General features: G+C 40.2%; 2 protein-coding genes across 2 annotated transcripts; one reads left to right on the forward strand and one right to left on the reverse strand.

The window, feature by feature from the left end:
• The first annotated feature begins 10,347 nt into the window (after positions 1 to 10,347).
• On the forward strand, positions 10,348 to 16,725 carry LOC141611767 (uncharacterized). Its single transcript, XM_074430387.1, has 2 exons — positions 10,348 to 11,127; positions 16,345 to 16,725. The coding sequence occupies exons 1-2, from the start codon at positions 10,412 to 10,414 to the stop codon at positions 16,370 to 16,372; spliced, it is 744 nt and encodes a 247-aa protein (XP_074286488.1). The 5' UTR covers positions 10,348 to 10,411; the 3' UTR covers positions 16,373 to 16,725.
• Positions 16,726 to 19,278: 2,553 nt separating this feature from the next.
• On the reverse strand, positions 19,279 to 26,274 carry LOC141611768 (vacuolar protein-sorting-associated protein 11 homolog). Its single transcript, XM_074430388.1, has 5 exons — positions 25,825 to 26,274; positions 24,234 to 24,413; positions 23,355 to 23,675; positions 21,277 to 22,998; positions 19,279 to 20,096 (listed from the first exon to the last, which is right to left on the reverse strand). The coding sequence occupies exons 1-5, from the start codon at positions 26,044 to 26,046 to the stop codon at positions 19,728 to 19,730; spliced, it is 2,814 nt and encodes a 937-aa protein (XP_074286489.1). The 5' UTR covers positions 26,047 to 26,274; the 3' UTR covers positions 19,279 to 19,727.
• Positions 26,275 to 72,089: the final 45,815 nt, after the last annotated feature.

Raw genomic sequence — 72,089 nt, forward strand, 5'->3', positions numbered from 1 at the left:
GGTTTGCATGACTAGTTTTTAGGTAAATCATTATGCTTACCACTCAGTTAATAAACATAATATATTTTCCTAATACCCCATTATTTCGGTTAACATGGATAAAATGGACTCCATTTTATCTTTGTCAATTTGTCAATTTGTCAATTTGTCATATGTCACATAAAATTGTTATGTACTTTTAACATATTAAAAATCAACGTATTAATAAAAATACGTCATATACAAAATTGACTTAGTAATTCATAATTACTTGTACCAAAATATTTTACCAATTATAAATCACAACATCTTGTATTTATAATAATTTATTCATTCAAATGTAATTGTTTCCTTAAACAATAATTTCATCTAAGCAATAAAACAATTCGATTACTCAGACCGTATCTCATTTAATCAAATTACAATGAGACACGTAAATATTACTTCCAAAATCGTCCGTCAATTTTAAGTAATTTAATTGACCCGTATCGTCATACGATCAATTAAATGATCAATTAAGAGTGTTACCCTATAGGTATGACCTAGGGGATCAACTGGTCACCACCGTCGTACGACAATAATGTCAAACTCTAGTCAGCCAATCATTACCGATATGTGTGGACCAGTTGACAGTAAAATATTACTTCCCAATTGTATTCTTTAAAATGAGACTTAAACATGTGATCATCATGATCAACAGTTGTGATCGCATTATTGTCGGAGGACACATATTCCAAAAATCTCCCACTTGTCCTCGACAAGTGTGCGTCACCAATTCTCTTGTCCTATTACTATCTCCCACTCAATGCAAGGTGTCTTTCAGGTCGTACTTGCAAGTGATCATATCGAGAGTGGTTTCCTCGATCTGGAGAATAACTGATTGACCGGATTTATCCACTCTGGATACATTCCGAGCGTGGCCACATATTTCCAGTTCATTACTCCTCGAGTGGCCCTGAGATATTGTTTTAACCCTGACTAGGGGTAGATAATTCCTATCGCACTCATTCCCTTCGACTAGCCACAACCATCATAACCCAAAATATGCCCATTTGACCCCATTTACGAAGGTCGTAGTAACACAAATCAAAGTTAATCTGAAACTGTGCCATCTTAGGCGAATAGTCTTTAGTCAAAAGAATCGACTCATTAGAATACTATAGTAGCTCTCGCCACGACCAGGCTATATAAATTTGCCATAACTCTATAAGCGGTCATCAGGCCCGACAAAATGTTCCTAACAGTCTGCCTATGTGATCGACTAGTCATTCTCATATGACTCCATGACACTTGAACTTGCCATCAATCACATCACATTCTAGTCACTTCGAGACGTCACCTCATGTAAGTAACTATGGGCGAATACAATGCTAATCCGTGTTCACTTAAACGGGGTTCAATTGTCTCTACAACCCGTTGGATGTAACAAAGTATAAGGTGAGTTAATAATAACTCAAACGACAAATGTCGACATCACACTCGGGTAGTCAATACCATATTACAACCTTGTGATGCATATCGTAAGTGTGTAAACACTTGTTGATTGCAATAGAAGTTTAACATATCATGTGTCCATGTGTTCAAACTTCTTTTTATCGCATTTTCCTTTACGTTCATGTTATCTATCATAGCATGAACCTTACCAAGTACACATCTAGGTTCACAGCCTCGGTTTCGGTTCTTTTTCTTGAAAGAACTTCTTTGTCGATTATCACATAACAAACGAATTTATGGTGAATGATATAACTTGTACTGATCAAGTACTCCACCCACACACAATGCACTAGGTATATGTTTTGTAAAATCTTGCAACAATTGTCAAGATGATTAGCCTAGCACTTCTCACAAGTCCTAGCATATTAGGAAAAATTAGTTTTGAGTAACTTCTTATTCAACTAAGTATCTTTCCAAACTTCCTATTTCTCCTTTTAGCTTGAAAAGCTTAGGATTTTCAGCTTAGGATTTTCATAAATCCTTACGTGTTGTTCGAACTTTAATACGTGCAACCTCTTGACATATAACAAAGTGTTCTGTTCAACACTGAAATCTCTTATCGAATTCTCCTCGAGAATTCATGACGTTTCTTCTACGGCCTGCCAATGATTCATCATGCTCTTATGCATATGATTCATTATTGGACATGTGCATGATTATTCTAATGGCGGAAACATTAGTAACTAATAATCATGAGATCAACCATTCTTAGGTTCAATGAACGACCATGATCTCTCATCGGCAATTCCATTTTCATTTACATGAATAACCTACATTTCTTGTTGATTCGATGTGTATATCTCAATACTTATCCAACATCTCTTGATGTAATTGGATTCATCATAGTCCATTTTCATCCAGAATTGAAAACTCAAATACTTCTTTGTGAAAGAAAGTACTAGTTCGTCATTCTCAATGAGTAGTGAGTTGTTAATTTTTACAAGATGATTGCTCCCACTAAATTCCATGTCTACACATGATAATTTCCAAACTCCCACTTAATTCCAGATGTTTCGTAATTGACTACTCAATTGAAACATTTCAAGAATTGAGATTTGTTGCTTTGCTAAGTTATTGAGATAAAACCATATATGTTCCCATCATATCCTTTCAAAATACCTATTTTGAAGTGGTCTCATCTTATCCTTATGGAAAGAGATTTTAATCTCTAACTCACTCATATCATAATGATGAGTAGCAATGTCATTATTTAAATATGAATAATATCTAATACACGTCCTTCAAAATACCCTTTTCGGAAGGAGGTTTAACCAATTCATTTTCATAATGAGGTTAAGTAATGACATTAGCGTGGTTAATACTTAACTTAGCTATTGAGGATATCGGTATATCAATCCTTGCAACTTCTAGTCATAAATCTCATTTATTTTCTAGGATGTAACTTTGATTCATTTAGGCTCTTAAGTAAATATCAATGTTGAAACTATTGGTCAAAATTTATCATAAACTATTCAAAACTCTTATTAAGACTTTACATTAGTCATTTTTCTTCCAAAACTTTCTTTTGGTCTCCTCGTGTAGTTATCTTGAGAAAAATCTTTTGATTACTTCACTTGGTCTCTTTTGTCATGTAGATCTATTCGAGACCATAGATCTCATCTATTGGGCATACTATATAAATAGGTATACCTTTATTCAAATCATTCTCCCTTGCGTAGATCTCATTTACACAAATACACAAATTTCTTTTGGTGTTGTGTCCTCATTTTTCTCCCACTCTATCTTTAGAATAAATACACTAGAGATTCAAAGATAGCATATGAGACACAAATGATGATTTTTGAAGTATAAGGAGGACTATCTCATAGGTTGACTAATTGTTTTAGATTTTGTAAGTGTACTTTGTGATTAACTTTCCTTTAAGAGAGTTCATTAACTCAATATTACTTTGTAAATGATCATACACAAGCCCTAAGCTTGTGGACATATAATGAATCGCATCATTATAGTTGTCTATTAGATCACTTTAAGTGAATGATCATATGTTTCTATGAGCAAGCGGATAAAGACGAATTTTAGAACAAGGATAAAATGATAAAACGGGTGACTTGGGTTGCAAACCAAGCCACCATTATCCAAAATAAAACCAATATCCAAAATACATTTCCATGTCGAACACGGAAATCAAAAGGTTCTAAAATCCGAAACATAATTAAAATAAGACAATAAAAAGCAAAGCTTCATGGAAGCTATTCCTAGCTTCTCGATGGTTTCTCAAGCTTGCTTTTCTTTTCCCTTGTCCTTGCTTGGCGGAGGCCCTATTTACAATAAAAAGGGGATACATTATCACAACTTTGTATCACAATACCATAGTTGAATTAGAAACATAAAAGAAAGGATAGTCATTTACCTACTGGAGTGATCTTTCCAGCCTTAATATCACCAAGGTATTTGGAACAATTTCTTTTCCAATGTCCAATACCATTACAATAATGGCATTTATCAAGAGTACCCTTATTGATTTTGGAAGTGCTATCTTCATAAGTCTTAGCTTTGGTGAAAGTGGGAGCTTGCTTCTTACCCTTCTTCCCATTCTTCTTGAATTTCCCCTTGCTTTTGGTGCTAATGTTAAGCACATCCTTGGGTGGGTTGACATTTAACCCCATGTCTCTTTCGGCTTGCACAAGTAACTTGTGCAATTCTTCAAGAGACACGTCCTTGTCTTGCATGTTAAAATTCACCCGGAATTGAACATACGCTTTGACTTTGGATAAGGAGTGTAGAATCCTATCTACAATGAGTTCTTTGGGGATTTCAACCTTTTGAATTTTCAAGGTCTCGAATAGATCCATTAATTTGAGCACATGAGGGCTAACCTTTTGGCCCTCTTTGAAGTCGAGATCAAAGAATGCCGCGGCCGCCTCATATTGGACAATCCGCGGAGTTTGTGAAAACATTGTCACAAGCTTAGAGTATATTTCATTAGCGGTGCCCATCTTAAAGGCTCTCCTTTGGAGATCCGCCTCCATCGCAAAGATCAACACGTTTTTCATTGCGGCGGACTCCTTATAGTAAGCCTCATATGCTTCCTTAGTGGCGGCGGTCGACCTAGTATTAAGTTCGGGTGGAGAGGCCTCGGTAAGGTAACGAAGCTTGTCGTCACCTTGGGCGGCTAGTTTGAGTTGGGCATCCCAATCGGAGAAATTTGACCCATTCTTTTCAAGTTTACAACGATCCATGAAGGATCGGAGCCATGAAGTATTAGCGAGAGGTGTGGCGTTTGGATTTGGAGTAGCCATTTGTTATGAGAAATAAGAGCGGTCTACAAAATAAAATAGAAGGAGTAAAACAAATGTCGTTTTAAAATAATAATACTCGTAAAAATTTAATTTAAACAAGTTTTTATTGCATTTTTCTAGTGACCTCTACCCAACTAGATAAATGATTCCGAGATCCAAATTCATATTAACTTGGGCACGGGGTAGCCGATGAAACCCTTATCAATATAACTCGGTGGACTAACTTTTTAATCGATTCTACTTTTAGAACTCTCGGTCGATAAAATTACTCTAATATTTATCTATAGCCCAAAACACATCCGACAAGGGCACGGGGTAGCCGATGAAACCCTTATCAAAAACTTTTGTTGAGTTCAATCCAAATTTCGAATAAATGTGTCCATGATCCAAAACCCATATTAACTTGGGCATGGGGTAGCCGATGAAACCCTCATCAACATGAATTCGGTGGATACACATTTATCACCCACTTCCCCTACGTAACAAGGTTTGTACCCCGGGGTAGCCGAGTGCACTCCCTCGCGAAATAGGTTTTCATGGTTTCTACTATTTGGTAAGGCTAAGTCTCAATTGATTATTTTAGCGAGAGGTCATGTCAATTTATTATCTATCACGTTTTAAGTGAACTAAAACGGTGAACTACGATAATTGTAATTGACACGGTCGATAAACTCGATAAAATGACAATGCATGTTTTAGTTATGGCGATTTAGCGATGCATGCAACATATAAATAAAATGCAAAGTATAAAATAAATCCTAGTATGGCCTTCCTAAAATAGAAAATCTAATTAACTATTACATATTCGGAAACCAACTCCATTGGTCCCTTGAACTTCGGTTAAGGCACGCATCTCGAGGTAACACCGTCTTTATGTACCGCCTTCTTGAGTGACACCGTCTTCAAGGAACTCCGGAATAAATAAATTACATAACAAATTACATAATTTCCTATTATACATTTGTAATTAAAATAAAATAAAATAAATCTATTAAATTATAAAACAGTGATACGAGATCACAATAAATTACAACCGAATCGATATTCCCATACATTTCGGGTAATACCAATTAAAAACTAAGGCCATACTAAGTAAAAATTACATAATTCAAAAATTACATAAAGTAAAATTATGACAATCATAAATAAAATGCAGCATTATAATATGTATGAACATGCCTAATTTTAAGCTAAATCGCCTTTAAGGAGCCAATATAGTATATTAAACTGTTTTTACGGATTTGCGTGATTCAACGTTTTATAATCACAAAAATTACATAAATTCATATTTATGCACAAGTTAATTACCCTAACCTCTTAGGACTCAAAATTAGTCTTCACTAACTATTTGACTATAATTAACTCATATTTCTTAAAATTGTTCATTAATGGACACAAAATTACAATAAAAATGCTATAAATTTCAAATAAATCACAAAATTTCAAATAAATTCAAAAATTTGAAATTTAAACTTATAAACTTTCTGGAAAAAATACCATGACACTCATAATGTTCAAAAACTTAGGTTAAAATTTCGTAAAATTATCGGAAAAACTATGTTGCGGTTTATCAGATTTATCAATAAAAGTCATAAAAACATGAGAAAAATTATATTCACCAACTTTTCAATTTTAGATCTGAAAAAGATAATAAAATGCAATATGTGACGTTTTTCCTTAGTCATGGAGTATGTTTTAGCAATTATTCACTAATTAAGTCACTATTTATGCTATTTTTCATCAAAAATTCATAAATCATGCAAAAAGACTTCAATATAGCCTATTATTTTACACACATCTTTTAAAATTTCATGTGAAAACATACTAAATTTCTATGACCAGATTCGAAATTTATCTCATATTAACCTATTTTTCATTTAAATTCGATTTTTATCATGAAAAATCCATATTTCGAGCATAAGAACTCCAAAAATTATGAAAATTTACAGGTCATCTCAAAATAATATATGTGATAACATATCCAAAAATCACTAGAATATTCGAAGTTTAGCTAATTTTAGTCCGAAAATGACATTTTAATTATAAAATCATATTTTTAATGCCATTATTATATAAGATGAACAATAAAAATCCATAAATTAACCAAAATATCCTAAAAACATTTTAGGATCAGAAACTTTAACATGCATAATTATTTTCGTGGTATATCATAATAACACAAATTTAACAAGTTTTATATGTTAATCGTATAACTCGGAAAAACTATAACCGATTTGCATGCAAACAACCAAGGCTCATGATACCGCTTGTTAGAAATCTATATCTCTTTACTCAATATATTCATAATGTTATAATTTTAATTTAGTCATAAAATTAAAAGATGATCTTATGCATGCAAACTATAAGTAAAATAAGGAAGAAATCTTCATTTTTACATTGAAGATTTCGGTTTATATGGGCACAAGAGAGTTCTCCTACTCTCTTGTTCTTGAGCTCTCCTTAATGGATGAACAAGGATTCAAGAAGACAACCCTCCCAAGGTTTTATACCCAAGGTAAACTCTTAATAAAATTAATATTATTATTACTAGAACAATATTAATTTTGTGTAAAAATTGACCCAAAAACTTATTTGATCTCTCTATTATTTCGGTTTAGAGAGAGGGAGGAGAAGAAAGATTTTTATCTTTCTAAAAATCTTATTTTAGATGAATGAATTAATAATACACTACACTATTTGATAGTGTATATTAGGTAAAGTAATAAGAAAAACCCATGGTTTTTCTCATCACAAAACCGGGTGGAAGGGGGGAGGTTTTGATGCCCAATGCATGAACAAAGTGTTCTTCACAATGACCACTAGGTTTGCATGGCTAGTTTTTAGGTAAATCATTATGCTTACCACTCACTTAATAAACATAATATATTTTTCTAATACCCCATTATTTCGGTTAACATGGATAAAATGGACTCCATTTTATCTTTGTCAAATTGTCAATTTGTCATATGTCACATGTCATATGTCACATAAAATTGTTATGTATTTTTAACATATTAAAAATCAACGTATTAATAAAAATACGTCATATACAAAATTGACTTAGTAATTCATAATTACTTGTACCAAAATATTTTACCAATTATAAATCACAACATCTTGTATTTATAATAATTTATTCATTCAAATGTAATTGTTTCCTTAAACAATAATTTCATCTAAGCAATAAAACAATTCGATTACTCAAACCGTATTTCATTTAATCAAATTACAATGAGACACGTAAATATTACTTCCAAAATCGTCCGTCAATTTTAAGTAATTTAATTGACCCGTATCGTCATACGATCAATTAAATGATCAATTAAGAGTGTTACCCTATAGATATGACCTAGGGGATCAACTGGTCACCACTGTCGTACGACAGTAATGTCAAACTCTAGTCAGCCAATCATTACCGATATGTGTGGACAAGTTGACAGTAAAATATTACTTCCCAATTGTATTCTTTAAAATGAGACTTAAACATGTGATCATCATGATCAACAGTTGTGATCGCATTATTGTCGGAGGACACATATTCCAACATTATTATTATTATTATTATATTATTATTATTATTATTATTATTATTATTATTATTATTATTATTATAATTATTATTATTTTATTATTCCTTCTCAAACATAACTCGTATAAATACAATACTGGTTATTACAGTTTTCTCCCCTTAAAATGAACTTCGTCCCCGAAGTTCGCCCCACTCTCTCCTTTCCTCAAGTCTCCTCAAATCTCGTCACCAATTCTCAAATACTCTCTCGAGGTTCTTACTGTCATCATCACTCTCATTATGCTAATATGATTCTCACGTCTCTCACAAGTCTCACAACAGCTCACACGTTTTCTTTTATCGTATATCCTCTCTTTACTCATACGCTACTCAAGTGCATATTACGCTCGTTTTCCTGCTTTAAATTCCCAATTATTACACTTTGATTAATAAATGGAAGAAGTTCTTCAACAATCTTCACTTACAAGCCAAGTACCCAAATGTAAACTATCCAACTAAGTAATTAAGATTTAATTATGGAAAGATTAAAACTTTGATTAAGGAAACTTGCATAAAATTAGAGAGTTTTTCAGATCTAAGGTAATGTGTCTAAATGAAATTAGAGATGGGGTATTTATAGTTTACAACAATTTTAGGTCAAAAATTACAAAGGAAGGAAATATCAGCAGGGATGCCTGCGCCGGCCGCCGGTGCTGCACCTAGCTGGGAGATCTCTGTAAGTTTTGCTTCAATTTCAAGGTCATCAGGTGTTCCCAGCCGGTGGGCCGGCCGACTGGGAATCCTCTGTATTTCTTCTCATCTCTGAAGTCATCAAGTATGGACAATCGGTGGGCCGGCTGGCGGTGGCCCACCCGGCAGGGAATCCCCTGCTTCATTTCTCCTATTTACTTCCTTAGCTCATGGTGAGGGTGCCCAGCCGGTAGACGAGCTGCCGGCCGCTCGGCTAGGAGGCTCTTCTCAGCTTCTTCTCCTCTTCTTTCCTATACAATCTTCAAAACTTCCTAACTTGCTCCCATTTCTTCCTTTCCGTCTCAAATCGTACAACGTGAGACACAAAATCATATAACGGGTAATAGGAAAACAAAATGCAAGTAATAGACATAAAAACCGTCTCAAAATTTCAAAATGCATAGAAAAGAAGGGAGAATTACGATCAAATAAATGCATATCAATGGGAAACCTCACCAATGCACCAACCTCCCCATAATTTGAGCCTCCACCATTTTTAGAGGAGGTTCCCAAATTTTTATATTTAAATTGTCAATCACATTGTTGCATAAATGTAGTTATAAATTGGGGAGGGTAATGAAAAAATTAGTGGAAAATGAAGTAGACGAATAAAAATAAAATAAAAAAAAGATTAAATATAGGAATCCTATTGTTGCGGATGCTCTGAGAGCATCCACAAATGACCTTTTTTTACCTCCACATATGCCTTCTTTTTTATCAAATGGGAAACGCCATCAATGCACATTGACATACCTCCCCAATATTATGGGGCTACTCTATTTTTTGGGGAGGTTCCCAAATGAAAAGTAAGGGTGAAGGTGATTGGTTTATCTTTTGGTAGAGGTGATCAATTGCGAGCTTTGGCATGATATGGGCCGGGTTCACATTAATTTTTTGACCCACGGACAAGAAAGTTAGCGGGTTTGTGACAGGTTAGTGGGATGGGCCTTTGTAATTTTCTTAAAGTGCCTTGTCCGTACCCGCTTCAATGGACTGGACGACCCTTGAACAACTCTATCTTTTGGGGAGGTTCCCATATTCTTGTACATAAATTTATGTTGTTGAGGAACTCCATTATTGCATATATGTAGTTATAAATTGGAGATAGTATATGAAAAAATATGTGGAAAATAAGACGGACGAATAAGAAAATAGAAAATAAAATACGTGTTACCTCACCTCTGCGAATGCTCTAATCGCTAAAAACAAAAATGAAACAATTTGCCCAAAACAAATCTCCAGCCCAACCCAAATGAACCTGAAATATGACACATTTGAACTAACCCGACCTAAACAAGCGGGATCCAAACCTGACCGGACCGACTCGTTTACCAAGGATACATAAGAGTTAGCGTTGAGCATAAACCCTTTCCTCCCATTTTGACGAAATCCAAAACCCCAGATATCCCCACCCACAAAAATGAGCACTTTTAATAGCAGCACCACCACTACCCCTAACTTCGACAACCTCCTCCTCGATTCCCTCCTCAACCGCCTCAAAATCCGCCCACCACAACCACCACCATCAACCACCACCACCACAGCCAACGACCACCCTCTCCTCTCCTCCTCCTTCGAAGAATTCCTCGCCGCCCATCTCTCTGACTCCTCCTTCGAAGACTCCTTCTCCGATGACGACTACGATGACTTCAACCATTACGGCGATGACGACAACGACGACGACGACGGTACAGTAAAGAGGACATCTTCGCGGCTGTCCAAGGAGGAATCGAGGCTTGAGAAGCAGATAGTCAAGGTCATACTAAACGGCAACATCCAAACCCTTAAACCCAATTCTGGTCAGGCTGTATCCATCGGAGACCACCATGTTTGCGTCGGGTTTCATGAGGAGGAAGGCGGGTCGGGTTACCGGGTCTGGGAGTGGCATGGTCATATCATGTTGTTTGATGATGATCATGGTTACACTCCTGAGTATATTTATGGCAATTATTTCGAGAGGTTGGTTGCAGGTCGCAAGGTTGACAGTAAGAAGCGAGAGGAGGAGAAAGGGAAAGATGAGAAGAAGGTGGATAATAATACTTGTAATTTGGGGTTGAGGGAGTTGATTGACAATGCTGCTCAGGGCCCGGGTGAAACTAGGGTTCTTCACTGCGGTCGAAATGCTGCCTTATCCAGGTAATTATGCTGCCTTTGTTTTATATTGTGTTTGTTTGTCTGTTTATTTGTATGTTTGTAAGATGATTATCTTTGAAGCTTGCTGTTATAAAGCTACACCCGGAATATCATGTGTCACCTTGCCTTGGAGCAATGGATTTGGTTTCGTTAATTATTGGGGATGTTGTGTAAATTGAGATGTATATAATACGCCTTCAGAATTTCAGAGGTGGTTTCTTATTTAACTAGTCCTAAGAAACTGTGTGGTAAGTAGTGCCGCAGTGACGAACAAATGTCAGGAGGCAATTATATGATGAGGTGACTTGCTTAATATGGCGTGTTTTATGTCGTTGGTGCCTTGCTTAATAACGAGTCTTTGATTCCATTGGAATTTATTTCCATCGCTTATCTTTTTTTTTTCCAACTTGTTTGGACCTGCATCGCCCATAACCCAGTTCAAGCATCCTCTATGGAGACCTTCTCCCCTCTTTTCACCACCACGACTGTCTCTTCCACATCTTTGTTTTTTTGCTCTATTATCCCCTTAGTGCATCATCCCAGTGAGCTCTTATGGCGTGTTTGGATAGTAAAAGTGGAGGGAAAGTGAGGGGAGGGGGATGGAGGGAAGGGAAAGGGAGGGAATGAAAGGGGAGTGGATGTTTGGATACAATTTCCCTCCAAATCTTGCCTATTGTGGAGAGATTTTGATTTGCCTTGGAGGAGGGAAAATGGATCCCTCCAAATTCCTCCCTCCATTTCCCTCCACCCTTATTTGCTATCCAAACAAGGGATTTTAAATCCCCTACTCTCCCTCCCTTTCTTTTCCCTCCAAATCTCTCAATCCAAACACACCCTTAATGTTAACTCCAATATATCAAACTTGATTTCAGCAGCAATTTTTGCACTTCAGACATGCATTAGACCCGCATCAGTCCTTACAATATTACTCCCCCGCAATTGTTCAATTAGGACCATTGGATTGCTCTTGCAAATCATTTCTCTTTGCTCTGACATGTATGGTGCCTGATTTCTATAGTTTCAATGCTTGTTTGAAGTTAGAGTTGAACCATGGCCTGTTTTGTGAAACCATTGTAGCAAACGTGCAAAAAATTGGAAAAGCAATTTTGACACCAGAAAAGCAACAACCGATTATGGTCCCCGGGGACTGAGTAAATAAAGCGCACCAACTAGGAAAGTAGGAACTAGCACATGATGTAGCATTTTGTGAAAATACCATAGTATAGACAAAAGAAGTTCGGTAGAGTTAGACATTTAGGCCTTCTTCGGTTGAGTTTTGCCATTGAATGGAGGTGACTTGGATATGGTCTTTGGGTTTACTAACCCCGCATTGTTTTGGATATCTTTCTCACACCTTTTTATATTATTTCGCCTCTTCTTAATCTTATTTATTTCTTTTTTCTTTGCTTCTCTTTTTCCGCCTTCCATTTCTTTTCTTTCATCTTGCTTTCCTTTCCCTTTGCCTACAACCCACATGCTTTAAAGTTTAAATTACCATTATTTTCACCTTTTCCTCTTGTTGATGTCTTTAATCTTCTTGTCTTGCGTCCTCTCTCCGTACCTTTTATTTGTTCGACCTCCTAGACTCCTAGTAAGCCATGCCCATATTGTTTCAGAAGCAAATAATGTTCTTGTTGGGGTGAGGTTTAATGATATCAAACATCCATGTATTTAGCATTAACTCACAAGTCTCAACATTATCTGATGGGGACTAATTAGTAGACTATCCATGATAATAGTTATGTTATTGCAGTCAACTGTTGAAACAATTCACATCCCAAGTTAGAACTCAACTCACATTGGTTGGGAACTTCCATCCACTGGCCTACACTGATTTACTGTACGATGTCGCTCCTAGCCCACTTTATGAACGTGGTTGGTGACAAGAATGGCCGAGGCAGCTGATGATTGTTGTAAAAGGTAAGGTAGAGAAGTGGCCGCTGAGGATGATTGTGGAAGTGTGACCAAATGTCTAGCTCACAGTAGCAGGATTGTTATGCCAACCCCATATGTAAGAGGTGTACAAACTAATAGATGATAAACCAAACTACCCTTACAGGCTTACCTTTTCTCTCACTTTACGCGTGTGATCAATTATTCTTCTTGTGGTTGTAGACCGTGGTCGATGGAATGTGTATGTAGAGATTGACCGTTCTGCAATTTTCATCTTGGGTCATTTGGCAACAACTTCTTTGTGTAGCTAAAACAAGGGTAAAGTTGTGTACATCAGCCCCTTCCCCCTTATCCGGCAATTTGCAAGAGCCATTGAGGCACTTGGGTAATGTTGTTGTGTACATTTGTGTGTTAACCTTAGAGTGATCGTGAACTAATAGGGTTTGTCTTGTGCCAAATTACTTGGTTGCTCCCTTTTTCGTTATCTGGGACACGGGCATGTTATAAAAATCGGTATGTTGGGGGTAGTTTGTGTGGCTTGATGATTGATAAGGTGGTGGAAGGAAAGAGAAGGGCAAGGAGTGTTAAAAGATTTGTTTTCTAAATTGTGATTTTATGGTGATTCCATCAAGGTTGAATGCAAGGTTTCGTCTTGGTACTCGTATTGCAATTCTTGTTTCCGTTTTTAATGGAACCGAAGACTCTCTCACTATCATTAGGTTTTGGATTGTCATGGAACAAAGCAAAACGACTTATTAAATTGGCTGCACTTCTTTTTTTGTCTGAAGTAGCAGTCACTCAATGCAATTTTCGGCATATTATGGGTCATCCAATAGTCTCTTTCTAACCAACACCTGGGCAAGGTTGTGTACATCTGACACGCCTTACCCATTATTTGTAGTAGCCCATGAGGCAATGAGGTATGTTGTGTATCGGTGTTGCAATTCTTCTTCTGTTGATGCAGATCATATTGATGTTAAGAAATTTAATTTTGGATTTTGGTCGATGTTGCCTGTGATTTTGTTAGTTCAAGTGTTCGATAAATTTGCTAATTTCAAGTTGCCATCTGACTTTAGAGAGGCCACCCATATCCTATCTGACTATCTCTACTCTTACAACAAAATCAGAGATAGCAATAACATCGACAAATCCTAGAACTATCCCCCATTTCATACTGCCATTGATCTTCAATCAATTGGTGCCATCAATCATTCTAGATACCATGCTTTTATCCCTAGCTTCAACGGGGAACCTGATGTTAGCACGAAATCTGCATCTGAGCTCATCAATAATCATGCTCGCAAGCTTTGCTGGGTTGATAAGGGTCATTTCCACTCTACACTGATTCCGTTGCCTCCATAAGTGATAGATACATGCATTTATACAAGCATTTACCAATCCCTTCTTGAGCTTAGAGTCCTTCCTTTTCAATCTCCACTGAGTGGTATCTCGGTATGGTATAGATATGCCCATCCAGTCCCCAATCAAGGTGAGAACTTTCCTGCTATACTCACATTCAAAGAACAAATGTGCCGTATGTTGTGTACTACCATCCCTGCATATGTGACAGTATCGTCTGAGCTTATACCCAATTTATGCAATTTTTCCTTTGTGTTCATGTTATTGTGGAAATAGATCCAAACCAGGAAACCATGTTTAGGGATAGTCATTCTGTTCGATATGAGTGTTGACCATTTCAAATTATCCCTTTTGATTCGTATATGCCCACTGCAGCTTTATTCCACAATATATCATCCTTCAACCCCAAACCTCCTTCTTTCTTTGGTTTGCATGCTCTCTCCCAGGGGATCTCATGTAATCCACTCCCCCATCCCAAAGGAAGTTTCTACATATGTTTTCAATTTTTGTGATAACTCCTATAGGCAGAATAAACATAGAGGCCCAGTACTTATGGAGGAGTGTCTTGAGAACTGATTTAACTAGCACAAGCCTGCCAGCATAAGATAATTTTCTAGCCCCCAGACCTCTTATTCTTTGCACTATCTTCTCAATTAGAGGCTGGTAATCATGAGCATCCAATCTGGTTGTCTTTATAGGGACACCAAGATACCTGAAAGGCAATTTGCCTTCCACCATGCCTGAAACATGAATAATATCTTTCTTCAGTTCTTCTCCAACCCCATTAAAATAGGCATTGGACTTCCCCTTACTCATTTTGAGTCCAGAGGACTCGTAAAAGGTAGCAAAGGTCCTGAGCATAATCATTATAGATTGAACATCACCTTTACAGAATAACAAGTCATCTGCAAACAAATGTGTCATTCTCATAGGGTTGCATAGAGGATGGTATCTCAAATCATTCTTCTCTGTAGTATGAGCTAGTAACCTTGACAAGTACTCCATGCAAATTGTGAAAAGGAGGGTAGATAGGGGATCCCCCTGTCTCAGCCCCTCTCTTACCCTTAAAAAAACCAAACAAATTGCCATTTAAATTGAGAGAGTAAGATGCAGTTGTAACACATTGCATTATCCATCCCCTGAATTGGATAGGAAATTTAAGAGCAATCAGCATCTGTTCTAGGAAAGAGAGATCTATTTTGGTTCTAGGTGATTGATAGTACAAGCAATATTGGACACATATTTGGTAGTATTTTTTGTATTATACGATTATACGAACTTTGTAGTCATTGTGCTGTGTATGTCCACAAGAAACAACCCATGCTTCCTTATTACCCTTCTCTTCGCTAAATTATTCTGTTTATGATCAGCATAACCAGGAAGACCAACCAATGCATTATATCCCTTCCTAAGAAGTGTTGAACGCATGACAGCATTATTTATTGTGATTCCAAATGTTCAAACTATTATATATGAGTTATAACTTTACAAGGATCTTGCATTCATTGTAAGAGATCTTTGTTCTGAAGTCCAAGAAGAATCACGGAGAGGCTGCTTTGAGCACTTCCCTTGTGATAGATATTTGTGTTACCAAATTGTGTCTTGATGTAATGTGTTCATCCACAGACGACAGAACGCGTTTACAAAACCTTAATATTCTCCATATATTAGAAGCATTACTATCTTGACATTACTATATCTTGACATATTCATTCAATCTTGAGTAACGCGAGAGCTACCCTAATTTAAGTACCCCTGGACCTGAAGGCAAATCAATGGTTGAACCCTCCAAGTCCCAACATTTGGATGGTTAAAATTGAACCTCTGACCTCTTTTTATCTCTTTTGTTTAAGAGATAAGAACCCTTGTTACTCGTACCATTCAACTTTAGTGCTGGAATTCATTTTGGTCAGAAATAAAGATGAGGCAACATAGTGCTGACATTTATATGAATTTGCGTTGAAGCAGGGTTCTCGAAGGTGCAAGTGAAGCGTGAGTCATTGATGATGCTTTTGTTGGTTATAGTTCCAAGCATATATCTCTTCAAGGTCTTTTGTTGCTGCACTAGGATCCAGCGGTATTTTACGTGGCACTAAATACATTTTTGTTTGAAGGATCATTTCGGATGGAAGAAGGTCTAGTAGTTTCTTTTTTTTTTCTGCAACAGATAAATGTCATTTTTGTAAGCAAATGCACAACTGTTCCAAGTTTGCAGGAAAACGAGTTAGTTTTGGATTGGTAATAGAAATACTGCTTGGTCTGAATCTAATTGTCTGAGATTTATATCAAGTGTAACTAATGATATACAGTGTACCTGGTTTGTATGGTTTACTATGGAGTCTTTCATGCCGTGATGTGTCAGCCACCACATCCTAGTGGTGAACATGGTGGGTTGTGCTGATTGGTGCCATGAAAAAAACGTACCCATTTCATCCCATTTTTATTGTCCTTTTGTTAGAGGATTGAACGAGAGATTCTTTTGCTAGAGATAGTGGTAGTTAGTTATTTAGGAGCAATATTGGATGATCAAGCTTATTCCTTACTAAATCTAGAAAAGAGAATGATTTTGGATAAATTTTGTGGGAAAGACAATAAAATTGGAATAGCGGGAGTACTTGTTAAAGGTCTCCAATTGCTATGATATTCATGTCCATGTCAACAGTATTCTTATGCTAGAGATAGTCGTCGTTAGTTATCCTTTCAATTTTAGAGGGCGTGTCGCTCCAAAATGGCAACGAATTAGGTATACAAGAACGCTGCTCCATTTAACATAAAGTTAGGCGCAACCTGAAGGAGCATCAATACAATTTCGATGCAGAACCGTTGCACAAGTCTTAAATATGAATCGTTAGCTGAGAAGCTCGTTCCATGTGAATAAAACAAGGGTGTTGCTCTTTCATGTACAACTTTTGCTTAATCATGTACATATTTGACAATTTTACCCTTTAATTTTTTCAGTAGTGTTCGTGGTTTTCTCCCTCTTTCTTTCCCTTCTATTCCTAATTTTTCACCCATCTCCCTTCCCATAGAAACCTTCATCTGTCGCCCTTTTCTCACCAGATCGACCCACCTCTGCCACCCCCATCCCACTGCGTCATAAAATCAACCATTTTTTGGCGATACTCGAACGAGAGAAATCCTTAACTAGTGTGACGCCGACGATTGTACAAGGATTTTGTTGGAGTTCGTTCTAAATTTAAGCACACTCGCATTGTTGATGCACCTCTTAATCATGACTACATCTCTAGATTTGGTCGTCTTTTAGTTGCTTTCAATTTGTCTTTGCATTGCTTGTATTAAATGGAACTTCTGATGAAAGTTATTAGGGAGTAAACTAAATTGTGTAAATAAATTTGTTCAATCTTTTAATTCCTCGCAGTGCTTAATTAATCAAAGATAATATATATTTTAGTTGCAAATCCTAATTAATTTGATAAAAACGATTAACACAAATAATTGATACTTGTTTGATATGAAAATTAAACGTAGTTGCTCATTCATGTATGCATTTTACTCAATCATGTATTTTTTACCATAATATTTCCATAAGATACCCTTTTCCTTCAAAACAAAAATAAATAAACTTCTCTTTTTCCTCTTCTCAAAAACCGATCAATTTTTTTACTAAGATTAGAAGTTATGCAACTTAATTCTTATATTAAACAAGTAAATATTCTATTTTCATCAATTATACATCTTAATCATAGGCATTTTCTATTATCAAATTCATTATAATTTTATGCAATTAGATCTAATTAGGTTAATAAAATTAGGGTTAATTAAAATTAATCTGGGGAGGGGCTGGTGGGAAGGGAAAAGGGTAGTAGCTTGCCTGAACGTTGATTAAGAATACGGATTAGGAGGGTGCAAGTGATTAGAGAATAACGAATACATGGGTGAACAAAAATGTTAAATATTGAGCTAGTAAAATCTTGAATGAAAATTTTTTCTTCCTAAAGAGGAGACCAAAACAATTGAATAATCTTTTTCTTATGAAAGAAAAACAAATGAATATAATCCATACAAGTATCTCGTTGCGATAGTCGGTGGATGAGGGAGATAGCAGGCGGTGGTGGCGAGAGTGGCAGGCGGGGTGGTAGGATGGTGGACGAGGAGAGTTTGAAGAAAATTGGGGGAAATTGAAAGGGAAGGCAAGCACATGAATGAGTTTAATGGAAAGGGTAAAATCGGTAATGTCGTACATGATTGAGTAAATCATGTACATGAATGAGCATAACCCATTAAAAGCTATAATTGAAGAATTGGGAGTAATTTTGTTGTGTCTTAAGAGAGAGAGAGAAAATTTTGTTTTCATTTTGAGGAGAAGGGTATTTAATGGAAAACTTGTGAAAATATGTACATGATTGAGCAAAATCTGTAAATGAAAGAGCAACTACGTAAAACAATTAATCACAAAGCATTCAAGAAACATCACACGGAACGGTATAGAAGTGATGACAAAAATAAAACAGAAAAAACCCAACAAAAGAGGCTCCTCAAACGGCTAACATAAGTGAAAGAAGGGTACACAAATGTTGTCTTACCAGTTACTGGTAACTGGTAAGACTCACTTTAATAGCACCTTGTTTTTGCATTCATCCTTGTAACTTACAAAAGTGACGACGTGCATAAGAACCATTACTACATGCAAATAACCGGCTGACATAAGGGATATGTCGTCCATATTCCCAATGCAAATCCTGTGTCTCATCTCATGTCTCATTAATTCTCCTCGCGACACATGATGGGACACAAATGTGGGATAGATAATCTCAACTCATACATTCCCCCTTGTCCCTCAAAAACAAGCAACCTTAGACAAATCCGAAAAGATGAGATAGATTGAAAATATAAAGTCAGCCTAGTTCTTACATAGTACTAGAACAAAGAGTGTGTTGTGGTACTGAAAACGAATTAATGACCTAGGCTTATTGCAGAAATCACATTCACGATTTAGTTTGATACAGCTTTCAAACACAATGTACCCTCTCACGAGGAAGAATAACTTCATCATACAATACATACATAATGTATCACTAATTACAAACTAATAACGATGTCTTATTCCAAAACTTGACATCAACTAACATGGAAGGTCAACAGAGAAAAAAAGGTAGCCAATGAAAGTCAAACTAGCGTATTTAGTTAATGAAACTTCAATAATTTCAAACATCATTTTTTTAAACTTTACCTCACATTAAATCGCAAATAACTTACGTGCAGGATCATCACATCAACGCTTCTCCGTCCTATGTGCTTGAATGATAACATTGTCCTCAACGTGTTGATCAAAGATCATTTGTGGATGATCAAGAGTGTACGGGTGCAGAAAAGTAATAAAAATGAAACACTCAACTTGAAGAGGTATTCGTCTGAGTTCCATTCGGGATTGTCTTGCTGATTATTCCCTTTCCAAAATAATCAGCAATTACAGAGAACCCATCTTTAGAATTCTTCACTTGCTGATAAAATTGGTCTTGGTCTGTAGAATTTTGTTCCAAGCTCCTTTTCATTTCAATTACAGACCTGTACTCGGGAGCACACTCAGGGCACTCTTTTTCATTGTCACCGAGACAATGTAGATGGTATGAGTGCATGCACATGAAGTGCACTGCTGGAAGATCAAGGGTAAAAGTACATGCAGTACACTTGCTGAGCTGAAAGATTCTTGCATTTGTCCTCAGATCCTCGATTTCTTTTCTCATCGTTGATGTGTCCTCCTGCAAATTGTGAAGAAAACTCTTCCATCATTTTTTTCCCAAAGAACTTTGTAGTAGCCAATTGCCTCAAACAAAATTAGCAACATTACTCTAATAGTCTAGTGCCTTAAAAGGATCCCACAAACAGCGGAGTAGGAGAGGAGGAGAAGTTATTCGCAACACTAATTGACTATTTCTACATGACCCACAATGAAAACTGGGTTGAAAATCGCATTTAATGACTACTAGCTCACAGGAAAATAAAGGTAGCCAATTTAAAAAGACAATTTGGATCATAATCTAGAACCAAAGAATAATGAGCCTTAGCCAATTACCACAGGTATTCTTAGAAAAAAAAAAAGGTTTTTTTTCTACGTGGTACTCCTGTATTTTTTCGAATTCTACGTGGTACCCCTAGGTTTTTGAAAACATTAGTAGTACCCCTAAACTTAGTAAAATGTTTTTAAAAAACTCAAACTACTAAAAATCAAGTATTTAAACAGTTCAATTTTGTAAAGAAAATATGTTTGCGATTGAGTAAATGATATTTATGTTAATGGCATGACAACTTATTGCCAAAAAAAAACAATCAAAAATGCATAAACTAAACATTTAAATGAGGCGGATTAGAGCATTTTGGGTATTTTAAGATGTTTTCATTAAGTTTAGGGGTACCACCAATATTTTTGAAAAATGAGGGGTACCAAGTAGAATTCGGAAAAAATAAAAATAATTAGAAAAACCGTAAGAAACCAATATATGGCAGTTCATATTCTTTTTAAGCATATTCTTCAGAAAAAGTGGGAGTAGCCTGCTTTCTTACACAGTTTAACATGACTGAAACTGCTTAAGTTTTAAGGCATGTAAATAAAAGCACTGGTTTTGTTCTTTCAGCTGTTATGCATGCCATCAACAACTGCAATATAAGCATTTTGTCGTCAAGGAACTAACAAGGTAAGAGACTATTTCTATTTCATTTCAGTGTTTGGCATGGATGCATTATATGCAAATTAACCAACATCTTTAGATAAATTCTCTGTTTTATACCAAACTACCAAGGTAGGTTCACCAGTGCTTAATGCTAATATGACCGCCTAAGCAGTGACGAAGAAAAGCATTTTGTCCAGGGAAAAGAGATGCCCGAGATCATAGACAACATCATATATCAAAATGCCTGTTGAAACGAAAAACTGAGAGTTACCTGATACTTCTCCACAGCTCGTCTATCCGCTTCGATCAGCTTAGACTCTTGTTCAAGTTTTCGTGCAATGTAATCCTTAATTACGGAAAGTGTGAGGCATGGATTCTGAGATAATGTTTGAATAACAATAATAGGTGGCAAAATATCATCCCTCTCAACATATGTCAGGACTTCTTTAACTTCTCTGGAGCAGTCTTCTCCAAGTTCCCCAAAGTATTTTAATACATCTGCCCAAAGAGTGGGATCTCCTCCTTTACCAGAATCTCCAAGCCTATTGCAGCAAGCAATCAATCCCTCATGGTCATGGGCCACCATGTAAGAAGCAATTACCTCCTTATAGAGTTTCATTTTCTCATAAAGAAACAAAATTCCTTCTCTAAAATCATTCATTTCACAGAGGATTATAGCAAGATCAACATCATAAAGTGGATTTTCTAGATCAGATGGCCATGCACTTTTAAGTAAACGCAACCCTTTCTCCCGCCTTACAATACGGCCTTTATCATCATCATTTGACGGCATTTTCCCGTTTCCTGATGGCTTTAGGCCCACGGAAACTCCATTAGAGTTATACTGTGACATTGATGGGAAGCTTAAATCATGGGAGATGTACAACTCCAAAAGAGTGTTGTGAATTTCCACCTGCTCATGTGCATCTTTCACCTTGTCAGTGTACTTCTCGAGAAAATCCAATAAAGAAGGTGGATGATGTATAAAAATGGTGATGAAATCGACAGGTGATGGCAGCATAGTTATAGTAGTCTTTCTGGAAGGTTTTCCCTTTTCCTCCTCGGTGCAAAGCTTTAAGAGTATTTCGATAGTCTCCCTTGGTTTGTGCTCTATGAGAATTTTGCCATATTCTTTCACCGTCACCCCAGCTTGGCTGGGCTCAAGGCTTGAAATATACTCCAAGGCTTCATCATATCTACCAAGATCTTCTAGCAGCATCTTCAAGTACAGCTCATGCCTTCCCGCCTTTTTAGCGACATACATTGCATGTTCATGATAACCAGCAGCACGACACACTCGTATCACTGTCTCCACATCAAACTTATGGTCTACACCATCCTCATTTTTGATAAAATAATTCAACTTTTCGACATCTTTTAACTTTGTATAGCAGTTCAATAAGAGGGTAGTATGGTCTTTTGAGGCAATCCCCTTTTCATGTAACTTCTCCAAGTAATTGGTTAGGTTATGGATTCTTTGGGCATCCAAGAATTTCTGAATTACATATGAAGGCTCAAGGTGACCAATGGTAAGGATGTACTGGGCCATAGCCTCATCATACTCTTGCTTGCTATATAAATGATCACCATATTTTCTGAGCACTTGAGCGGTAGCAGCAGCATCAGCTTGCTGACTCTGAACGAGATTGATGGCGACACTGTACAGGTTTTTCTTGAAGAGCACGTCTAACTTGCTTTCCATGTCCTTCTCTCCCACACAAAGGGCTGATCTATCAGCCATTATGAGAATTATGTTGCCCCACTCACACACCATGTATGAGACTTCATTAACGGCAACACTATGAGCAATCAAACGGTTCTTCAGGTCATAAATATTGAATGTATTTTTGCCACTTCTTTGATCTGAAATGACACACAAAAGATATCCACGGAACCATCCAAGGAATTTTTTCTCCCCCTCAAATGCCCAACAAGGACCACGTCCATCGTCCTCGTAAAAATACACAGCTTCGGGTCGTCCAATTATTAGCTCCTGGTTGAACATGGTCGATCACATGTCATTTAACAAAACAACAGAACCTTAATGTCAAATCATCATACAAACAATCAATGACAAATAAAACATTTTTTTTAAAAACAAAAAAAGAAAGGACACACAATTAGTAGTCAATATACAAATAAAGCTAAGGAAGTCAATATTAATCAAATGTATAAAGCCTTTTTACTGTAGTAACAAAGTTGAAAATAATGATGATGATAATCATAATAACAAGAAAAAGTAAATGAATTATTATAAGGAAAAATGTAATAGAATCAAAAGACAAGGTAGATGAAAATCATGTCATTGCCTATAATAAAGACGGTAACAAAGCAACCACATAAGCATACCAAGCGGTCACTCATTGCAACGCTTTTGGATAAGCATCCAATCTGATCCAAAGTTTCCCTTTTTGCTGGTTGGTATTGAAGGTTGAACAAACTAATAGAAGACGGAGTCACTGCAAATAGTTGAAGTGCGGGACCATCGTTTCTGAACCCAAGCCCTGTCACAGCAGCATGACCTGCTGAAGCATTTTCAACACGAAGTGTGAAGCGGGTTATTCTCTCACGACCAATGTCCCCTTTGATGCAATAGATGCTGCCATTATCCAATCCAATGGCTATGACTAATATTGGTGGAGCTTCTTCTAAGACTAAAAAGGATGTTATCTGCAAGGAAAGAGGTATTATAACCCATTTTATAGGATTTGAAGTACATTAAACCAACTGGGCTATCCCAACAAAAAGTTTCATCATGCAAGATAGCAAGATGCTAAACAAACTACGACTCATGTAATCTATTTTCAATTTTGAGGCCACATCCATGTCTGGCACAACATTCAAGGATATGGGTAAGGAGTCTTACACAAGAGATTCCAACCCATGCTGCTCCTAATAAAGGAGAAAGAGAGACTCACTTGACAAAAGCATAGAAAGAAAATCATGAATGAAGCACAAAATATGAATTTTGACTATTGTAATCCTTAAATTTCAAACACATCTCTATTCACTTGAAAAATAAATCTTCCAAATTTATATAAACTATCTTTCAATGATGGGTACACGTACAAGTATCATATCCTCTTTTTAGGACTCCATCCGTTTATCAAATGATGAGTCATGATGAGTCGGTACTCGTAACGGACATCTACAATCAACTTTGAGTACAATATAGGCTATGACAAAACTGTATTGGCAGAAGAAATGATAACGGATGCTGGATGCTACCTTTGCTTCAGGAAATTGATTAGTGAATATGCGCAATGTCTGAATACAATCAGGAACTGCTGTGCTTGTGCTAGAGCCTTCTACCTGGGTTTTATCCAGGTCAAAAACTTTTAGGCACATAGCAGATGCTTGTGGAGATATTTGTTCATCTTGGCCAACGGTAAGAAGGAAACTGCGTTGCTGTTTAGTCCAGGCAATAAAGCACAGATTAACGACATATTTGTCAGCATCATTGACAATTTTTTTATGATTCAGATTTCCAATTTTTTAATATACAAACTTCCAATTTTTTAAATAGGCACAAATAAAATAAGTCATGCAGCTACTCACCTTTGCTTGTCTACTTCCAAATTCTAATCATATGGAACTATCTAGCAATTTCAGGTAAGTTAACCCACGGCAGACAGATTATGTCATTAAAAACCTTTATTCGTCCCCAAAACTCATCTACACCGAATTTTACTATTTAGTACTTATACCAAAAACTACCTCCCATCTTTAAAGCTATGGTTCATTTCAATTGTGTCCTAATCTGGCAAACATGATCAAGATCTTGCTGCAATTTTATCTGGCCCCAATTTAAGGTCATTGGTCACAACATATATGCAAAAGCGGGCAAAGGCAAAACTATCACATGATTTAGTTATCCCTCAATCACAATTCATACTTATGGTTAGTCTACCTGCCTATGAGACTGAGCTCACTTCTTGCAAACCTACAGTAATAGAGAAACACCTAAAAACAGAAGGTAATAGCAGTTATTTGAAAAATCTCCGACAAAATCAAATTAATTGATGTTATCACCGCAGAAAGTCTCCGGGCACCTCTTTTCTTTTACTCCTTTTTCTTCTTCAGATCTGAACAGAATTCTCGCTCACTTTGCTAATGGACTGATTCTTTCCATTTCCAAAAGAGGCAAAAAGACCTGTTGTGCTTTGGTTTTAGCACAAGGGAAAGGCTGCATTCTAAACCCCCTTACCCTGCCTATTGCAGGAGCCTCTCGACTATTATAGGCCTTGCTTGGGATAGGGAAATTAGTGCGAGAGTAACAGAGTTCAAAACAAGAAGAAATTGAGGTAGCTCCAGAAATTGCAAAGTTTACACCAATAGTCCTTTCTTAACAATCAAACCCAAGGTCTGATCTTCTCAACGACAAAGCTCCAACCTTTCCAAATTCCAATATATAAAGCTTCTAATCAACAACCAGAAAGTAATTGATTCACGCTACACTCTGGAATATAAAACCACTAGCTAAATCAAACAAGACATCATATATAACGCTGCAGGCAGGGCAATCAGTTGCTAGGTACTTGACCGGGTTGACGAAACTTGGGGATGACTAAGGGGTAACCACACACTATCATATAAGCATTGTTGTTTGGCATATAGGAACAGATCATTTAATGAAAATCCCACATCTAATCTTTCTTCAACTCTTACATTATTGTGATTGCCCTAGAGTTTGACTTATTAACAAAAACAAAATCACAATATTTTTACATTGCATAGTACTCATATCCAAATTGAATCATACCCACATAAAACAATTACACATTAAAAACATCTTATCCGGAGAAGAATGAATAGAAACCTTGAGATGTTGAAGGAAAAGGACAGAAGAAGAGTGAGCAGGGTAGGCATAATTGAACTTTAAACCACGATCAAGGAGACAAACAACACCATCATCACATCCAACTGCTATTTTACCTCTTCCACTTGAACAACATAATATTTGTCCTGTAATTTCGTCGGGTACTTTACTTTTTCCACCGTATTTATCCTCAAAGAACTCGAATTTTCTCCATTGATACATTCTCAAACCTCCTTCTCTTTTTCTGGGTTCAGATTAACGATAAAGTATGATTTGATTTTTAGAACTCACTGCTGCGCGAGGTCACGATGGGCAGACTTCAGGCTTCAAGAAGATCGCTATTTCGCCTCATTGTTTTTTTTTTTTTTGGGGGGTGTGAGAGGGAGGGGGAATTTCTCTATTTTGTCAATACTACCAATACAAATATTTCTCTCAAAAAGAGTTAAATTAATTTTTTTTTTTTTTTTGACAGCGGTAAATAAAGGTCATACATCGTCACTAATCACTCATAGCCCTCTTAGCGAGGTCATAAGCAATCTTATTAAAACGCCTAGGAATAAAAGTAAAGCATAAACAATGAAAGAAAGGAAATAAGCATCACATGTCATCCAGAAGCCCTTTAGTGAGATGATGTACCATCATCTCGCCGCCCCACGGAGCAACAACGATTTGCAAACAATCAGAAGAAACCTCCAAGTGGAGAATCCCACATTCACGAGCCCAACCCAAAACATCCCCGAGACCTAGAGCTTCAGCTTGCAGCGCAGATTCCGCATTCATTTTAACACTTCTAGATAACAGAAAAGAACCGCCATGGGCATAAGCAGCCCACCCAAAAGCAGCATTCCTTACAGATTTCCACCCTGCATCCACCAATCACCTTAACAGAAGAACAAGATCCTGCTCTACCGACCACATAAAAGGGTCGTTGATAGGCTCGTATATCTACTATCTATTTAGCTTATTTTATGCATAATAAAGCGGCATTGGGATGTGGTTTCACATGATTTACGTCACATTTACCATATTCTTAATGTCGGGTTAGTAATGGAGTTTTGAGCAATGATCGGAAGTAAAGGCATGTCTTGAAGTCTACCATGGTACAAAACATCTACAAGCAAGAAGGAAGACTAGCTAAGACATGAAGAAGTGAAAGGATGAAGCAATTGAAGATTTGAAACTTCGTTTGCACAAGGATCAACTTCAAATGAGTATATCTTGAGTTCTAGAGCTCGTATCGATGCAAGGCCAAGTGGAGATGAAAGCTTATGTTCTTAGCTTTCCAACGACAGGTCACACGCCTCATTTGGCCAAGTAACGAGAGAGATATTGTCTTTTGAAAGTGCAGTCCAGGGGCAAACTCGCACCGTGCGAAATTTCTGCCTAGAAATTCGCACCGTGCGTATTTTATGGGTTTAGGCGAATTTTGTTACGGTCTTGCTCCCAGCTTAAAGCCCATTAATCTTCCGCATCTTAGGACTATAAATAGTTGAACACCATTAGGTTTTAGGGATCTTATGCTTCCTTTAATTAATCAAGTTGTAATTTTGGGAATTATTCATCTTTTGATTGAGTTTAGATCTACTATGGAGAACTAATCTCCTCTTCTTAATCCGACTCAAAGGTGTAATTGATGTATCACTTTCATATACACTTTTGATGGGGCATATTCTGCACCGCTGACCAAGTCAACATATTGAGCAAGGTCAAAGATACCCACAGCAAGTCAATGACTTAGACCACCTAGCCGTCTGACCCATCGGCTGTCACTGGGTCTCGGCATGACAACCTGCCAGCCGGGACACAAACCCGCGTACTCATATCCAAGACCCCTCGGCGGTGGGTCAACAGGGCCCGCCGGCCTGCCATAGGTCCCTCGGCCGAGGGGTAGATCAGTCTTTCCACCCGCTAGCCACTTGGCCACTTGGCCACTACGTGACAAAAGGTGAAAGCCTATAAATACTCCTCAACCTTCATTGAGGAAAGGATCCACGACTGAACGCCTAGGAATAAAAGTAAAGCATAAACAATGAAAGAAAGGAAATAAGCATCACATGTCATCCAGAAGCCCTTTAGTGAGATGATGTACCATCTCAGCCCCCGCCAGCTGGAGCAACAGTTGCAAACAGTCCGAAGAAACCTCCAAGTGGAGAATCCCCTGTTCACGAGCCCAACCCAAAACATCCCTGAGACCTAGAGCTTCAGCTTGCAGCGCAGATTCCGCATTCATTTTAACACTTCTAGATAACAGAAAAGAACCGCCATGGGCATAAGCAGCCCACCCAAAAGCAGCATTCCTTACAGATTTCCACCCTGCATCCACCAATCACCTTAACAGAAGAACAAGATCCTGCTCTACCGACCACATAAAAGGGTCGTTGATAGGCTCGTATATCTACTATCTATTTAGCTTATTTTATGCATAATAAAGCGGCATTGGGATGTGGTTTCACATGATTTACGTCACATTTACCATATTCTTAATGTCGGGTTAGTAATGGAGTTTTGAGCAATGATCGGAAGTAAAGGCATGTCTTGAAGTCTACCATGGTACAAAACATCTACAAGCAAGAAGGAAGACTAGCTAAGACATGAAGAAGTGAAAGGATGAAGCAATTGAAGATTTGAAACTTCGTTTGCACAAGGATCAACTTCAAATGCGTATATCTTGAGTTCTAGAGCTCGTATCGATGCAAGGCCAAGTGGAGATGAAAGCTTATGTTCTTAGCTTTCCAACGACAGGTCACACGCCTCATTTGGCCAAGTAACGAGAGAGATATTGTCTTTTGAAAGTGCAGTCCAGGGGCAAACTCGCACCGTGCGAAATTTCTGCCTAGAAATTCGCACCGTGCGTATTTTATGGGTTTAGGCGAATTTTGTTACGGTCTTGCTCCCAGCTTAAAGCCCATTAATCTTCCGCATCTTAGGACTATAAATAGTTGAACACCATTAGGTTTTAGGGATCTTATGCTTACTTTAATTAATCAAGTTGTAATTTTGGGAATTATTCATCTTTTGATTGAGTTTAGATCTACTATGGAGAACTAATCTCCTCTTCTTAATCCGACTCAAAGGTGTAATTGATGTATCACTTTCATATACACTTTTGATGGGGCATATTCTGCACCGCTGACCAAGTCAACATATTGAGCAAGGTCAAAGATACCCACAGCAAGTCAATGACTTAGACCACCTAGCCGATGCAGCCCATCGGCCTGTCAGCCTGGGTCTCGGCATGACAACCTGCCAGCCGGGACACAAACCCGCGTACTCATATCCAAGACCCCTCGGCGGTGGGTCAACAGGGCCCGCCGGCCTGCCATAGGTCCCTCGGCCGAGGGGTAGATCAGTCTTTCCACCCGCTAGCCACTTGGCCACTTGGCCACTACGTGACAAAAGGTGAAAGCCTATAAATACTCCTCAACCTTCATTGAGGAAAGGATCCACGACTGAACCTAAAGTACACTATTCATCTGGTAATATCTTCCTTATCTCTCTACAATACATACCTAGCCAAGTAACACAACTTAATCCTTTAAGTTTACTGACTTGAGCGTCGGAGTGAGTACGCTTGGCATAAAGCCAAGCCCTCAGTTCGTTCATTGTTGCAGGAGAGGCCGAGAGGAACGATAAAGGCAAGAAGGGTTCAACTCAAGACATTATTCTACAAGCCACGGGTGGTAACAATACTTGCTCTGGAATTACACCCGGAACAATTGGCGCCGTCTGTGGGAAAAGACACTAGAAGCTAGTCACATTCATTCCCAAACAAAAAACACAACAAAAACCCACCCAAAAAGCTAAGAAGATGTCGAAGCAACAAGACGCAGTCGTGACCGACGAAACCGCATTCTACCAAGACGATACTTTCAACAATTCTGGAGTCGTGCAGCCCTCCACCGGCGGAGTAATCCAACCAGAGTTGGGATGCCAATAATACCCGACACGCCGCTGCCAGCCAACCAGGTCACCATCATGGGACATGTGGTTGACGTAGCAAAACTGAAAATGCTCCTGGACCTAATCAGTAATACGCCTGCTCACACTGTCACGCCGACAAGAGCGGCGGAAACCGTCCAGGAGACCAGGGCCCAAAACGTGACTCCGAGAAATTTGAACGGAGCACTAGGAGAAGCTGACCCAGTCAAGTCGCCGGGGGAGCCCAAAGTAGGCGGGGTAGACCTAAGTCCTTCCCGCACTCATGGGAGGACAGCGTCCCCGCAGCACGAACGAGGCTTGCCCCAAAGGAGCCAGAGGAGCCCGACTCAACAGAGTTGGAGGAGAAGTCCAAGTCGAAGAAGAAGTCCTTCCCGCTACGAAGAGAGGAGCCGGATTAGGAATGCGAGGAGCCGATCGCCGCGTGTCGTTCGGCACGTGGTCAGACAGCCCCTCAGCGCCTACGTCCTAGAAGTCCAGGTGCCAACCAAGCTCAAGTTACCACCTCTATCGTACAAAGGAGATGGTGATCCAGCCGACCACGCTGAGGCTTTCGAGTCTTACATGTCGGTATGGGAGCAGCCCGATGAGGTCTGGTGCCGAGTTTTCCCAACAACTCTGCATGGGATGGCTCAAAGTTGGTACAAGGGGCTTCCCGACGGCTCGGTATACTATTACGCCGACCTAAGGGACGCCTTTCTAGCCCAGTACTCTTGCAATAAGAGGAGGGCCGTGGAGACGTCGGACCTCCTAACTATCAAACAGGAGGGAGGCGAGTCTCTACGTAGCTATATGAAGAGGTTCGACGGAAAGGTCCAACAGATTCGAGAAATTAATCCCGAATTGGCGGCTTTCGCGCTGATGAAAGGCCTCCCAAGGGGAGACTTAAAAAATGAGCTCATCAAGTGCGGAGGCCTGGGCTTGGACGCCGCCAGGAAGATGGCTGACCAGGCCATCAAGGTAGAGGACTATCACAAGACCTGGGTAGGCCCCAGCGAGACCGAGCACTCAAAAAAGAAGAGCCACCGGGAGGACAACCCGGATGAAAGACGCCGTGACAACAACGGGTCACGGTCCGACGAAAGACGCCGTGAGAATAATAGGTCACGGTCAGACAAATCTGCCAGAAAACAGGACTCGACGGGCGCCGGGTGGAGTTCAGGAACGTACCACCAGAGGCGGTATAGTGATAAAACCCCTCTCGTCGTATCAGCCGCCGAGGTCTTCGCCCTGAGCAAAAACGAGGGCCAGAAGTGGGAGAGACCCCCCAAGCCAAAAAGTGACGGTGACACGAGCCAGTATTGTGAGTACCACGGCCACACCGGTCATCTAACCAACGACTGCCGGCATCTGAAGAATGCCATTGAAGAGCTGATCCGGAAGGGGAGCCTCGGCAAGTACGTTGCCAAAGGCCAAAAGATTGACGCCGACAGTTCAGGTAAGAAATCCGTCTTCGAACGGATAGGAGTGATCCATGTTGTCATCGGGGGCAACGAGAACGGAGGGTCCGCTCATGGGCACAAACGGCACCTGAACGAGCTATATCAGGCCATCAACTTTGTGCCCAACACAGCGGTCCCTGCTCCCAACATCCCCGATATAACCATTGGAAGGAAGGACTACGAAGGAATCATCGCTCCTCACAGCGACCCACTTGTAGTCAATTTGGACATATCCAACCACCTGGTCAAGAGGTGCCTGATTGACACAGGCGCGTACACAAACATCATGTTCAGGGAGTGCTTCCTCAGCCTCGGCCTGAAAGTCAAGGACTTGAGCCCCTGCACCAACCCACTATACGACTTTCTCGGGGCCGGCCTGGTACCACTGGGATCAATCAGACTCCCGGTGACGTTCGGCGAAAAGAATGCGGCTAAGAACGTCCTAGCTGAGTTCGTGGTCATCGACGGCTCATCCGCCTACAACATTCTCATAGGCCGAGTCACCCTGAGCGAGGCTGACGCAGTGATGTCCATCCGGGCCCTAACACTGATGTATGTCTCGGACCGGGGGGAAGCGCATAAGCTCGTCTCCAAAGACGAGAATGACGAGGTGGTCAACGTCCAGATAGCTGCCAGAGGATGCAACATGCAATCCCTCAAAGTAGCAAAGAAATCAGAGAAAGGGAAGAGTCTATCCTTACGACAGGAGGACGACCTCATGGATGTAGCTAGCGGCTGACCGGGAAGGTGTGCCTTTGATAAACCTTTAGGACACTGGTAATCTCGGGAAATCTCGGTGTAGCGGCGGAGGTGTCCAAAACAGTTGTGGGCACCCCGACGCATGTTTTTATCTAATGAAAAATCGTCCAAGTCCTCCATCAAAACGTTCATTTTCCCCATAGTCACTAGGAAGCAGCAGACGCCGGCTCGCACTGTCATACCGACAAGAGCGGCAGTCTCTATCAGTAAGCAGACGTCGGCTCACACTGTCATACCGACAAGAGCGGCAGTCTCCATCAAGAAGTTGGCGCCGTCGCAGTCACCCCAAGTAGTAGACGCCACGGCAGTCACCCCAAGAGGTTTGACGCCGTCGCAGTCACTCCAAGTGGTAGACGCCACGGCAGTCTCCATCAAGAAGTTGGCGCCGTCGCAGTCACCCCAAGTAGTAGACGCCACGGCAGTCACCCCAAGAGGTTTGACGCCATCGCAGTCACTCCAAGTGGTAGACGCCACGACAGTCTCCATCAAGAAGCAGGCGCCGTCGCAGTCACCCCAAGTAGTAGACGCCACGGCAGTCACCCCAAGAGGTTTTGACGCCGTCGCAGTCACTCCAAGTGGTAGACGCCACGGCCGTCATCATCAAGAAATAGACGCCAGCTCACACTGTCACACCGACAAGAGCGGCAGTCTCCTCCAAGAAATAGACGCCACGGCAGTCGCCCCAAGAGGTAGACGCCGTCGCAGTCACTCCAAGTGGTAGACGCCACGGCCGTCATCATCAAGAAATAGACGCCAGCTCACACTGTCACACCGACAAGAGCGGCAGTCACTAACAAGGAGCGATCGCCGGCTGACACCGTCACACCGGCAAGAATGGCAATCACCCTCAGGAAATAAATACCTCGACGGTCACGACCAGCGCAGTTGATACTCGCAAAGCGATCAAAACGCCTTAGAAGCGTTGCACAGTCGAGGAACGCACTCTAAGACTGCCTCGACCAAGCCAAGGCGGAAACAGAGGAGACGCCCGATTAATAACATAAAAAAAAAAAAAAAAACTCAAACTCAGACAAAGATGAGAAAAGACCTCGGCTGAGCCAGAGACAAAGTGAAACGTTAAGTACAGATTGAGATGCTCAACTATTAGCACAAGGAAAAAGGGAATGAGGTAAAGACCTCGGCCAAGCCGGAGGCAGAAGAAACGAGCTCTTATTAAATGTGCAACAAATTACAAGAAATACAAACGACGGCCGTCCCCATAAGGGTCAGCCAAAGGACAACCTGCCAAAGTTGTACAAAATATAAAGACGGAAAGGCAAAAGGGTACAGACATCATCTCCCTATGTCTGTTGCTGCTCGCCATCAGCAGCGGTAGCAACGTCTCCTTCGATGGGCAACCCAGCGGCTTTCCTGGCAGCCTCAGCCTTTGCCTCGGCAGCCTCAGCTTCCCTCATTCTCTTGGCCTCCTCATTGGCCGTCTTCGCCCTCTCAGCAAGGGCTGCTGCCTCCTCGGCCGCCTCCTGCTCTATCTTCACCCTCACCGCCTCCTTGGCCCTCTCCTCCACGGCCTTCTCCTTAGCTTCGAGCTTGTCGTCAAACAGCTCGTCGAATTTGCTCCACGGAAAGGAACCTTCAAGAGGGAAGAGCTCCTCAATTACTTCCCTGGCAGCTGCTTCGGCCAGATCCCGGAATTCGGAGCACATGTCAGGGAGCATTTTGGTTTGGAGCATCTCAATATCGTCCTCCTTTTGCCTGATAATGGCCTCCTTGCTCCGAATCACCTTCCCCGGATCTCGAAACCGTTCCTCGAATTCATTCCTCTTTGGAGATAGAGGTCGGCGTGCCTCTGAACGAGGCCACACTTCGCCAGCAGCTTTTCAACTTCGGCCGCAAAAGTCTCGGCCTTGGCCCTCTCAGCAAGGACCTCCTTTTCAGCGTCCTCCCTGAGCTTTCTCTCAGCCAAAAGCGCCTTCTCGGCCTCCCCCCGAAGCCTCTGCTGAGTGAGAAGATCCAGCTTCGCCTTCGTGGCCACCTTCTTAGTGGCATTAAGCTCAAAAGCAGATTGCGCCACGGCTTTCTCCTGCTCCATGATACGAGCGCCGGTAAGCTCGTTCCACCTCGCCAGTCTCTTAATCAACCTCGCGCCTTCCGCCACAAGCTGAGATGAAGGGCCAGTGGCGACGTTATGATCACCAGCCTGCGGACGGGAAAGGGAAACCTTTTGGGATGAAGAGTCAGTAGCGACGTTATGATCACCAGCCTGCGCGGGGTTCTCCTCCGTTTGCTGCCCAACAAGAGCGGCGGCCGACAGCGGTTGATCTACAAATTTTTTTTTTTAAAAAAAAAAAAAAAAAAAAAAAAAAAAGGGGCATCAGTATCAACATACATAGGCATGCCGAAAAAGCTTTGTCATCGGCGGTACTGATGAACCAAGCTAAATCGAGCCACCGGATAGATCGAAGACCGTGCTTGGCCTTCTTGGCCGAAGGGTGCATTTCCTCGTCAGCAGCAGAAGCAACGGCTGCGGTAAAGGCTGTCTGCTTTCTTTTACGGACAAGGGGAGACCCCTCCTCCTCACCGGAGTCATCGCCATTGGAGATATAAACGATCTCCACCGTCTCCTTCTGAACAGGGGGGGTGGTAGGCGGAGCCGACGTCGACGCCATCACCGCCGAAGGCTTCGTTTTTCGCGTATGACGCGGCATGTTACTAACAACCTTCGCCTGGGCCTCCACCACATTCAAGCTTTTCAGCTGCTGGTCCATAAGATCATTCGGCGACGTCCTGCGGTCATGGGTCAGAGCCTTGGGATGCAAGTTAGCAACGGTTTTGTCTTTGTGCAGCCCCATTCTCCGGAGGATATCCTCAGACAAATCCGGTCCAAAGTGGTCTGCGAAGGAAACAAAGCAAGAATTAAATAGAGGAATTAAATCGGAGTTCGAAGAACAGGAACATTGACAGCGGTGATGGGCCTCATACCGACCCTACTCACCCTGTGCTAAGGCCGGTATGAGGCCGACATGGCAGAGCGGCTCATCCTGAAGAATGATCTGCGTTGGGGGAATCCATCTTTTCGGCACCCCACTCTTGTCCGCCTCAAAGAGCCTCATCGCTTGACCTCTCATCCTCCCTAAGAGAGACCCTGCTGGCATCCATCTTGAGTTTTTTTCGGGAGACCCATCTGTCATGTTCCGCCTTAGTCTCACACCGCAAGTTAACTTGGTGCTGAAAGCAGCGGGGCAGCGGATAGTCATCCGGCACCTTAACGTACACCCACCGATCTCTCCAGTCTTTGCAAGAAGTAAGTCTGTCAGCAGAGACATAACCCTTCTCCATGTGCACTGCTTGTACCAACCGACGCGGCCGAGATTGTGGTGGAGACAATGAAGCCGGCGGAATAAATTCACCGTCGGGGCCTCCCCCTTGAAGAGACAAAGCCACACAAAGCCGACTATCGTCCTCATGGCCAACGGATGCAGTTGGGCCACAGCGACGTTCATAGCTTTGATGATAGCCATGACGTACTCGTTCAGCGGAAATCGGAGCCCGTACTCCAAGTGCCGCATATATACACCGGTATGGCCCGGTGGAGGGCAACAGACGGCCTGACCCTCCTCAGGGATGACAATCTTGTATCCCCTGCCAAAGAAGAAATGGCCCTCGAAAAATCTCTGACCAGAACAACTGGCCAACTTATGGGTCCAAGCTCGGTCAACGCTTACCTTACAGACGTCACCATGATCCATAACGTACTGCCTCCGCTCTTTGGGACGAGCCTTTTCAACATCATCACCAAAATCGTCTGCATCATCATCGACATCGTCGTCATCCTCCCATTCCTCCAAAACTCGAGGATCGACTTCAGGAGAAGGAGACCTAGGGCCCCCAGGCCTTATCAGGAGGGCGTCCAACTTCTCCTCCTCATCAAAACGCGACGGGGAACCCCCCGGCGCCGGTTTACTAGGCCCGGCATCAGCAGAAGACATGTTTACAATAAAAACTTACAAAGTTAAGAAATTGGGAAGTTTGTTTGTTTACCTTGAAGAAAAACACTCGCCGGAGTAACAACTCTGAAAGCTAGAAGACAAAGAAGCCCTTGAAAGTTTAGAAAGAAGAAAATTTTGGAGAAATGAAATTGGTGGCCAATTTCACGGAATAACTACCCTATTTATAGGGAAAAGCCCATAAAAGAAGGACCAATCAGCGAACAGCCCATGAAGCGTCAACCAATCAGCGTGCGGACACGTGTCGGACATGCAACCACGGGATGTCAATCGTTGCAACAGTTGAACGTCAATCAATGCAACAGTGACCAAGCGTCTTCAACACGCCCATTCATATCTCTCCGCCTATTCACCTTCCTCAAAAGTTCTCAAGCATCTGTTCTCCGCCGGCCACATGATCGACCAAGCTAAGTAGCGCCGGCCGGGGGCAATCAAAAATAACCGGCACTCTCAACCCTGGTCTCGGCAAGCGTCACTTTCTTTTCCACATCGGATGCCCTTTACACATCCATGTGGAGGGGGGATATATATGGTACGGCCTAAGAAAGACCAGGCCGAGATAAAAGAAGCCGCCGCAGAAGAAGCCGATGCAGAAAATTTTTTACAAATTACTTGCGCAGAATATACGCTCAAACGTACATCGGAGCCCATACCACGGCATAGACTACGCTGGGGGCAAATTGATGGGGCATATTCTGCACCGCTGACCAAGTCAACATATTGAGCAAGGTCAAAGATACCCACAGCAAGTCAATGACTTAGACCACCTAGCCGATGCAGCCCATCGGCCTGTCAGCCTGGGTCTCGGCATGACAACCTGCCAGCCGGGACACAAACCCGCGTACTCATATCCAAGACCCCTCGGCGGTGGGTCAACAGGGCCCGCCGGCCTGCCATAGGTCCCTCGGCCGAGGGGTAGATCAGTCTTTCCACCCGCTAGCCACTTGGCCACTTGGCCACTACGTGACAAAAGGTGAAAGCCTATAAATACTCCTCAACCTTCATTGAGGAAAGGATCCACGACTGAACCTAAAGTACACTATTCATCTGGTAATATCTTCCTTATCTCTCTACAATACATACCTAGCCAAGTAACACAACTTAATCCTTTAAGTTTACTGACTTGAGCGTCGGAGTGAGTACGCTTGGCATAAAGCCAAGCCCTCAGTTCGTTCATTGTTGCAGGAGAGGCCGAGAGGAACGATAAAGGCAAGAAGGGTTCAACTCAAGACATTATTCTACAAGCCACGGGTGGTAACAATACTTGCTCTGGAATTACACCCGGAACAACTTTTATAACTCATTTCATAGCATTTTATATACCGTTTCCGTGCCTTTATGTCATTTATATGCCCTTTATGGTGAATTGTCGATACTGCCGATATTTTATGTTTTAATGCAGAAATGACGCATTACGAGGATAATCGAGCTAAGATGAGCATTGCGGATATGACATAGTGGAATACACGAAGCATGGCACGAGGAACGAGGTGACTTGAAGATTAGAAGTGAAGAAAGACGAGAACAAGCCTGTGAAGCTGGTTCCTCGATCGAGTCCATTAAGGCTCGATCGAGTAATCGTCCTCGATCGAGTGCTGCTAGGCTCGATCGAGGATCCTTTCTGACGGATTAATTTCCGTATTTTCCTAAAACACTTATTTTGTAATATAAATTCTAAATTCGTAGATTATTATTAGGTTACGCTTTATTTTTACTTAGGACGGCTGGAAACTCTCTTTAGCTTTCATACTTTGCTCTTAATCTTTCCTTGTTGATTGCTACGGTATTAATCATTCTTCATTAATTAATCATTCTAGTTTTATGCACTTAATTAGTTGTTGTTATTTCATATCATTAATCATGCTTTCAATTATTATTATTATTGTTGTTGTTAGATTCGTTATGAGTAGCTAAATTCCTCATCTAGGATGAAGGGGATCTAGGTAAATTAGAAAGGGGATTATTAATTGATTGCTAGTAATATTGCTTATGTTATCGTTTGATTATTGTTCTTCTTTTAGTTAATTAATTTAGTCCGGAATTGTTAACTAGTGTAGCGAATTAATACTTTCACCGACAGGGTTAGAATTAATATAGGCTGCGATAATCAAATAGATTGTGTCTAATTATAGCGATTGCATGTTAGAATCGATCTAAAGGACATAAACAGAATTAATCAATCTTATGACCTTAGATAACTTGATTGACTTAGCAATTGATTAAGAAACCCCATATAATTGACCTAGTGAACCGGAAATCCTAGACCTTTAATATTATTGTTATAAACCTTTTATTTACTCGTTATTAGTTTATAGATAACAAACAAACCAAAACCCCCAAGAAACGGTTACATTCAGACGATCTAGCAAACTGATTATTACCGCCTCCCTGTGGATTCGATACCTGTCTTACCGCTAGCTATTTTGTTAGTAATTGAGATAGATTTATTTTGATATTGGTGATACGACTTTAGCCTTATCAAATTTGGCGCCGTTGCCGGGGAGGCAACAATTGTCTAGTTTGTTTCTATTTATTTTGTCTTTTTGTCTCAGGGAACCTAGTTCCTTGTGTAGGGAAATGTCCGTAAAATTCCCTTAAATTTTAGGACTAACGCAATATTAACATGTGATTATTGTCATAAACGAAAAATACAAGAGAAAACGATAAAGGTATAAGAATCAACCTCGGGTCCTTTGTGAATACGGCCTAAGAACAGAAATCAATGTAGATTTCCTCCTAATCGTTGCACCCAAGACCGTCTGAGACTATGCCCCTTGTGCTAGAAAGTACTCTCTAATTGCCTTGCAATATTGAGAGAGTTTTTGTGAGGTTTTCGATGTGAGATCTAGGTTTCAGAGAGAATGCCTCCAAAAACCTAATTTTTGTGCAAATGAATATCAATTAGGTCAAAAGGAGAGAAGCCCTCTCCTTTTGTTCATTCGGCCAAGCCGTGAGCTTCAAGGGGGAAGTGGGCTTTCACTTTCTCCTTATTTAGCTCGTGATCCGACTCGCATCGCTAAATGTATATGACGGGTTTTTTAATTATAAATCGTCATCCGTTATCGGTTATTAAAATATCAACTAGTAACATGACTCAGTCGATATATTAATACTTGTCCGACAATGACAATATTGTATAATTAATTAATTCAATATATATTAATTAAATATAATCGTTTATATTCAATTTACAAATTAACTTCTTAATTCGCCTTAGCCATTATTATTTAATCCGTATTAAATAAATATCTCAACATCGCGTTTGACTAATTATTAGTCAATAATAACTCCGACTAACTGCTTAGTCATATTAGGCATCAACATGATGTATTTTCATCTTTGTCACATCTCTCAAACGTATCCTATAGGTGTGACTTTTAGGGACCAGTTGATCACCGCCATCTGTATGACAATAACGTCAAACTTATCTAGCAAGCCAACCGTTATTGATAAACGTGGACCAACTGATAATAATACAAAAGTATACCCTTTGATCCTTTTAGAGATTTAAATGTTATTGCACTAACTGTAGAGGACACCAGCCCCAACAAGCTCCCACTTGTCCGTACAAGTGTATGTGCAATAACGTTATCCGCACTAACTGGAGGACACGGCTCCAACAAACTCCCACTTGTCCGTACAAGTGTATGTGCGATAACCGATTCTCATATTCATTTAAAATTTCTCCCACTCAATGTAAAAAAATTTGCAGATCCGGATCCGCAAAGGTCGTATTTTACAATCGATCTGTATCAAGAGTGGTTTTCCCGACTAGAGAGTAACTCAACTGATAAAACGAATTCGTATTCGAGCATGTCCATGCATTTCGATTCTGACTCCTCGAGTGGCCCCGAGAAATATCGAGTACCGATAAAGGCTGAATATTTTCTTCAACTCGACTCCTTCCGATCTAAGCACAGCATGAAATGACCCAGAAAAAATCTACTTGGCCCCCTGTTACGGATGACCGTGAGAAAGAAACCAAAGTCACCCAAAATCTGCCTTAATCTCAAGAGACAGTCGATAGTCAAAAGAATCGACTCTTAGGATCACCATGGAGGTCCTATCCACGACCTGGCACCGAATGTTATAAAACATTTAGGACTCCACGTCGATGTCACAATTGTGTCCTACGAGATATCCGTATAACTCGCCTCTGTGATTGGTCAGTCAACCGTTTGACTTATGGCTCGTTGAACCCACCATCAACCAACGTCACAAAATAATTGCCAGAGTTATCAGCTCACGTGGGCAATTAAGGACCAAAAATATAATGTTTGTTCAGTTTACTTTGTGGTATTCAAAATTGTCGTACAATTCCACATGAAAAACAAAATATATAAATATCAAAACGATGATGTCGTATAGAGTACACAAGAAAATGAATCTAATCCATAAAAGAGTACTACAACTCAGGAACACGTTTAATTCCCATGGAATTAACATGCCCTTCATGCTTATCTTGTCGTAATGGTTTAGTGAGAGGATCTGCTATATTATCATCTGTAGCAATCTTTTCTATCACTACCTCCTTTTGCTCCACGTAATCTCGGATTAGATGAGCTTTCCGTTGTACATGTCTAGACTTGTTGCTAGACTTAGGCTCCTTAGCTTGGAAGATGGCACCTCTATTGTCGCAATAGATGGTGATCGGGTCATTCGAACTAGGCACTACGGATAGTCCTTGTAAGAATTGACGCATCCATATCGCTTCCTTTGCGCCTTCGAGACGCGGCATAGTACTCGGACTCGTCGTAGAATCTCTTTGTAACACTTTGTTTGGAACTCTTCCGGTGATCGCAGCGCCATTAAGAGTAAAAACGAATCCAGATCGAGATTTCGAGTCATCTCGATCCGTTTGGAAGCTAGCATCTGCGAATCGGTTGCGCATAGCTTTTGTTCGCCTCCATAAGTCAATGCCCAATCTTTAGTCCTCCGTAGGTACTTAAGAATGTTCTTGACAGCCATCCAATGTGATTCCCGGATCTTTGTTGGAATCGACTTGTCATACTCAATGCATATGCCACGTCCGGACGTGTGCATATCATGGCATACATGATTGATCCTATAGCCGAGGCATAAGGAATCCGTGTCATGCGCTCTTTCTCTTCCGGTGTCTCCGGTGCCTGAGACTTGCTCAAATGCACCCCTGGAGCCATAGGAAGAAACCCCTTTTGGAGTTAGTCATCTTTGAATCTCTCTAGGATCTTGTCTATGTAAGACTCTGACCGAGAGATAATATCCGACGTGATCTATCTCGATAGATACGGATGCCCAAAATTCTTTGTGCCTCACCCAGATCTTTCATCCGGAAATGGTTCTTCAACCATACTTTTACCGAAGTTAAGAGAGGTATGTCATTCCCTAATCGGAGTATGTCATCGACATACAATATTAGGAAGACAATCTTGCTCCCACTCGACTTGATATATAGACATGGTTCCTCGACCGATCGAGTAAATCCATTTTCTTTTATCACTTGGTCGAAACGATGATTCCAACTCCGAGAAGCTTGCTTAAGTCCATAAATGGAACGCTTAAGCTTGCACACTTTCTTAGGATGTTCAGGATCGATGAAACCTTCGGGTTGTACCATGTACAACTCTTCCTCCAAATAACCGTTTAAGAAGGCGGTTTTCACATCCATCTGCCAAATTTCATAGTCATGAAAAGCGGCAATCGCTAAGATAATCCGAATGGAACGCAGCATGACTACGGGTGCAAAAATTTCATCGTAGTGCAAATCTGGCACTTGGGTGAAACCTTTAGCAACTAGTCGTGCTTTATAGATATCTTGTTGACCTTCCACAGAATGCTTTATCTTGTAAAGCCATTTGCATTGAAGGGGACGAACCTTAGTAGGCAAGTCAACAAGATCCCATACATTGTTCTCATACATGGAGTCCATCTCGGATTGCATAGCTTCAAGCCATAGCTTTGAGTCGGAACTAGTCATGACACCTTTATAGGTTGCGGGTTCACTACTCGTTAAGAGCAGGATGTCATCTATGTCATGTTCCTCGACCATACCAATGTATCTGTCCGGAGGAATAGAGACTCTTCCCGACCTCCTAGGTTCCTCAGGAATACTAACCGCTGCCGGGATTGAAGGAACTGGTTCCTCCAATGGTTGCTCGGTATTTGGTTCTGGAATCTCGGACAGCTCGAAGGTTCTATTACTCTTCGCATTCTCGAGAAATTCCTTCTCTAAGAATGTCGCACTAGCCGCAACAAATACACGTTGTTCGGTTGGCGAATAAAAGTAATGACCAAGTGTTCCTTTAGGATAACCTATAAAGTATGTCTTGACCGATCGCGGGCCGAGCTTATCCTCGTGTCTCCACTTGACATAAGCCTCGCAGCCCCAAACCCGTATAAAGGACAAGTTAGGGACCGTTCCCTTCCATAGTTCATATGGAGTCTTGTCAACAGCTTTAGACGGACTTCGGTTAAGTATTAGAGCGGTGTGACAGAAGAGCATAACCCCATAATGAGTCGGGCAACACGGTGTGACTCATCATGGATCGAACCATATCAAGTAGTGTTCGATTTCTCCGTTCGGACACACCATTCAACCGAGGTGTTCCAGGTGGAGTTAAGCGTAAGGCAATCCCACGAGTCCTTAAGGTGTTGATCAAACTCGTGAGAAAGATACTCGCCACCACGGTCTGATCGCAGTGTTTTAATCTTTCTACCCAGTAGGTTCTGTACCCGATTCTGGTATTCTTTGAATTTCTCAAAGGATTCACTTTTGTCCTTCATTAAGTAGACATAGCCATATCTACTTAAATCGTCCGTGAAAGTGATGAAATACCTATAGCCTTCTCGTGCGGTGATTGACATAGGTCCACACACATCCGTATGTATGAGTCCTAATAGGTCAGCAGCGCGCATTCCAACACCTTTGAAGGAAATTCGAGTCATCTTACCAATGAGACATGATTCACACGTGCCAAATGATTGAAAATCAAAGGCTGAGATAGCTTCATTCTTTATGAGCTGTTTAACGCGTTTTTCATTAATGTGTCCCATACGGCAGTGCCATAGATAAGTTTGATCTTTGTCACCAACCTTTAACCTTTTATTCATTACGTGCAATATTTCGGTGGTCTGATCTAAAACATAAATTCCGTTCATGGAGACTGCCTTGCCATAAATCATATCGTGTAATGAGAAAATGCAACTATTATTCTCTATTACAAATGAAAAACCAAGTTTGTCAAGTGCAGAAACTGAAATAATGTTTTTGGATAGACTGGGTACATAATAACAGTTATATAAAAATAACTCAAATCCGCTAGGAAGCTGGATCACATATGTTCCCCTTGAGACGACAGCCACTCGTGCTCCATTCCCAACACGCAGGTCCACCTCACCCTTTACGAGGGGTTCGATGTTTCGGAGCCCCTGCACATGATTACACAGATGAGAACCACAACCAGTATCTAGTACCCAAGTTCCATAACTTGCGTGGTTAATCTCAATCATATGAATAAAAGTAGAAGTAGTAGAAGACATACCAACAGGAGTAACGCGACCAGCTTTTATGTCCTCATGGTATACAGGACATGTACGCCTCCAATGCCCAGTCTTGTGGCAATGGTGGCATTCCATGTTACCAGTCTTGCTCTTTGTCGCGCCTAATGAGGTGCTCGACTCACCAGGCCTACTCTTACCTGATCCCGACTTCTTAAACTTCGGTTTGCCTACCGCTAGGTCTGCCTGAGCTTTGCCCTTACCCTTGCCCTTGTTTGACACAACGAGAACATCCTATTTCAAGCTCCCACTAAACTTCATATCCTTCTCGGTTTGTACGAGTAGGGAGTGTAGTTCATGAGGACTTTTCTTCAAATCATTCATATAGTAATTCGCTCTAAAGAGAGCAAAACCATCGTGGAGTGAATGAAGCATGCGGTCAATCACGATGTTCTCGCTGATTTTACAATCAAGCGCCTCCAGTTTCTCGACATTCTCAATCATGCTGAGAATGTGTGGGCTAACCGGTTGGCCCTTCTGGAGTTTCGCATCAAAGAAGCGAGTGGTATGCTCATAGGTCACGATTCTCGGTGCTTTCGAGAATTCCTTAGTGAGCGTGGTGAAAATCTTGTTTGTACCTTGGGCTATGAAGCGTTTCTGCAAATTGGATTCCATTGCAAAAATGAGTACGTTTTTAATCGCACCCGCTTCCATGACGAAATCGTTATACTTGGCGATCTCGTTAGCTCCAGCCGTGGGGCCTGGGTTTGACGGGATGGGCTCGTCGGATATTTGAGCTTCCCGTCGGCGGCGGCAAAGATTCTCGTAATGCCGCCTCCCGGTCCGCGAAGTTTGATCCATCATTCTTGATCGAGTAGACGATTCATCGATTCATGAAGATCCGAAGCCAGGATTCACGGTCCAATGTGGCACTTGGCATTGGGTCGTCAAGCACGGCCAGACCATTATGTTATTAGCGAGTTTAAGTGATCGTGATCTACACCTTTGAAAAAGAAAGGAAAAACAAAACGAAATAAGCAACTCATCGAGGTGATTTAAGTCTATTTAAAATTCATTTTAACGTGTAGACTCATTGCACTTGCATAATTGATCTCCCTCAAGAATAATACAAGTGATCCCAAGACTCAATTTCCGTAAATTGATAAGCCAACTGTTTAGCTAGTTCTACCGTTAGAACTCTTGGTCGATAGATTTCCGTAAATCCTATCTATAGTCCACCATAATCACAGGATCGTACGAGTGACCATAGTGTTGAGATAAAATAGGTCAATCAGTTCCAACTTACCCGACGAGAAGGGGTCATATTATGCCTACCGACGAAGAAGGGATTCATTGGAGTTTGACCTATAAAGACTATTCTCAATTTTTGTTTATACGAGGAAGATCCCATCAACTTAGTTTTAATTCATTTTAAGTGAACGAAAAACTAGCATTGCGTGAATGAATTAATTTAGGTGATGGCTTATTTAAAACATGTGACATCTGTATATCAAAGAAAACTAACGCGTAACCTCTATATGAGTCAGTTTTCATGCAATTATTAGGTGGTTTGGTTTTAGGCGGAATATGATGCAAACTATCGTTACGATGAAAACATAAATAAAAATGCAATACGTAAATAAAAGTCCTAGTGTGGCCTATCCTAGTAAAAAGAACATAATACAACTTTGGAATCCACCGTTGGACCCGAGAAGCTTGTCTTGATGTTCCATCTTTGTCCTTTCAGCGGGAGTGAGCATCCGATCTCCATCTTTGGTCTTCTCAAAATTACAATTTAAAATTACAAAATATAAACCTATTTACATTCTAAATTAAAAACTGTAATTACAAGGAAAAATCAAAACGGAGATGCGAGATCTCAAAATACAACCAAGACCGTGTTCCATCATTACGGTAACACGTTCTACTAAGGCCACACTAAGTTACAACCGTTTGTAAAATTAAATACGTAATAAAAAAAATCATTCATGGCATTCAAAAGGTAACGATAAATAAAAAAAATGCATCAACTAAAACAAAATTTATTCGTGACATAATTCTGTAATTATGTTAAATTTATCCAAACCACCTTTTAACGATTAAAATTATGTGACAAAAACGCTTCTATCAACTTAATTTTAATTCATGATAATCCGTTACTTTAAATTGCTTTAAAATAACTAAATGGTACGTGAGTGAACCGTTTCACTATCAAGCGAGTGCACAAAATCCGTATTATGCACATAATAGCCGAGAGAAAAAAAATAAAAACACGAAAAATTTATTTATTTTTCTTTCTTTCTTTCACGGCTGGACCGAGAGAATTTTTTTTTTTTAATTAATCAGCTCATGCCGAAAGCAAAACACGAAAAAAAAAAATTTAGGCTGCCAAAACCGTGAGCTACAACAACCAAACAAAATCGATTTGATAAAAATTGCAATTTAAACCTAATCCGTATAGAAACAAAATTACAATTGACAAATTTTTAACATATTGCTATGATTATCGTTTAAAATAACAATATGCAAAGAACAAATCGAAAAACAAAATCAGACGATTGAGACTGATCAGCAGTAAGCCGTGTGGCACGGCTTCCAATGCAAAAAAATAAAAAAAACAGCCGTGTAAAATTAATTCGGCCGCACGGTTTTTTTTATGCAAAAAAAATTTATCGATTCAATTCGTTTAATGAAAATCAACATGAAAAATTTACGTGGCCTCGCTCTGATACCACTTGTAGGGAAATGTCCGTAAAATTTCCTTAAATTTTAGGACTATAACGCAATATTAACATGTGATTATTGTCATAAACGAAAAATACAAGAGAAAACGATAAAGGTATAAGAATCAACCTCGGGTCCTTTGTGAATACGGCCTAAGAACAGAAATCAATGTAGATTTCCTCCTAATCGTTGCACCCAAGACCGTCTGAGACTATGCCCCTTGTGCTAGAAAGTACTCTCTAATTGCCTTGCAATATTGAGAGAGTTTTTGTGAGGTTTTCGATGTGAGATCTAGGTTTCAGAGAGAATGCCTCCAAAAACCTAATTTTTGTGCAAATGAATATCAATTAGGTCAAAAGGAGAGAAGCCCTCTCCTTTTGTTCATTCGGCCAAGCCGTGAGCTTCAAAGGGGAAGTGGGCTTTCACTTTCTCCTTATTTAGCTCGTGATCCGACTCGCATCGCTAAATGTATATGACGGGTTTTTTAATTATAAATCGCCATCCGTTATCGGTTATTAAAATATCAACTAGTAACATGACTCAGTCGATATATTAATACTTGTCCGACAATGACAATATTGTATAATTAATTAATTCAATATACATTAATTAAATATAATCGTTTATATTCAATTTACGAATTAACTGCTTAATTCGCCTTAGCCATTATTATTTAATCCGTATTAAATAAATATCTCAACATCGCGTTTGACTAATTATTAGTCAATAATAACTCCGACTAACTGCTTAGTCATATTAGGCATCAACATGACTGTATTTTCATACTGTCACATCTCTCAAACGTATCCTATAGGTGTGACTTTTAGGGACCAGTTGATCACCGCCATCTGTATGACAATAACGTCAAACTTATCTAGCAAGCCAACCGTTATTGATAAACGTGGACCAACTGATAATAATATAAAAGTATACCCTTTGATCCTTTTAGAGATTTAAATGTTATTGCACTAACTGTAGAGGACACCAGCCCCAACAAGCTCCCACTTGTCCGTACAAGTGTATATGCAATAACGTTATCCGCACTAACTGGAGGACACGGCTCCAACACCTTGAGACCATTCTCACACTTTTCTTGTTAGTTCCGTGTATGCCCAGGTCTAACGGGTCCGAGATTATTCCTTTTGATCCCGAACCAGAGCAGAATTTTCGCTACAAACGGAAATTTCAGAAAGAAGTGGGTCAAGTAGAAGACTTGAGTATACTTGACGTCGAGACGGAGCACTCAACAGATTCGGCCGATCAGTCCTACGAAGAGGACGAAATTCCCGAACTTGAAATTCCGGTCGAAATTCCCATTCCTAAGATTACCATCATGCCTACTCTAGCTAGTCACTCCGAGCCTACCTTGGCTTTCATCCCAAAAGGATTTAAGCTGCCCACTACTGCTAATGGAACCTTTGAAATTCGTCCATCTTACATTAATTTGGTGGAGCGGAATTTGTTTGGTGGGACAGCTGCTGAGGATCCTGCGACACGTATGAAATTTGTCACTTATTGCTGTTCTATCCCTTTAACAGCTGGAGTGACACAAGATCAGATAAAGCAGGTGATTTTTCCCTTTTCTTTGAAAGATGGAGCTGCAGAATGGTTGAGAGATTTAGATATGGCGGATGAAGGAATTACAGACTGGAATACTTTAGCTCTTGCTTTCTACAAGAGGTACTTCCCACCTCAGAAAACTAATGCGCTGAGAAGTCAAATTACTAGTTTCAAGCAAGGATCTACTGAAGATCTGAATGAAGCATGGACTCGCTTCAAACGTTTGGTCCGATCTGTTCCCCATCACGGTTTCCAAAAGTGGTTTCTTTGCAACCAGTTTTATAACGGGTTGTATGACGATCATCGTGCCCTGTTGGATTCTTCAGCTAATGGGAGGTTTCAGGACAACACCAATGATGCTACCGTGTGGAAGTTAATTGATCAGATTGCCACCCATACTGCTAAGTATGGAAATCCTAGGGGAAGCACGCGAGGAAATGGTGGAGATAGTGCTCTTGCGGCACAATTAGAGGCTATTAATGCCCAACTTGCTGAGATGAAGACTATCCAATCATTGGGTAATAGAGAGAGAGTTCATGCTATGAGTCAACAACAAGAGGAGTCATGTGCCAGATGTGGTTTAGACGGTCACAATGCAACTGAGTGTTTGAGCACATTGGAGCAGGTTAATGCTTTCCAGTCTTACAGACAAGGTGCACAAGGCACACCTTTCTCCAACTTTTACAATGAAAGAACGAAGGAGCATCCTTTCCTTCAATGGTCTAGTCAGAATGTGCAAAACCCGCAGCCGCAGCAACCACAAAAGAACACTTATATCCCTCCCAACAATTATGGTAATCAGCCACAAGGAGGATATCAAAGGCAAGTTCAAGGAGGTCAGCAATTTAACACTCAATATCAACAACCTCCTCAACAAACTCCTCAACAAGCTCCAAACAATGAGATGGCAGAGTTACGCAATCTTTTGCAACAAACTTTGTCAATGCAGCAAAAGCAGACGGCTCAAATCTCTCAGCTGATTGCCCATAATAAGATGCTAGATAATCAGGTGGCTCAGATGGCACTTCAAAATCCATCAAAACAGCCTGGAGGTCTTCCTTCTCAAGGTAAACAAGCTCACGAGCAAGCTAATGTCATTCAATTGAGGAGCGGTACTACATATGCAAATCCAGAGCTACAAAGTCACGATGAAGAATTGCCCACTAATGATAATGAGGTACCTTACATGCATCCTAAGGGATTGGGAAACTTGGAGCTTAGTGATGATGAAAAAGAAGCTGAAAAAGTTGAAACACGAGCTGAAGATAAAAGCGAAAAGAACGAAAAAATCGAACCTGCTAAGGTTCCTCGATCGAGTGCAGGCAGGCTCGATCGAGGAACTTCTGTGCTCGATCGAGTGACACTTGGGCTCGATCGAGGATCCTCTCTGGCAGACGACGGTGTTTCAAAAATTGATTCTAAAATCAAGCAAGCCAAGCCCATTACTATTGCACTACCTTTCCCTCACCGTCAACAAAAATCTAAGCTGGACAAGCAGTTTGGTAAGTTTATGGAGGTAGTGAAGAACATACATGTAAGTGTTCCTTTCACTGAATTAATTACTCAAGTGCCGGCTTATGCAAAGTTTATGAAGGAGATTTTGACAAGGAAAAGATCCTTTGATGCGGTGGAAACTATTGCTTACACTCAGAAGTGCAGCGCCATGTTGCCAATTAATTCACCACCTAAGTTAAAGGACCCAGAAAGTTTTTCTATCCCTTGTCATATTGGTCATCTTGCTATTAGTAAAGCTCTTTGTGATTTAGGAGCTAGCGTTAGCGTCATGCCCTATTCTATTTGTAAGAAATTAAATATGGGTCAGTTGACAGTTACTAATATGACTTTGCAGATGGCTGATAGATCTGTTAAACACCCACTGGGGGTGTTGGAGGATGTTCCCGTTCGAATTGGGAAATTCTTCATTCCCGTAGATTTTGTTGTCTTAGACATGGCAGAGGACAACCAAATCCCTATCATCTTAGGTAGACCATTCCTTCACACGGCGGGGGCGGTTATAGATGTTAGGCAAGGGTGACTGACTTTAGCTGTGGGGGATGATACTATTGTTTTTAACTTAGAAAAAGCGTTAAAACATCCCATGATAAAAGAAACTTGTCATAGTATAGATGTTGTTGATTTTACTATTGATGAGTGTCTTTCTATGTGTTTGGACAAGGATCCTCTGAAGATTGCCCTGGTTTCTGATTCAGCTGCTCAGACGGGTTCATGGAGTCCAGAAGTTTATGAGATTGAGAGGCTTCTAACTGGAGAGGAATGCCCCCATCAAAAGGTATACAGTTTGGGTATCGCACCTAAGGTAACTGAGGTAAAGAAACCCGAACTAAAACCCCTCCCTCTCATCTTAAATATGAGTTTCTTGATGACTGTGAAATGAATCCGGTAATTGTCAATGCTAGCCTAATTGAAGGTCAACTTTCTGCTTTGTTGACTGTTTTGAGAACTCATAAAAAGGCCATTGGGTATAGCATTGATGATTTACAAGGTATTAGTCCTGACTTTTGTATGCATTGTATTCACTTGGAAGAAGGCCACACGCCTAGTGCACAGGGTCAGAGATGACTAAATCCTCCAATGCAGGAGGTGGTAAGGAAAGAGGTACAGAAATTACTTGATGCTGACATTATTTTCTCTATGTCTGATTCTAAATGGGTCAGTCATGTCCAAGTTGTACCTAAGAAGGGAGGTACTACAGTAGTAAAGAATGATAAAAATGAGTTAATTGCTACTAGACTTGTTACAGGATGGAGGATGTGTATTGATTATAGGAAGTTGAACACAGCTACTAAGAAAGACCACTTCCCACTTCCTTATATTGACCAAATGTTAGAGAGATTAGCATGCCATAGTTATTTCTGTTACCTAGATGGCTACTCCGGTTTCTTTCAGATACCCATTCATCCTGACGATCAGGAAAAGACTACTTTCACATGTCCTTATGGTGTATTTGCTTATAGGAGGATGCCCTTTGGTTTATGTAATGCCCCTGCTACCTTTCAGCGATGTATGATGGCCATATTTTCTAATTACATAGAGTCTATTATGGAAGTCTTTATGGATAATTTCAGTGTTTATGGTACTGACTTTGATGTTTGCTTGAGGAACTTAACTAAGGTTTTACAGCGCTGTGAGGAGAGCAATCTTGTGCTTAATTGGGAGAAGTGCCACTTCATGGTTACTGAAGGTGTGGTACTCGGTCATTTGGTGTCAGGTAAAGGTATCCAAGTGGATAAAGCTAAGGTTGAGGTAATTGAGCAACTCCGGTACCCGGTTAATGTAAAAGTGTGCGTAGTTTTCTTGGTCATGTAGGGTTCTATCGCCGCTTTATTAAGGATTTCTCTAAAATTGCTCAACCTCTAACTCGGCTACTTCATAAAGATACACCTTTTGTGTTTACTGATGAGTGTGTTAAGTCTTTTGACAGGATTAAACAAGCTCTTATCTCAGCTCCCATAATCTGATCTCCGGATTGGAGCCTTCCTTTTGAGATTATGTGTGACGCCAGTGACTATGCAGTTGGAGCTGTTTTGGGGCAGAGAAAAGATAAGGCGTTGCATGCTATTTACTATGCAAGTAAGACTCTTGATGATGCGCAGATCAACTATGCTACTACGGAGAAGGAGCTTCTTGCAGTTGTTTATTCTTTAGACAAATTTAGAGCATATCTTGTTGGTTCTAAAGTTATTGTTCATACTGACCATGCAGCACTTAAGTATATATCTTTTAACTAAACAAGAAGCTAAACCACGACTTATTAGATGGATTTTATTGTTGCAAGAATTTAATTTAGAAATTCGTGATAAGTCTGGTGCTGAGAATGTTGTTGCAGATCACTTGTCTAGGTTGAGATTTGCAGGAAGAGAGATTTTGCCCATTGATGACCTTTTTTCCAGATGACCATCTTCTAGCTGTAGTTGCAAACACTCCATGGTTTGCAGATTATGCCAATTACTTGGTAGGAGGTATGCTTCCTTCTGACTTGTCTTATCAGGAGAAGAAGAGATTTATGCATGATGTGAATCGGTATTTCTGGGATGATCCATATTTGTTCCGGGAGTGCGCAGACGGTATTTACAGACGATGTATTCCAGAGGGTGAGGTACGTGCCATCCTTTCTCATTGTCACTCTTCTTCTTATGGTGGTCATCACGGTCCTTCTAGGACATTTGCTAAGGTAATGCAATCGGGTTTTTATTGGCCTACTATCTTGAAAGATGCTACTACTTTTGTCCGTTCTTGTGATGCGTGTCAGAGAACAGGCAATATTTCACAAAGGCATGAGATGCCTCAAACTGGAATCTCAGAAGTGGAGATTTTTGATGTTTGGGGCATTGATTACCAAGGGCCATTCCCTACTTCTCATGAGAATCAATATATATTAGTAGCTGTAGATTATGTTTCTAAATGGGTGGAGGCAATTGCCACCCCCACTTGTGATGCTAAATCTGTTGTTAAGTTGTTTCATAAGATTATCTTTCCACGGTTTGGAGTGCCTCGCGCGGTGATTAGTGATGGAGGAAAGCATTTCAATGAGCGTCATCTTAATTCTCTATTGAAGAAATATGGCGTTACACACCGCAGAGGATTAGCATATCATCCTCAAACCAGTGGACAAGTGGAGGTTTCTAACAGAGAATTGAAACAAATTTTGGAGAAGGTAGTGAGTAAGAATAGAAAAGATTGGAGTCGGAAGCTTGATGACACTTTGTGGGCTTACCGTACTGCATACAACACGCCGATTGGAGCATCACCTTACCGTCTAGTTTATGGCAAATCTTGCCATTTACCTGTGGAGCTTGAGTACAAGGCTATGTGGGCCATAAAAGAGCTGAATATGGATCCCTCACTGGCGGGTGAGAAAAGATTGATGCAGTTGAATGAGCTTGATAAGTTTCGACTGCATGCCTATGATAGTGCTCAAATATACAAGGAACAAACGAAGAAGTGGCATGACAAGCATATCTTGCAAAGGGAGTTTCATGTTGGTGACAAAGTATTGCTATTTAACTCTCGTTTGCGTTTGTTCCCAGGTAAGCTAAGGAGTAAATGGTCTGGACCGTTCACTGTTGTTGAAGTGAACAAATTTGGGTCAGTAACACTGCAAACTGACAAAGGTGAGACTTTCAAAGTAAATGGGCAATGATTGAAGATTTACTATGATGGTGCTCATGTCGGGGTAATAGAGGTCGTTGACCTCTTTGCCATTGATTCCTCTCACTAATGAGGTAATACGGTCGTGCGGGACCGCTTAAACCAGCGCTACCGAGAGGCAGCTCAGAAATTGTAATGTAATATTTTGTAAATTAGGATTTCAATTTAATTATCGTATTTAAATTTACTGTTTTCTTGAGTTTTGAGAGATGTGAGGGTGGGAATTTTATATGTTTCAAAGAAAATTTGTGCAGGACTTGACGGAAATTCAACTTAGGAATTAAATCAACGAGAAAAGAGGCCAGCAGCAGGTTCCTCGATCGAGTGCACCCAGGGCTCGATCGAGGCACCAAAGGAGTAATTAAATGCATCAAATGTCGAAAGTTGCCTTGTTGGGATTTTGGTTCCTCGATCGAGTCCACTCAGGCTCGATCGAGGCACCAACTTGAACCGGGTTCCGCGTGCTTGAACCGGATCGGTTTCTCTTTTATTTGCTTTATTATTTCCTAATCTTTCTTCTTCCCGTCACTTCTCTTTGCACTTCTCTACTAGTTCTTCCCCTTTCTCTCTCAAATACTCCACTTTCATCATCAAATCTTCATTTAAATTTGTGTTTAGTTGCTTGTTAGTGATCTACATCAATCCTTTGTGCTTATTTTTTTGAATTTCATTGCCTATTATTGCACAAGTAAGTCCCGTTTTTTGCTTCTTATGGTCCGAAATTTCTGAATTTTTGTGCTTAAATCTTGTGTTTCTTGTCTTGAATCTTCCATTGCTCATATACAATTGCTATTTCCTTGCTTATCAGCGCTTTATTTGTTTAATTAAATGCCTAATTTACTAATTTGGGAATTAGGGTTTTTCAAATCCGGGTTCAATTTTTGCATTAAATTGGTTAGAAATTGTGTTCTTATGCTTGGAATCTTTACTAATTGTTATATAATTGCAGTTCCCTTGACTTTTAGATGGTTTATGTGTGATTTTCGGCCTCAAAATCGAATTTTTCAACACATGTAGTACCAAAAACGTGGAATGTTTTAGGCAATTAAATTGGTTTGTAATTGTATACTTGTCTTCGTGTAGGTATGTCATCTAGTGGGCAAGGTGATAAAAGGCCATGGGAGAGGCGCGCTCCCGTTCGTCAGCCGGAGGTGGTAGAGTCTTCCGAGGAGGAAGACGATTTATCACCAATAGACGAATTCCCTTTTGTTGAATTTCGTGACAAAGAGCAGCGGGACAAATTTGAGGTATTGATGTCCAAGACTATGAATGCTACTCGGTGTGTTGATCGCAAAATTTTGCGAACTTTAAAGATTGATGAGATTATGCTTGGTATGTTTGTCGAGATTCGGTTGTAGGGTCTCTTTCTTTTGCACGAACTATCCTATCGTGCCTTAACTCTTGAGTTTTTGAATTCATATGCTTACTTCCCGGCGGATCATTTAATCCTTTTTAGGTTGCTTAATGAGGAACGGTCCTTGACTTTTGACCGTCTTTCTGAGATATTAGGCATTGATAAGCATACTACTGGTGACTTGTATAATGGTGCTGGGTTGTCTGCGGTCCGATATTTTCCATTGTTTACGGGTTTTGCAAACGCAGACGTGAGTAGCATGTCTTTACTTGATGTTCAACATGTTTGTCTTAGGCTTTTCTTGCGGTATCTAAGTTATCTGTTATATGGGAGACATGATAGGAGCAAGGCCTCTTCTTTGGAGGTCTTGATATTGGCTAGCTACCTGAACCCATTTCAGGAAGCAACTTTTCAGTTTTCTCCCCCTGCACTCGTTTGCCAGGCCCTTGACCGCATGACTGGGCGGTGTTCTCATTTGGATTGCGGTGCCATTATTACTAGAATTGCTAGAGTCTTGTGTGATTTTGAGGGGAATGACCCATATGAGCTGATGGATGACCATGAGCCATTGGTAGATGATGACCACTTACGCTATGACATTTCCTACCTTGACATTCGGGGTGGGAGAGATCACTATTGGAGAGTGCGTGGTCAGTCTTATATGCTTTTGCCTAATGATCGTTTGCCAGCCATTCCGCCTCTTAAGGAGAGTACAGCTACATTGAGACCTGCCCCTGTCACCTATCTGATTCCAGATGAGCTTCTGGTTACTTTTCCTGGTTCTATTACTACTGCTACTACTGGTGGGCATCGGAAACGCCGTCAGCCTGCCACTCACTTGCCTGGTTCTTACCAGTCTCGTCCTCCTCCTCCCCCTCCTACATCTTTTTCCTCCTTTGGTTACCACTTTGACCCAGTCATTGAGAGAGAGGTGAGAGTACATCAGGGTGTTAACACCGCTTTGACTGAGCGGCGTTTGTGGGAGCAGATGGAAGCTGTTACTCTTGCTTGGGGGGGGGGGGGGAATACACGGGTGCTTCTCTGAGCAACTACACAACACCAGGTTATGACAACCGTGTTTTCCACCTCTACGGTGTGACCCCTGCGGAGTTTGGGCAGTTTAGTATGGAGTATGGCGCTCTGGGTCGCCCCTTTTACACTCCTATACGTCCTCACCAGCCTACCAGTGTCTTTCCAGAGGATGTCGGTGTTCCTGTTTCACATAGATGGCCTTTTGGCCAGTTTGCAGCTTCTACTTCTGTTGCAGCAACTATTCCTGGAGGTGGCCGTGCTAGAGGCCGTGGGGGCCGAGTTCATGACCCCGAGTTGTTGGCCATGTTTGAGGAGATCGATGGCTTTGATGACGCCAACCTTGATGATGATGATGATGGTGCCACTACGCCAAATAATCGGTGCAACAACAGTTAGATAAGGTGATATACCGTTGTAATACAAAATACGTAACCGTTATTACATCGACCGTTGTTATTTCGTGACCACGGTTGTTTAAAAGGCGGAACCGTTATGAAATGTAAATAACGGGTTCAGATAACCGTAATAGAATATTAAGAACGGTTCAAAAACCGTTATCTATAATATTGAAACCGTGGTAGTATTAGTCTGAATGCTCTACGGAAACCTATGACAACGGTTTTACTGAAACACAACCGTTGTAAAATAGCAAATATGACAACGATTTATGCTTATTAAACCGTTTTAAATGTCATGAATTCGACAACGGTTTGTGATTTTTAAACCGTTATATTATGGATGAATATGTCAACGGGTTTCTATTTAAATGCGACCGTTTTCAATAGATTTATTGACAACGATTTTATTTTTAACCGTGATCGAATTTATAAATATTTTTTTAAAAAAATTGTTTTAGCAGGTTCCAAAGAATTTTCTTTGAAATGCTAATTTTTGCGAAAGAGAGTTCCATTTGAAATGCTATCGTAAAATAGCATTTCAAAGCATTGCAAGATTGCAAAATTTCAATCCTGCAACATCAGAATATTACACAGATTGATCTATTCAACCCAGCATCAAAATATTATAAACAGGGTGACCAAAACTAAATACACATGGCTCTATATACACACATTCATAATGAGCGAACTATTGACACTCTGGTAATGAAAGAAAATAAGTGGCCCACTTATTTCTCATGTCGGCGAGGTCTTCCTTCGAATAGGTTGGGTCTTTGTTGTTGATTGAAGGTGGGAACTACAAATCAAAATATACTTAAATCAAAATAGACAGAATAAGTGAAATATTACACAGAATTAAACCCAAGTTACGTTTGAAATAGTTATTAAAACACACTAACCGGTGAGGGTATGTCGATATACTTTAGGGTGATAATCTCCCACATGGACCGACAACAGAAGAAGGCGCAGTCATTGCTGCCTGGTTGTTGTACAGGAGACTATTATATAAATCACATACAAATAAGCTAAATTAGATCAACCTCTGGCATAAAGATAAATTAAATGATAGGAGTAATTATTAAGAATACACTTACTTTTATCGTGACAAAAGTTGGACTTGATGCTCCAATTGTTTGAAACACACTAATTCATAAATATATACAGGAAATTATAATTAGCATTTGGCTCAGTAATACTGATGGGACATTAAAAGGATCCTAGTCTTCAAAGGTCATACACTAACAATTGACATTATAATGTAAGGTTGTAAACTTACTCAGTCATCATCTTTACAAATCTCTCAGTGGGACTATGTCCGCAAGAGTCAATCCAAAGACACTATGCCTTTTTGCACACGACGATTGCCGTTAGCAGACCAATGCTTGCTATGAAATATTGAAAATTGAATGTTAGTTCATATACATGCATGTAAGCGTGTTAATAAATGAATAGAATCGTGATTCATTATAATAAACTACTATACATACCGATTCTCATTGTATGGGGCAAACCATACGCTTTTGGGCGTCATCAACCATTCAACAATTCTCTCGTTGTACTCTCTGTATGTGTATCCAAAGGACTTATGAGAGAACAATTCAGGTGACACGAATCCGTATAATTTAAGAATATATATATATATATATATATATATATATATATATATATATATATATATATATATAGAAGAGATCAACTAAGGTCCTTAGATATATTAAGTCCATAAGTCCTAATGTGGACGGTTGGATCAATCAAACCAATGGCCACGATTTCGCAGTCAAACCCCACTAAACCCCATTAAACTAATATTTTTGATTTACCTCTCTCCTCTTACCCACTAACCCATGCATGCTACACTGTTTGTCCATCAGTCTATGATCATTTCCCTCCTCATTTTCTAGACAATTCAAAACAACTTGCGGGTATTTTTCCCTCTATTTCCTGTCATTTCGTCTTCTTTTTCTTTCTTCACAATTCTGATAACTCCATTTTCATCACTACCAATTAACTCCATCCTAACAAACGCCATTTTCATCACTACAAATTAATTCCAACTCGCCTGCAAACTCGCATGTCTCCATTTTTTTATAAGGTATTTTTTCCATTCCTTATTTAGTGATTTGTAGTTTGTTTTTTGTTAATTATTGCCTTTGTTAAACTATCATAAAAAGAGTTCATTTGATTTTTCAATCTTCAATTATGGGTTTGTTGATGTTGATTTGTCCAATTGTTAATTATGGTTGTGCAGATCAAATTCGAGGTCATTTGATAATTAACAATGGTTTTTGCCAAGAAAAATGCCAAGAAATCTTCCAAGAAATCTGAATCGAAGGTAAAAAATCTCGTCTTGTTTGTATAACTCTTATAGAATGATGTGTAACTTCAATTAAATATCTGTATAACTCTAATCTCAATTGTTTGTCATCTACAGATGGATGTTGTAGAAAGTATTGACACGGGAGTTGATATCCAGGTTAAAAGTTTTGATTTTGATTTTTACGTTACTAGATGTCTAACTCTGCTTACTAGATGTATAACTTTAGTACTCAATGTGTATAACTCTGGTTACTTAATGTAAAACTCTGGTTACTAGATGTATAACTTTAGTACGCAATATGTATAACTCTGGTATCTAGATGTATAACTCTGGGTTCTAGATGTATAGCTCTTTTGATTCTGTGACCAACTCCTTTTTCATAATGTCAAACTCTAATTGTTATATGTATAACTATACTTCTAATTAGTTTCCATGCATAGAGTTATACAATATATGCCTACAGTTATACTATTTATACCTGAATTTATACAATGTATAGCTAGAGTTATACAATTTATACTTTGGAGTTATACATTAGATGCCTGGAGTTATACCTAGAGTTATACCTGGAGTTATTCCTGGAGTTATAGATTATACTGTATATGCTTACATTTATACATTGTATGGCCAGAGTTATACTTTATATTGCCAGAGTTATACTTTATATTGCTAGAGTTATACTGTATATACTTACAGTTATACATTGTATGGCCAGAGTTATACATTATATGGCCGGAGTTATACTTTATATTGCTAGAGTTATACATTCTATTGCAGTCATTTGTTGTATAACTCTGATTACATGTTGAATAACTTCTGCTGTCATAATGTATAAATGGAGTTATACAATATATGGCCAGAGTTATACTTTGTATGGCTAGAGTTATACATTACATGGCCAGAGTTATACTTTCTATTGCTAGAGTTATACATTCTATTGCAGTCATTTGTTGAATAACTTCTGCTGTCATAATGTATAACTGGAGTTATACAATATTTGCCTAGAGTTATGCAGGATATGCCTAGAGTTATACAGTATATACTTGAAGTTATACATTTTAATAATAGGTCAAACTGTACTGTTATTCTGTATAACTCTCCTGATTATCTCTTCTTTTGTTTGTCAGCTACAGATTATATGTATATGTATAATGTCATCTGTTAATCTGAATCCCTTTTTGTTTGTCACTACAGATGGATGATGCACCAAGTAACCGAGAAGGGAGCCGATTCCCGTGTTCAAAGTTTGACCTTTTTATAATCTGTTGTCATTTGTTGTATAACTCGATTTCATTTTGAATAACTTTTCTTTGTCAGAATGTATAACTCTTGATATTTTTTCGATTAACTTTATTATCAGAATGTATAACTTTACTTATATTTTGTATAACTCTGACTATATATTGTATTACTTGAATTCACAGTATGTCTATTTCTTTGTTCCAAATATCTCTAATTGCAACTACAGTATGTCTAATTTTGTGTGTTGTCCTTGCTTTTCCCCAGATGGTTGAGGTCAAGCCAAGGGTAAAGAGGGTGCATGAAATCACGGTTTCGTGTCGACCTCAAAGACTTGTCTCTCTCATTGAAAAGCTTAATGAGGATCGGTGTCATTGTTAAGAAAATTGGGTTTGGTGGCCTTTTGGAGCTCAAGATTAGCAGCTTCCCACTTGCACACGTTCACTGTTCTTGGAGTCCTTCTCTCGACGGGTCATATGTGTTCGGGGCTTCGCGGAAGAAGGAGTTTATGATCAGTAAGCATGACGTGCATGATTGTTTCTTGATACCTTTTGGACCCAACCCTCTCCCTTTGGTGCCTGTGAGCTCGCAGAAGGGGTCAAACGATCCGAGAATAAGGAGTGAAGGACAAATGGCGGCAAGCGTACGGGGTGGCCAAAGGGAATAGTGCAATACCCTTAGGGAAAGTTTACAAGCAACTTATGGAGTACGAGGAGGCGGACGATCAATTTTGCCGCCTATTTGTTTTGTTCTGTATGTCTTCATTCCTCGCACCCACCCCAAAAAAGCGGGATAGATTGGAAGTGTTAAGGGCTGTAGAAGATCCTAAAGCCATCCCACATTTTGACTGGTGCTCTTATATTTTGGACATGATGGTGAAAGCGGGGTCGGGTTGTAAAAAGGGGGTAACAATGTTGAACGGGTGTATCCCGTTCCTCATGATAAGCTACTTTCAGCGATATGATTACAAGGGTAAGCCGTGCCGCCACGATCTACCTTTGATTAAGCATTGGGCTGAAAATTCGCTTGTAGAGAGGGTAAAATTTGAGGTGGGTCAAGGGGGATTGGGTACTTTAACCTTGTCTAAGACCAGGTATCCGAGGTGCCTTCAAGACCCCTCTTATGGAAGGAGTGTGGACGAGAGCGGCCTCGGCGACCCGCGTGAACCCAAACTATCTGTTGCTATCAGGCCCCCACCCCCTCTTTCCCGCTCAACTTCGAGAAGAAGTTCATTCAGATAGAACTACCAAAGCAGTGTCGAGGATGACCAGGAATTGAAAGCTAGGGGTGTCGATGTAAGTGCAAACTATTATATATTTCGCAGATGGATTCATTTTCAAATTGAACGTACCCATCTATTATAATATAACTAACTTCTTTTGTACTTCTTGAATGCAGTGTACTCACGAGCTTTATCTACAAATGCTAAGGAACGCTATTGTGTTCTATTCGTGGTACGCAGATGCAACCGCAAGGATCAAAGCTGTAACTAGTGATCCGACGGGCCTAAATCCTAGTCAGGCCTCTCAAGAATTCTTTGAGGGTGAAAAGATTCAAAAGTACGTCGCTGAAGCAGAACAGATTGCAGAAAGGCTGAAGGTTTCTGTTGGTAACGCTCCTGCATTTGGAAAGGTAGTTACCGAGCCTCCCAAAAAATCTGACGGAATCGATGCATCTACGCGTCAAATAAGTGAAGTTCTGTCTAGTCTCGCCAATGATGGGGGTGGCAGGGGTGGTAACCCCCGTGTTGAGCCGCGTCGAGAGTCCGTCAAAGCCGACACGCCAACGAAATCAGTTGCAGTTTCTTGGTCAAAGATTATGGAGGAAGTGGGAGGTGATACAGTAGTTTCTAAGCCGTTGTCACCTGCTAGCCCAGGGTTAGAGGATCAAGTTTTGTGCACCCCGTCCCAATGTCGAGAACTGTTGTTGGAGGCGAGTTACACCGAGGAGGAAATTGACCAAACTTACGGACGGTCAAAGGACGATGAGGTTCGCCCTAGGGCAGGTGATGAGGTGCATGAGCACGTTCATGGGGAGGAATTGAACATGTATGCTGAAAATGTTGGAAGATTGTCAGACATTGACCATGAAAGAGCAACAGACATTGTAGGCCAAGGCGACGGACCGTCGGAGGATCGAATCTCGGCCCGTGGTAGGTGATGAGGTGCATGAGCAAGTTCATGGGGAGGGATTGCAAGAAAATGTTGAAAGATTGTCGGAGAATAAACCGTCGATAAGAAGATGGAAAAATCTACGGTCCCCGGTGGGTTTGGAGACACAAGAATTGATGGAGTGTATGTTTTCTCTCTTTGAAATGAAGGAAGCTTTATGTGGACTTCACAGACGGGAGTGGTCCTGGTGGCGAGGTAAGTTTGTTAATTTGCGCTAAATACTTTTTATACAATCGTTTTTTTTATTGGTCGTGTATAACTCTAAGTTGATAAAGTATAACTTTGTTGAAACTTATGTTGAGGCCTTGAATCGTAGTGCCACCGCAACGGCCGGTTGGTACAACTCTTAACCAGTATATGACTACAGTTATACAGTATATGACTAGAGTTATACAATATATGCTTTGTAGTTATACCTTAGATAGCTGGAGGTATATCTAGAGTTATACCTGGAGTTATTCCTGGAGTTATACATTATAGTGTATATGCTTACAGTTATACATTTTATGGCCAGAGTTATACATTCTATGCTCACAGTTATACATTTTATGGCCAGAGTTATACGTTTGGTGTTTAATTTTATTATTTTTAATTCAGGCCACTGTTAAAAAGGATGTAATTGAGAATGTTGAACAACATTCTAACAATGGGGGTGTAAACGTAGATGTTGTCGATGGTGTGGAGATCACCCCGAGGAATCCTTCAACGGAATGGAGTGGAAATCAAATCCCGCTGACTTTCATGAGCACGGCAGATGTGAATGAGGCATTTGCCGGGGTTGAGGAGCGAACGATTGGTGCTGCCAAAGAAGGTTTGGTAGTTGAAATCGATGGTGCTAGGGTTGAGCCGGTTGCACCACTCCCACCCTCTATTTATGTGCCGCGATGTGACATGATCCACCATCCTTTCTTACTGCATTCAACTGCCCCCCTTCCGTGTATGGACATTGTACCTGAGAACCTAGGGTGTTCTCACGATTGCGGGGCACCCGAACCTGACCAGCACGTATGCTCACAGTGGTTGCGATTTAACAAGGAACGTTTCAGGACGGTGTTCAGGGTGAGGAAGGATGTAATGGATTATGTCTTTGATCAATTCCACGACCATAAGAAAGTGTAAGTAGAAGATAAGTTTTACCTATATTTCAATACGACAGTCAAAATGACCCATGAATCTTTTCCCTCTTTGCGTGTCCCAATTTTTCTAATCCTTTGTAGGGAAAAATTGGTCACATATCCTCGTCCAAACCGCATAACGCGTATTGATCTCCGTCGTTGATGCCCGGGGCTCGGGAGATTACGGCCAACGTCATCGATCGCTGGTCAGACTACTCAATCGCCTTACGACGCGAACACCGCAATTTGTTTCAAGTTCACATTTGTTTCTTTGGCCTAGGTCACGCTGTAAGTGTGCTCGAACTCCGCAAGTTATTTTGTGACAAAACTGTACGTAACTTGTGATACAAGCTGCCAACCCCCGTCTATCATTTTTATAGGACCTAGCAATTGCAATTTGGCAAGGCAGGAAGAAAAACTTGGTTGTTGATAATTCTGAAGGCTTTTGTGCCTCGTGGGACATGTGGCAAGAGTCGTGTTCTAGTCCATTCCAACTGGACTCCGATATGGTGAGCTCGGATATCAATACAGAGACATTTACATACTGGAATACTACATTATTTTCCTAGAGTTTAACAAAGATATGCTTAGAGTTGTACATCCTATGGCAAGAGTTATACATTATATAACTCTAGCTTTTAGAATGACTATAGTTATACGTTCTAGGACTGAAGTTATACATTATTTGTCTAGAGTTATACAATATATGGCGAGAGTTATACATTATATAACTCTAGCTTTCAAAGATATGCTTAGAGTTGTACATCATATGGCAAGAGTTATACATTATATAACTCTAGCTTTCAGAATGACTAGAGTTATACGTTCTAGGATTGAAGTTATACATGATTTGTCTAGAGTTATATAGTATATGCTCGAGTTTTGATGAGTGGCTAACTTCACTCCATAACTCTAGGCATATAATGTATAACTTTAAGCATATACAATATAATGTATAACTCTGCATCTACATCGCACATAATGTACAATCGCAAGAATATCTTTGTATAACTCTAGAAATTGAATGTACAACTCTACACATATAATGTATAACTCTAACCATTGAATGTATAATTCCAACTACGCACAATATGTATGCCTCTAATTTGCTAATTATGTTTTATAACTCTTAGATTTTTGGTGCATGTTTGTAGGTTTTCGTCCGTAAGTAAGCATCGGCGATGAAGATCATTACTCTTGCATTTGCATAAATTTCCTCTCCGAGCAGATCGAGTATCTTGATAATCGTTCTTACGATGAGGATCTTCTGAAATTACCATACGGAGGGATTGCGCGTACATCGTAAGTCTTATAAAACTGGTGACTAGATTAATTATCGGCTCCATTTGTTTTGTTAATTGGTCTTCCCCATTTAAACGCCTTGCCTAACTTCCGTGGTGATGCAATGGGAAAGTATATGGCCTACAAAGGGCTCGACAAAGGCAAGAAAGTTGAAGGGTTTCCTTTTGTCAACATTAAATTCAATGGCGGGGAGCGGGACATACCGCCAATGACCGTGGTGCGTACGTCATGGTTCATATGTTCTTTGCACCGTGGAGAGCCATTCGACCGTACCTTAGGGACTAAGGAAAGCAATGACCTCATGCGAGCGGAAATTGCTGCAACCCTTGTCCTCGGTGACATTAACTTGGACAGGGAAGATGTGTTATCCAGGGTAACAGATTTTAAGGAGCTTAAAGACCGTGAAATGGAGGAGGTGCGTGATAAACAGAGGATAGCCGGCAACACAAGTGGAAGGAAGAGAGGTGTTGGAATCGCCGGAGAGAACAGTTCTTCTAAACGACCTTGCTCTAAAGTCGGTTCAACCTATCGACTCCACCTTCCAAAGTAGCCCTGGGGCGGACGCCGTCTAGTCGGGCCCTCTCGGTGTTAATAGCCGCTCCGGGGTAAGGGCGATGGCCTTGGTTGCACCACATATTGCGGGGAACCAGACGCCGACCTTACAGTGGTCTCCAAGATGCTGAAGATGAACAAGGCATTAACTAGGGATATCCTGGTGTATCGCAAACAAGTGGCTGATTACGTTTTCCTTGATGACTACAAATTTCCAAATGAGTAAGTCATCGAAATCCTAACGTTTTATCATATTAAGTTTTATCAATATAGACACATTGGTTTTTGGAATACTACATTATTTTGCGTAGAGTTTTACAAAGATATGCTCGAGTTGTACAATATATCTTTGTGGAGTTATACATTAGAGGTCTGGAGTTATACCTAGAGTAATACATGGAGTTATATGTTTCATCACTGAAGTTATATATATCGTTAATGGAGTTACACATTCCTAAATTGCAGTTATACGTTTCATCAGTGAAGTGATGCAGTCATTTTAATAGCAGTTACCTTCCCATTTAGTATACGTTATAGCCTGATTAACACTCTTTGTCGAACTACAGTGAACCACTTGTGATTTTTGGCCGGCACGGAACAATTAATAGGTTGCAAATGTTGTCTATGCTCCCTGAGACGCCAATGGATGAAAAAGTGATTGAGTGTTGGTCCTTGTTGCTTAATCGATTGGAGGCACAGGATTGCGCGATTTTTCGTTCGTCTTTCTTCGGTATCCGTCATATGGTATGGTCCTAATCAATCCTTTAATATGTTATAAGAGTTGCACATACCATCTTTAAAACTTTCACAGTGGAAAATAAGTCTAAAGTTATACATACCCTCCCTGGAGTTAAACATTTCGTTTTGAGTAGTTATTAACAACCAGTATGAACTTAGGCATTTTTCATTATGCTATAAGAGTTACTGTGCAACTCCAATGCACAACCCCTATAACTCCACTGGTATCCTCACACATATACTGCTACTTGAACAGGAAATAATCTTGAGCCACGAAACCCTATCCAACAAACACCGGACACCGATAGGTTGTACAATACGTGGGACGTCTTCCGAACCGACTGTGGGACAAATTTCAGCTTGAAGGCTGATTTAATCTTCGTACCCATTAAGATTGAAGCCCATTATGCATGTGTGTGTATCAACTTTAATTCTAGGACGATTGATCTTCTGGAAAATAAGTACTATTCAAGTCCGCGGCAATCGGAGATATGCAAAGCATGTCACGTTATTGTAAGTGGAATTAATTTGTAATTATGTTCAACTAAAAAGTGTTGTCACCGCTTTTACAATTTCACTTTTTGACGTTCTTGTCTCTGCCAGGCGAGCCTCATGAGCGACTACGTGGAGTCTAGGGATAACGAGAAGAACAGAGGGAAAGACATACCGGCGTTCCAGTTCCGTCAGATCCAGTTTGCCTGGCATCAGCAAACGATAAACGACACCGAGTCTGGCTTGTTCGCCATGATGCACATGTTAATGTACGAGGGTGAAAGTTTTGGTCACGTTGATCTCGAGAGGAAGGTGAACCGTCGATATTTGGTGATCCAGTTGGCAGCGACGCTTCTCCTATCTGACATGAACATCATCAGGGAAGGAGTTCTGTCCAAGGTCAACGGTTTCATTGGCGAGAAATTACAGATCCTGAAGCAAGTAGAAGCCAGACGGAAAGCAGCGCGGAGAGGAGATAAAAAACCTGCGAAAAAATAGAATGTATTTCCTTTGATTCTGTATTCTCTTTTTTTGCAACTCTAGTATGTTGTCAAGAAACTCCTTAACAACTTAGACAACTTTTTGGAATATATTGTTACTATATCATCTTGGTCAGTCATAATGAAAATCCAAGTTTTACAGATAAGTGTTAGAGTTATACACTCTATGAAGTAAAGTTATACAAATTATGTACATGAGTTATACAACACATGTCTGCAGTTATGAAAAAAAGGCAAAATTTATTAGATGACTAAGAGTTATACAAAAAACATCAAGAGTTCTACAAACTGTGTACAAGAGTTATACAACATATGACTGCAGTTATGTAAAAGGAAAATTTTATTAGACAGTTATGAGTTTTTCAAAAAATAACAAGAGTTATACAAATTGGGTACAAGAGTTATACATTCTGTGAAGTACAGTTATCCATATATAGGTAAGAGTTTTACTTAAAGCCACTGGAATTATAATTCGTTCTTAAAGCCACTTTTAAATATTGGATATGTTGCCATGAACAGAAGTCATCAAAATAATGTAAAAGAGTTATACAACATTAGCTTGAAATTTCACACACCATATTATCGAAGTTATACAACTGGAAGGTGCAATCCCCCTTCAAAATAGACAAAAGCTAGCTATTAAATACCCCTTCCGTCTCACCAGATTTTTTTACCTTTTAAAGAAAAAAAGATTGTAAATAATTTGTTGAGACGGAGGTATTTTTCTACTGCCTATTACTACAGCATGTTATGTTTCTCTATTCTTCTTCTTCTTCTTCTTCTTCTTCTTCTTCTTCTTCTTCTTCTTCTTCTTCTTCTTCTTCTTCTTCTTCTTCTTCTTCTTCTTCTTCTTCTTCTTCTTCTTCTTCTTCTTCTTCTTCTTCTTCTTCTTCTTCTTCTTCTTCTTCTTCTTCCTCTTCCTCTTCTTCTTCTTCTTCTACTCCTTCGATCTTTGGTGAAGACGGTGGATGCTCGAGAGAATGGGTTAGGGCGATTCCGTTTATCGTGGTGTGCCATTTGTTTACGATTATTATACATGCGCTTTGGCTTAGAAGCCAAGGCAATGGCTTTAGCCTTAGCTGACACCATTCTTTTACCGCTGCCTTTGTTTTTCGATTGTTTTGGTGGAAGTATCGTTACCTCGTCACTGGCCGAGCAACCAAGGATTTGCTCAAATTCTTGCTGCTTTGTTAAATCCTTCTTGTACGGTAAAAGTTTCTCCTTGAACTCTCTAATTAACGAGCTTAAGTTCACAACTTCAGTCTCACTCGTGCCACGAAGTAAACCAATGGTTGCATGAACTTCTGACCACAACTTCACCATCGCAACTTCTTTTGCATCAGCGCTACTATTTGTTTCCATTTGTTCACCATCACATTCTGATAATCTGAATTGCAATGCATCCTTTCTCCATCTTGTAGAAACGTAATCAACTGGAATTGTCTTCATGCCGTTAGCCGACAAAATCCATACTATATGTCGGCACAGAAATCCCATCCTTTCAAACATCATACAGCTACACTGTGTAGCCTGTGTCCCTGTAATCCAATTAAATTATGCCGTTAGTAGTCTTATACATATAATAATAAGAGTTAAACATTATCACGTAGAGTTATACATATGGCAACAAGAGTTATACATTCTGAAAGCTAAGGTTATTCAAACTCTAATCAGAGTTATACTACAAATAGTCTAGCGATTCGGTGAAAAATTGAATAAATTCTAATGTTATTCTGAAAGTAGAGTTATACATATGGCAACAAGAGTTATACATTCTGAAAGCTAAAGTTATTCAAAATGTAATCAGAGTTATACTACAAATGACAACAATTCAGTGAAAAATTGAATAACTTCTAATGTTATTCTGAAAGTAGAGTTATACATATGGCAACAAGAGTTATACATTCTGCAAGTAGAGTTATGCATATAATAAGAAAAGTTATACATTCAGAAAACTTAAGTTATTCAAAATGTTGTCAGATTTATACAGCAGATAACTGCAGTTCACTGAACAATTGTATAACTTCTATGTTCAGACAATGTAACTTTGGCACTATATCTAGCAACTTGATCAACTACCACATAAAGTTGATGCCAAAATGTTGTTACCTGGGTTGTACTCTACATTGAAACTTTTCTGCTTTCGATTGAATCCTTTACGACAGTCACTTCAACTCCATCGACGTCAGCATAGCCGACACTCTTACATGTATCGATTGAGCAAATGACCTCTAGTTGGAATTCCTTGAAAACCTCCCGGGTATAAACATTTGACGCATATTCCTCTATGGGTAAATGCGTCCCCGTTTCCGGTGTTGAGTGTCGGTTTTCATGGTCAAGTCTCTTCTGCGTATGCCGTTGATGGTCCATAGCGCTTTCAAAACGCATCCAAAACTCCACTAACGTACCTGACTTCTGCTCGAACTTCTTAAAAAAACTATTACTGCTCTCTGATCTCTGGGTTGTCCTCATTACACCACCCATGTTCAAGTCCCTGCAATGTGCCATCACCCATTGGCTCCGTTTATCGTACGCTTCTGTAAACCACTCTTCGTTCACAAGACCATGCGCTTCCATTAATTCTGCCCACCTAGCGTCAAAGTCGTCTGCTTCTATGTTGTCGTCCCATATAATGTTGTTCAATTTCTGAACGAACTCCTTATAATCCTCCCTTGTCACCCCGACCTTTGATGGCACCTTGTTCATTATATGCCACATGCAAAATCGGTGTCGTGCAGTCTTGAAGGCAAGAGGTACGGCCTTAATAATTACCCGGACACTGATCTGTGATAATGTACTTGGGTTCCTTTCCTCCCATAGCATTCAAAAACCTGTTGAAAATGTGGGGTAATATCCGTATAAGACCCTTTAAATTTAGGACTATAACGTAAATTTAACATGTGAAATATGGTCATAAACGAAAAACAATGAAAAACGATAAAGCACAAGAATTAACCTTCGGTCCTAGTGCAATTCGGCAATGAGAGATCAAAGTAGACCTCCTCCTAATTGTTGCACCCAAGAACGTCTGAGAATATGCCCTTGTGCTAGAAATGTGTTCTCTAATTGCCTTGCAATATTGAGAGAACTTGATGTGAGGTTTTATCAGATGTGAGATCTAGGTTTCAGAGAGAAAATAATCTCCAAAACCCTAATTTTGTTGTCAAAATGAATTAGGTTTCAAAAGGAGAGAAGGCTCTCCTTTTGTTGCCTCGGTCCGCGGGTCACTAGAGGAGGGAGTGGGCTTTCCACTTTCTCCTCATTTAACTCGTGATCCGACTCGTCTCGCTAAAATGTATATGACGCGGTTTTTATTATAAATCGTCATCGGTTATCGGCTATTAAATATCAACTAATAACACGGGTCAGTTGAAGTATTAATACATGTCCGACAAAGACGATATTGTATAATTTATTCAATATACATTAATTAAATATAATCGTTTATATTTAATTTACGAATTAATTGCTTAATTCGCCTTAGCCCATTTTATTTAATCCGTATTAAATAAAATATCTCAACATCACGTTTGACTAATTACTAGTCAATAACTCGGACTAACTGGTTAGTCAAAATTGGCATCAACATGACTGTATTTTCATACTGTCACATCTCTCAAACGTATCCTATAGGTGTGAATTTTAGGGACCAGTTGATCACCGCCATCTGTATGACAATAACGTCAAACTTATCTAGCAAGCCAACCGTTATTGATAAACGTGGATCAATTGATAATAATACCAAAAGTATGCCCTTTGATCCTTTTAGAGATTTATAAGTCCTTGCACTAACTGTTAAGGACACCAGCCCCAACAAGCTCCCACTTGTCCGTACAAGTGTATGTGCAATGACGTTATCCGCACTAACTGGAGGACACAGCTCCAACAAACTCCCACTTGTCCGTACAAGTGTATGTGCGATAACCGATTCTCATAATCATTTAAAATTTCTCCCACTCAATGTAAAACAATTTGCAGATCCGGATCCGCAAAGGTCGTATTCTACAATCGATCTGTATCAAGAGTGGTTTCCCCGACTAGAGAGTAACTTAACCGATAAAACGAATCCGTATCCGAGCATGGCCATGCATTTCGATTCTGACTCCTCGAGTGGCCCCGAGAAATATCGAGTACCGATAAAGGCTGAATATTTCCTTCAACTCGACTCCTTCCGATCTAAGCACGCATGAAATGACCGAGAAAAAATCTACTTGGCCCCCTGTTACGGATGACCGTGAGAAAGAAACCAAAGTCACCCAAAATGCCTTAGTCTCAAGAGACAGTCGATAGTCAAAAGAATCGACTCTTAGGATCACCATGGAGGTCCTATCCACGACCTGGCATCGAATGTTATAAAACATTTAGGACTCCACGTCGATGTCACAATTGTGTCCTACGAGATATCCCTATAACTCGCCTCTGTGATTGGTCAGTCAACCGTTTGACTTATGGCTTGTTGAACCCACCATCAACCAACGTCACAAAATAATTGCCGAGTTATCAGCTCATGTGGGCAATTAAGGACCAAAAATATAATGTTTGTTCAATTCACTTTGTGGTGTTCAAAATTGTCGTACAAATTCCACATGAAAAACAAAATATATAAATATCAAAACGATGATGTCGTATAGAGTACATAAGGGAATGAATCTAATCCATAAAAGAGTACTACAACTTAGGAACACGTTTAATTCCCATGGAATTAACGTGCTCTTCATGCTTATCTTGTCGTAATGGTTTAGTGAGAGGATCTGCTATGTTATCATCTGTAGCAATCTTTTCTATCACTACTTCCTTTTGCTCCACGTAATCTCGGATTAGATGAGCTTTCCGTTGTACATGTCTAGACTTGTTGCTAGACTTTGGCTCCTTAGCTTGGAAGATGGCACCACTATTGTCGCAATAGATGGTGATCGGGTCATTCGAACTAGGCACTACAGATAGTCCATGTAAGAATTGACGCATCCATATCGCTTCCTTTGTAGCTTCAGACGCGGCATAGTACTCGGACTCGGTCGTAGAATCTCTTTGTATGTGAGTTTGTTTGGAACTCTTCCGGTGATGCAGCGCCATTAAGAGTAAAAACGAATCCAGACCGAGATTTCGAGTCATCTCGATCCGTTTGGAAGCTAGCATCTGCAGAATAGGTTGCGCATAGCTTTTGAGGGCCTCCATAAGTCAATGCCCAATCTTTAGTCCTCCGTAGGTACTTAAGAATGTTCTTGACCAGCCAATGTGATTCACCTGGATCTTTGTTGGAATCGACTTGTCATACTCAATGCATATGCCACGTCCGGACGTGTGCATATCATGGCATACATGATTGATCCTATAGCCGAGGCATAAGGAATCCGTGTCATGCGCTCTTTCTCTTCCGGTGTCTCTGGTGCCTGAGACTTGCTCAAATGCACCCCTGGAGCCATAGGAAGAAACCCCTTTTTGGAGTTAGTCATGCTGAATCTCTCTAGGACTTTGTCTATGTAAGACTCCTGGCTGAGAGATAACATCCGACGTGATCTATCTCGATAGATACGGATGCCCAAAATTCTTTGTGCCTCACCCAGATCTTTCATCTGGAAATGGTTTTGCAACCATACTTTCACCGAAGTTAAAAGAGGTATGTCATTCCCAATCAGGAGTATGTCGTCAACATACAATATTAGAAAGACAATCTTGCTCCCACTCGACTTGATATAGAGACATGGTTCCTCGACTGATCGAATGAATCGATTTTCTTTTATCACTTGGTCGAAGCGATGATTCCAACTCCGAGATGCTTGCTTAAGTCCATAAATGGAACGCTTAAGCTTGCACACTTTCTTAGGATTTTCTGGATCAATGAAACCTTCGGGTTGTACCATGTACAACTCTTCCTCCAAAAAACCGTTTAAGAAGGCGGTTTTCACATCCATTTGCCAAATTTCATAGTCATGAAAAGCGGCGATCGCTAAGATAATCCGAATGGAACGCAGCATGACTACGGGTGCAAAGATCTCATCATAGTGTAAACCTGGCACTTCGGTG

This window comes from Silene latifolia, chromosome 11 (genome assembly GCF_048544455.1).
Source record: "Silene latifolia isolate original U9 population chromosome 11, ASM4854445v1, whole genome shotgun sequence".
NCBI classification, from domain to species: domain Eukaryota; kingdom Viridiplantae; phylum Streptophyta; class Magnoliopsida; order Caryophyllales; family Caryophyllaceae; genus Silene; species Silene latifolia.

Coding starts and splice junctions, on each gene's coding strand:
- LOC141611767 (XM_074430387.1), top strand. CDS start 10,412: ATGAGCACTTTTAATAGCAGCACCACCACTACCCCTAACTTCGACAAC. Junction 11,128..16,344: donor CGAAATGCTGCCTTATCCAG/GTAATTATGCTG, acceptor GCGTTGAAGCAG/GGTTCTCGAAGGTGCAAGTG.
- LOC141611768 (XM_074430388.1), bottom strand. CDS start 26,046: ATGTATCAATGGAGAAAATTCGAGTTCTTTGAGGATAAATACGGTGGA. Junction 24,414..25,824: donor TTTTCCTTCAACATCTCAAG/GTTTCTATTCAT, acceptor TGGACTAAACAG/CAACGCAGTTTCCTTCTTAC. Junction 22,999..23,354: donor TTGCAATGAGTGACCGCTTG/GTATGCTTATGT, acceptor ATGTTCAACCAG/GAGCTAATAATTGGACGACC.